A 72089-nucleotide genomic window follows, 5' to 3' on the forward strand; every position below is an offset into this window, starting at 1 on the left:
TCCTTTCCTCTACATCTCTGGAACTTTTCGGAGGCCTATAGAAAACCCCTAACAGGGTGACCTCTCCTTTCCTGTTTCTAACCTCAGCCCATACTACCTCAATCGACGAGTCCTCATCAAACGTCCTTTCTGCCACCGTAATACTGCCCTTGGCTAACAATGCCACCCCTCCCCCTCTTTTACCACCTTCCCTGAGCTTACTGAAATATCTAAACCCCGGCACCTGCAACAACCATTCCTGTCCCTGCTCTATCCACGTCTCCGAAATGGCCACAACATCGTAGTCCCAGGTACCAACCCATGCCGCAAGTTCACCCACCTTATTCCGGATGCTCCTGGCATTGAAGAAGACACACTTTAAACCCTGCCTGCCGGTACACTCCTGCAACTTTAAAACCTTACTCATGACCTCATTGCTCTCAACCTCCTGTATACTGGAGCTACAATTCAGGTTCCCAAGCCCCTGCTGAATTAATTTAAACCCTCCCGAAGAGCATTAGCAAATTTCCCCCCCAGGATATTGGTACCCCTCTGGTTCAGGTGTAGACCATCCCGTTTGTAGAGGTCCCACCGACCCCAGAATGAGCCCCAATTATCCAGAAATCTGAAACCCTCCCTCCTGCACCATCCCTGAAGCCACGCGTTCAACTCCTTTCTTTCCCTATTCCTCGTCTGGCTATCACGTGACACGGGTAACAACCCAGAGATAATAACTCTGTTTGTCCTAGATCTAAGTTTCCACCCTAGCTCCCTGAATTCCCGCCTTACATCCCTATCCCTTTTCCTACCTATGTCGTTGGTACCTATGTGGACCACAACTTGGGGCTGCTCCCCCTCCCCCTTAAGGATCCCCAAAACACGATCCGAGACATCACGCACCCTGGCACCTGGGAGGCAACACACCAACCGCGAGTCTCTCTCGTTCCCACAGAATCTCCTGTCTTTGGGATCATTCATTTTTGTACTCAACTCTAAGACATCAAAACTCACGTCCGGTCTAGTCTGTCTACCTAACCAATTCAGTTGCCCAATTAAACTTTGCAGTTGCTCTTTTTCCATCTTTGAAACCTTGAATCTTTTTGTGAAAACCCGGCCACGGCTAATTGCTATTGGGCTGATGCTTTCCCAATAAGATTGTGGACGTAAAGTTGCCCCTAACTTAGTCTGTCCGATTTCCAGTCCAATATACTTAAATGCACCGGAAGCCTGACTTCCTACCCTGAATTCTTTCCTCAAACCAGAGATTACAAAAGCTTCAAAATCACTAGTCCCACCCCACAAAAACTATTTGACATGCATCATAAAGATGCCAGAAAGGTTCCCTTTATAGTGCCAGTAAAACATTGCAGGATTTACTTTCAACTGGTAACAGCCTAACTTTAACAAAACTGACCTTACCGAAAAATACCAGACTCTAGAGGCAACATTTAAACCACATACACATTTGTTCAACTTCCAGAATACCCCTTCTGTGTTAGCTGCTGGAGGACGGAGAAAAATGTCTCTCTGGAGCTGATGCCCCTGCAAGAAGGCAGCTTTCATATCTATAGATTTGCATTCCCATGCCTTTGTGGCTAATAGAGCCAAGAAGATCTTTAAAATAACCTTTCCTGCTGTAGGTGAATCTACCCTTAAATCCTGATCTTCTAAGCTTTATTCAAATCCCCTTGCCACAAGCCTGGCCTTTGCCTTATAAGTTCCATCCGGAAGAACCTTTTCCGTGCAAATCCATCTGTGGGATAGAGTTCTTTGTCCCCTATCCGGTACTTCCGTGTATACCCCTAATTCACTCCAACTATGCAGTATTTGCTGTTTAACATCTTTGATAACTTTTCACATAATTTATTGGAAGCCACCAAAACCTCACATGCATATGGGCTTCTACTCCTATTAGTATTCGTAGTCTTACTCATGTACTGAGACCTTGATAAGCTACGTCTCCTCTCCTGCCTGGTAACTTGTTCCATACTGCTACTGCTTGATTTTTCCTATCTGCTGTGGGATGTTCTTTCAAAATTCTTGACCTTTTCCTGCGGACCTGTTCACTAACCGATGTACTATCTGAAGTGGCACTGCGTTTCTGTGACCTCCATTTTTGAACTTTGTGTTCCCAATCCATTATCTTAACTCCCTCCCCTGAATGCTGTACATTCAACCAATGTTTATACCTTTCAGTGGCCTTCCCTGCTCTACTAATAACAGTTGCATCCTTCCATTGACTAGGCCCTTCAGGCAAGTATGTCACCTTTGTACCAATATTTGGTAGTTGTCCTTTCGGAAAAATGGCCTTAACCCAGATCTTAAGGTCCACAGCCACAATGTCGTTAAAATCCCTGGCCAAAGGTAGGGTTACTATCGGTCGTGCTGGTGTCCTTCTGTACTTCCTACAAACTTCACAGCAATCACTAACCTGTTCTATCAGTTTAGTATAGTCTTCATCCCTTACCCCTGCATCCTTTAATAAAATTTTCAGCATCCGAGGAGACGGATGTGCAAATTGCCTATGCAGTTTTAATACAACAAGATTTTTATCAGCGAAAGTCCCATTTTCAACTGCCATTAACACATCCTTAACCACTCTACTTGAAATATTATTTGTCAGTAATGGAATACAATAGTGTCCCGACTGTGTAAATTGTAAGTCCACCATCTTAACAAAAACTGTTGCCTTATCCTGTTCCATATCCAGTTTCATGTGTGCTTTCTTCATCGATGGTCTGCTCAGAAGCAAAGGTATCTCACTTGATACAACATCCGTGCTAATGAAATGATTCACTCCGGCAATATTGCAAGGGATCACCACTCTTTTCAGCGACTTCAGAGTATTATCATCCCCAAACCTGAAACTTGTGGAACTTTCAAATTCCTGAACCTTGTTACGATTTTCAGCATTCAAGGAGTCCGGGTAACATTTTAACCAGTAAATTCCACACATAGTAGATGTGCAGCCACTGTCCAATACAGCACAGTTGAATGATTCTGTAACCAACACCCTCATTACCGGCGTAAAACTGCTTGTCAATAGGACAATGCCTTCTTTTTGTTCACTATCTTTTTCCTCTTCTGACTCTTTCGTGTCATGTGTCGCTTCAAACACTCTATCATAACGTTTTGAAAGCATAATGGTATTGAGAGTCACATCCAAAACATCGATTTATCATGGCCCGTGCATTTCTGGTGTTCATCTTCCTATTGTAGGTTCTGACTGGGTTTCTGTCTTCATAATTTCCTTGTCTCGGTCTCCGTCTATAGTCTTGAGCCCTGTTCGTAGCCATACGATTTTTCCATCCTGTTAGTAGTGTATCTTCCATATTCTGCCTTATTGCAGGCTGACCTATTTGGGTCATCAGAACCATTGGAATCAATCCCCAGAAACTTTTGTAAAGCTTTTGTCATCTGTTCAAATAAGGTATCCTCATCAGTAAACTGAACTCCTGTCAAAACCAGGAGCCTAACCATGTTGCTCACTCTAGCACAGTCAAGTAATTTAAAGGCCAACACAGACTGTGGAAATTCCAGGTTGTGTTTCTGCAGCCTTTTTATATAGTCTGCCAAATTCCATTATATAGTCTTCCATGGAGATATCCTCCATTTTCCGGAACTTATCAAAATCCGACCATGCTTCATACGCACTTAACAAGTCATCTTTCTTATAAATCTTATCCATATAATGTAATAAAGTCTCCAGACCTTCTTCTGAGTCTAACTCTTCCAATTCCAGCTCAGAAAGCACTTTGTTTCGGATTTTACTGCCATATGGTAGAGAAAGAGCCAATGCCATATCTTGTTTTCTCTTTCCCAAAGCAGTTACCTTAGGCTACATAACTACTGCACTTCTCCATTGGTCGTACGATTCCCTTTCAGAAAATAAGGGAGGATAGTCATATCCAGCCATCTTTATCCTCGGTTCAGCCATATATCCCCTTTTTTTTTTTCTTTTCTCACTCACTCCTTGGTTTGATCTGGAAAAGTTGTATCTTTCAACCCTTCACATTTACACAGCAAACCATTCTCTGCTACCAATTGTTAGATGTTTTAGTTCCTGTGATATGAAGAGTCTAAAGTTCCTGTTCCTTTTCACCAAACACCATTTATTTCACTTCCACAGCCTCTGCACAAAACTCCAACGACACACCACCTGACAGAGGCCACCTGAAGCCCCTTTACATATCAGTGTCAATCATTGGATACTTAACATAAATGAGACAACTAATTGCAATGTCTCTTAATGCATTACTTAACTCTTACCCACTACTTAACAGGTCCCTTGATCCCTAGAGAAGGCTTGCTGGTAACCTGAGTGATGGACCTTTCCAAAAGGAGACAACACAGGGATTTTAACAAGACCCCCATTTTCTCCACATGATTCTGCCTTTGATGTGGCATGCCTTTGGATTTTAATGCGAAGCAGGAGCATAGGTTGATAGATAGTGGGCGGGATTCTCCGTTGCCCGATACCAAAATCGTAATCGGGGATCGGGCAGAGAATCGATTCCAGAATGGGGACTGGTGCCGGTTTGACGCCGGTTTGCAATTCTCCGCCCCCTCTGAAATGGTGTCATCGTGACACACACCGTGCAGTCGCAATGCCATTGCCGCCTAATCGGCCGGCCCACCCGTGATGCTCTGCCCCCGATGGGCCGAGCTCCCGACGGCGCAGGATGCGTGTAGTCACACAAATAGTGAACCCGGTGTGGTGGCTGCGGACTGTGTCCAGCGCCGCCACACTCGGCCAGGGTCCGTGCCACTGGTCAGGGGGGCTTCTGCGAGGGCTGGGAGGGGGAATAATGGGGGGTGGCCAGGGGGTTGCCTGTGGGATTGCGAACGCGGATGGCGGGTTGGGTCCACGCACGGCCGGCGCCATGTTGTTCGTGCGACCGCTGCAGGTCGTCAGCCGAGTGCATGCGCGGCCCAGGACCTGGTCATTCTCTGACTGTTTGGAAGTGGGAGGTGGAAGTTTCAGTCGGCGTGGCACTAGCCCTTCACTGGTACCGCAATCGGTCAGAGATTTGCGGCGATTTTTTTCAGGTGAACCTCCCATGGATTCTCCCTTCGAGCCGGCACTTAGCCACAGGAATGGAGAATCCCGCCCAGTGATTTCTTTAAAATGTCTTTCATTGATTTCTATTGATAATATATACAACCAATTGGTATTTCTTACCTGAGCTCTCTTTAATCATGCAATTCATGCAAACTATTATTTCAATCTCTTATGTCTGTGTAATTTAAAAGTTCCTGTGTGCTCATGATAACCTATGGGTTTTCCATGCCTGCAAATAACTAGGTTTTTGCCAGAATTGCCCCATTCTTAAATCCAGTTTGTTTGTGACCAGTTTTATCCTGTATTTTATTTTTTACCAAGGTCCTTTCAAATATGTTTTTCAATTGTTCATTATTTTGATCTCATTGTGGCCATCACAACCACACCAACAATCTTCCTTTACAAAGCATAGTACAAGGTTATAAGAAATTATTTAACCAATTCTCCATTTTGTACAGTAGCATTTTGGGAAATGTGTTATACATTCTTTTTATTTACAAGCAAGTACTATATAACTCTTTCTACTTTGACATTTATAATTCAAATGTCATTACACTTCAGTTTGTGAATCAAGCTCTTGACAGATATTAAAATGGAGCATTCGCACTTTCTGGTCCAATAATTGATTACGTAGTAACACTGGTTATCATCAGTAGAGAACGCTGTTTACACTCATATCTGGTTAATTTTATACAACAGTCTAAGTTATGAAATAAAGCCAGTTGTGTTCCTGGGACATATGTCTGTGAACCTCTAAATTTTTCAGTGTGGTCAAAAATCAGGGGGAGACATTTGCCCCCTGGAAATGCCTTCAGATACTTTCAGGTATGCGCCTTTCTTAAAAAACAGGTGGTGACATTTCCGTTGCTACACGCACGCAGGATACAAGATAGGGTGGTCTCCGGCACCTGGGTAGGGGAGGGGAAGGTGTCGGACATTTACCAGGAACTACAGGAGGCGGAGGGAGCCCCAGTGGAGGAACTTAAGGGCAAGTGGGAGGAGGAGCTAGACGGGGAGCTGGATGCGGGCCTGTGGGCGGATGCCCTAAATAGCGTTAATTCCTCTTCATCATATGCCAGGCTGAGCTTAATCCAGTTTAAGGTGGTCCACCGGGCACACATGACGGCAACCAGAATGAGCAAGTTCTTTGTGGTTGAGGATAGATGTGTGAGGTGTGCGGGAACCCCAGCAGACCATGTTCATATGTTCTGGGCATGCCCGATTCTTAAGGGATTCTGGCAGGGATTCGCTAAGGCAATGTCCAAGATCTTAGACACGCGGGTGGTGCCGAGTCCAGAGATAGCGATCTTTGGTGTGTCAGACGATCTGAGAGTTCAGGAAGCGAAAGAGGCCGACGTATTGGCCTTTGCCTCCCTGGTAGCTCGGAGACGGATCCTTTTAATGTGGAGGGACTCGAAGATCCCAAGTGTGGAGACCTGGGTTGGTGACATGGCTGGGTTTCTCAGTCTCGAGAAAATAAAGTTTGCCTTGAGAGGGTCCATGATGGGGTTCTCTCGGAGGTGGCAGCCGTTCCTCAACTTTCTAGGAGAGCAGTAAATGTCAGCAGCAGCAACTTGGGGGGGGGGGGAAACGTTACATATTCTTGTTCTTTTTTATGTATATAATGTTAATATTTAACTTGTGTTAAATGTTGTTAATGGTTATGCAAAAATTATGTTTTGATTTAAAAATTTGATTAAAAAATAATTTTTTAAAAAGAAATCAGTAAGAAAAACTATCGTAAGTCATTATTTTCTATGAATTTCTTTGGTGACTAGACCAGTTCCTTCCGAGTGATTCAGAACTCCTTCATAGACAATGGGCATCATTATGTCTTGTTTGTATTCCTGTCAACGTGTCATTATGGAGGCCATTTGATCAGGATGACAGACAACATTTTTTAAACTCCTGGCATTCGTCACCACATATCTCCTTAACTTATCAGATTCCAGGGTACAGGGTCTGAAAATGTTGTTCAACTCTGTTGACGATGACACACAGAGATTCTGAGGCCAGAAATACACCAAAGCAATTGTGTCTCGCAGGCAAGTTCACTACCAGTGGATACGCAAGTGGTCATCCAAACAGCGAGAAATTCAGTTAATGAGGTACACTAGGTATTGCAGACGGCTCAAAGAAATACATTATACAAGTTCTCCAGTTTTATTCATCAAATGAACTAATGATAGTAGCACATTCCGCATTGGAGATTTCATCCATAGAGTCCGGAAAACATCTATTGGCTCAGAATATCAACAGAGCTCATCGTGAAATGTAATCTCTTTGGCTCATTGTAGTTCCCCAAATCAGGAGTCACCACTACGGCAGACAATTGTGGGGAGGCCTTTGTTAACCATATGGCCATTCCATGCTCTAGCCAATGCTCTGTAGCCCCTCAATCAAACTCATCAGTTGCTCCACTGGCAATGAGGTGGATAACGCCCCCTCCTCCGCCAAGCCTTCTTCAACTCCGCCACGCAGATCCTCCACCTTCAGTACCGTCACCTTATCCGACTTCTGTCAAGTGCAGTAACCCAACAACATTCCACCTCGGAGGAGAATTCAATTACCACCACATCCCACCATTCCCATCCATTCCATGTAATTTCTGACCAAAGAGCCCATTAATCTGGCAGAAAGAGCTAAAACCAAAACCTTCAAGCAGGAGCCACCCTGTACGTGACCGATCAGCACATGGCTACCACCAGAAGTCTTGGCCGTACCGTCTGTGCTCATCGTGTGTGATTCCATAGTGACTTCATCAAAGTGGCCAGCCTGATTTCAGTTACTAAAAACAGCATACTGAGAGGCTTTGTTGAAATGTTTATGAGAGTTGGACTGCCAAACCAGGAATGGATAACAGTCCATTATTTGTATCATTTAGTCATTTTTGGCACAGAAGGAGGAAATTTGGCCCATTGAGTCTATGTTGGTTCCCCATAGAGTAACTCAATCAGACCCATTCTCCCACTTGATTGTGTTATGGGTCCGGGTTTACAGAACCCCAAAGTGTTTCATGGAGTTCAACCGACCCACAACTTTTAATAGATTGTGGTGTGGGAAGCACACGGCGTACTCTCCAGGTGTGATACAGCAGAAATGGACAAGTGGTTTTTAAAACAAACCAATTTTTATTTTATGAACTCAAGTTAACCTTTTAAAAACAAACATTGAATATCTTAACACCCATTACTTCAAAGATAACCCCAAAAGACTACAACACTAAATAATCCTTCAAACTGTTCCTTTAAACATCCAAAAGACTTCAAACCTTCAAAAATAGGAGCACATTAGGTTATATTCAATATATTTATAGTCTTTGGATTGCAGAAATCAACAGACCAGCTTCATATTTCTTCATGCAGCTCACAGCAAAACACACAGACACCCCCAGCTGCGTTCTCAAACTGAAACTCAGAAAAGCAGAAGTGAGTTCAACTCCCCCCACCCTCTGACATCACTTCAGTAATATGATCAGCTCCATTTCTTAAAGGTACATTGCTTAAACATCCATTTCTTAAAGGTACTCTCACATGACAATTGGCATAATATGGGGATTAAAATGTAAACTGGACTTTCAGTCCAGGAATGGCAACAAGGAATAGGTACTATTTCCGGATACCGATACCTCACAGCATACTATAGGCATGTCCACTGCAATCTTCAAGGTTCCAGCCAATTAAAGGCCAGGGAATGGGTTCACTGTCCAATCAGGTACATTGGGCTTGCCCCCGACACAGGAGGGCAATTGGAGGCCCTCCAGCAATCAGAGATTCACAAACCTGCTACCTGAGCTGGCACCTGGCAATCTGAGCAGGAGACCGTGGGACACAAACAAAGTTAAATTTGCTTTTACATTTTATAAAGTTACAGCTGCCTGGCCATGAGAGTTAACCCCTCCAGGGACAACTAGATGCCTTCAGCTGTTACACGGCAGCCATTATGGGCCTGTTGCTGTGGTGATATGCATCTAGGCATATCTATATATAATTGTACATAGTTGTACCATAGAACACAGAATTTACAGTGCAGAAGGAGGCCATTCGGGCCAGCGAGTCTGCACCAGCCCTTGGAAAGAGCACCCCACTTAAACCCCACATCGCCACCCTATCCCAGTAACCCAGCACCCCCACCTAATATGCTTGGGCACTAAGGGGCATTTAGCATGGCCAATCCACCTAACCTGCACATCTTTGAACTGTGGGAAGAAGCCGGAGCACCCGGGGGAAACCCACGCAGACACAGGGAGAACGTGCAGACTCCACACAGGCAGTGACCCAAGCCAGGAATCGAACCTGGGACCTTGGCGCTGTGAAGCAACTGTACTAACCACTGTGCTACCGTACCAATGTAAATATTTGCATACAATAGCACGATTATATATAGCCACTGACCAATACATATAGGGACAGTTATGACCTCCCGCCAGCAGGTGGAACCAGACATCGTCACAGACATATATTTATCGGGGTACGGACTGGGGCATGCACTTGGCAGTAGGACAAACAAGAGGACAGACACCACCCTCCATGGTTTTGCAGTAACGGAAATGCAATTGTTTGTACATAGCCATGCATGGTTACCATCCAGAATAAATAGTTTTAGCAATCGTATCCTTGTGTTCTTTGTATACCTTCATGCATGATCAAGGAAGCAACCAAACACAACATGGTACCAGGGGTGTTGAAGAACTAGAGGTAACCACAGAAAGACAAACTACGGGGCATGATAGAAGAACCAGATGAACAACCGCTCCACCGACCTGGTGATCTAAACATGGTTTGAAGGTACCACATCGACTTCAAGTCACGGGTAATCTGGACTCAAACTGACGTGGTTTTAAGCAGCAGTTTGAACTCTTTCTTTTGGCCCATTGCCTACCGGCGCTGCTTGATGAAAGGCGCATTGCATTGCTAACGACAGCAGGTTTTCAAGCGCTTCAACTGTACAATTAATTTGGCTTTGAGAACAGCAAGCAGAGATATGAGGAGATGATACAATGCTTCGATTGCCACTGCTCCCCTAAAAGCAATGAAACAGTTGAGCAATACGTGTTCCAATCCTGCACCAAGAAAGACAAAGAATCCTTCAACAGATCTGCGACGGATTTGCGATAAAAGGCCCAGTCATGCAATTTTGGACAGTTGCAAAACTCAATGATCCAAGTCCATATTCATACATAGAATCTCAGATAGTGCGCTACAAGAATAGCTGTTAAAGGAAGACATGGACCTTGCCCTGCTCAGCTACTGGTCAGCCCCACTGGTAAATGGCCTGTCACCAACACAGCTGTTGATCGAAAGCTCCAGACAAAGCTCATCCTACAGAAGCAAAAACAGAAGGTGGCATATGACAGATCAGCAAAGGCACTCCAGTCTTTGCAAATACGAGACACGGTCAGAGTCGAGGATCCCAATGGCAGAGGGTGGACAAGGCTAGCAATGGTTGTCCAACAAGCGAGTCTGCACTCGAAAAGGGTGCTCATTGAGGATGGCTCATTTCTGCGCCAAAACCGAAGAGCCCTACTCAAGGTGCAGCGACCTTTTGTACTCAACCCAGCAGACGGGTTTGAATATACACCTGTGGTAGTAGAGGTATTACGGTACCTGATAGGCTGGAGCACCATTGGTGGAAACTGTATGCTTTCTATTAAGATGTATGGGAGCTCCGCCCTGCTAGGCAGGGTAGAAGAGCCCGTGGCGCCCCAGCAGCCTTCATTCTGTACCTGAGCTGCTGGGGGAAACATATAGCTTATTAAAGCCTTCAGTTGGTATACAACCTCGCTTTAGTGGTCTTTGATCGTGCATCAATTTAATAAGCTAGGTTTTTTTAAAAGGATGGAGCTCCGAATCAAGCCGAAGTGTCTGCAACTCAGCCCCCAAGCGGCGAACTCAGCGGCAATCTTCAAGCACTGGCTGGCGTGTTTTAAAGGGTATCTTGGGACGGCCGAAAACACACCCACAGGAGAGCAGAAAATGCAAGTCCTGCACTCAAGGGTGAGCCCGGAGATTTACACCCTCATTGAGGAAGCGGAAGACTTCGATGCAGCAATAGTGCTGCTAAAAGGACACTATATTCGCCCGGTAAACCAGATCTACACCCGACACCTGCTAGCAACGAGGCGACAAACCCCTGTGGAATCGCTGGAGGAATTCTACCGTGCACTCCTGGTGTTGGGGAGAAACAGCAGCTGCCCGCACGTTTCAGCGAGCGAACACACGGAACTCTTGGTCTGGGACGCTTTTGTGGCAGGTATGCTATCCTCACAAATCCACCAGCAACTACTAGAAAAAGACACTCTAGGTCTCAAGGAGGCACAGGCCCTTGCAGGCTCCAGGAACGCCCGCGCTTATCTTCCCGACCGCGTGGCAGCCCCCTGGGCAGCGTGGAACCCCTCCGTAGCTGACCCCGAGACATCCCCCATCCCCCCACAAGCCTGCGCTGCAAGGCGGCCAGGCAACCCCAGGGGGCCCCGCTGCTACTTTTGCAGGCAGGCCAAGCACCCCCGTCAGCGCTGCCCGGCCCGCGCATCCACCTGCAAGGGATGCGGCAAAAAGGGCCATTTTGTGGGGGTATGTCAGGCCCGTGCAGTTGCCGCGGTCTCCGGCGGCGAATGCGGACCGTCACCACAAACCTCTCCATGGTACCGTGTGGCCAGCGGTCGCTGCCATCTTCCTACTCCAGGGCCACGTGCGGACCCCGGGCGCCACCATCTTGTCCCGCGGACGCCACATTAGAGGGATGGCACTGCCATTTTGTGCACCCCCAGCCATGTGCGACCAATGGGAGCCGCCATCTTGGATGAACTCCCAGGGCCCCAGCTCGGCTGACCACACATTGCCCGAAGAGAACACGCAACTGCTGCGAATAGCCTCGGTGACTCTGGATCAGTCCCGGCCTCGAACACTCAACTGCTACAACGACTGTATTCATCAACGGGGACGAGACATCCTGCCTAATCAACTCTGGGAGCACGGAGAGCTTCATACACCCCGACACGGTAAGGTGCTGTTCTCTCCTCATCCACCCCGTTAATCAAAAAATCTCCCTGGCCTCCGGTTCCCACTCAGTGGAGATAAAGGGGTTTTGTGTCGCAAACCTCACAGTCCAGGGAAGGGAGTTCAAAAATGTCTGTCTCTATGTCCTTCCCCACCTCCAAAGTCTAACCTTCAAATTCGGCGGCCGTATACCCCCCCTCACTGTCTGCGGCCTCGCGACCCTTAAGGTCGACCCGCCTTCCCTGTTTGCGAACCTCACCCCGGATTGCAAATCCGTCGCCACCAGGAGCAGACGGTACAGTACCCAGGACCGGATCTTTATTAGGTCAGAGGTCCAAAGGCTACTGAGGGAAGGAGTCATTGAAGCCAGTAACAGCCCCTGGATAACTCACGTAGTGGTGGTAAAGACCGGGGAGAAGCATAGGATGGTCATCGACTACAGTCAGACCATCAACAGGTTTACGCAGCTGAACGAGTACCCTCTCCCCCGCATATCCGACCTGGTAAACAGGATCGCGCATTACAAGGTCTTCTCCACGGTGACAATAAGCGATTTTCATTTTTCATTTCATTTCATGGTTCCGAAATCCGCCACTCCGCAGTCGAAAAGGAGGCCCAGGCCATAGTAGAAGCTGTGCGACATTGGAGGCATTACCTGGCCAGCAGGAGATTCACTCTCCTCATGGACCAACGATCTGTTGCCTTTATGTTCGATAATGCACAGTGGGGCAAGATAAAAAAGACGACAAGATCTTGCGGTGGAGGATCGAACTCTCCACCTACAACTACGAGATCTTGTATCGTCCCGGGAAGCTACATGAGCCTCCTGATGCCCTGTCCCGCGACACATGTGCCACCGCACAAGTGAACTGCCTCCGAGCCCTCCACGAGGACCCATGCCACCCGGGGGTCGCTTTTTCCATTTTGTCAAGACCCGCAACCTGCCCTATTCCATCGAGGAGGTCAGGACAGCCCCCAGGGACTGCCAAATCTGCGCGGAGTGCAAACCGCACTTCTACCGGCCAGAGAAAGTGCACCTGATAAAGGCTTCCCGTCCCTTTGAACGCCTCAGCATGGACTTCAAAGGCCCCCTCCCCTCCACTGACCGCAACACGTACTTCCTGAACGTAATTGACGAGTACTCCAGGTTCCCGTTCGCCATCCCCTGCCCCAACATGACCGCAACCACCGTCATCAAGGCCCTCCATAGCATCCTTGCACTGTTCGGTTTCCTCGTCTACACACACAGCGATAGCGGGTCCTCCTTTATGAGCGATGAACTGCGTCAATTCCTGCTCAGCAAGGGCATTGCCTCGAGCAGGACGACCAGTTACAACCCCCGGGGAAATGGACAGGTAGAGAGGGAGAATGGAACGGTCTGGAAGACCGTCCTACTGGCCCTATGGTCCAGGAATCTCCCAGTCTCCCGCTGGCAAGAAGTCCTCCCGGATGTCCTCCACTCCATCTGGTCACTGCTTTGTACCACAACCAACCAGACACCTCACGAACGTCTCCTTGTCTTCCCCAGGAAGTCCTCCTCTGGGACCTCGCTCCCGACCTGGCTGGCAGCACCTGGACCCATCCTGCTCCGAAAACACGTGCGGGTGCACAAGTCGGACCCGTTGGTCGAGAGGGTCCATCTTCTCCACGCTAACCCCCAGTACGCCTACATGGCGTACCCCGACGGCCGAAAAGATACGGTCTCCCTACGAGACCTGGCACGCGCCGGAGCCCCACGCACACCCCAGCCACCAGTTCCACCCTCCCCTCCACCAGGGCACCATACAGGAGGATCGGTCCTTCCGCCGGCCCCGTCTAGGCCCCCCCCCACCCACCGATGCACCCCGCAGGCGCTCCCTTCCCAGGTCAACCGTTTTCCCCACCAGCGCTGTCTAGGGGTGCCGAAGCTGCCATGGAGATCAAAGCCACGCTCCCGGAGTCACAGACGCCCGAGCCTCCACCGGAGTCACCACCGAAGCTCCGACGATCGCAGAGGACGACCAGGGCACCCGATTGACTGATTGCTTCATTTTAAATTGTAAACTGTAAATTTGAATCATCAATTGTAAATAGCTATCAGAATTGTAAATAGTTACAAAACGCTGTAGGGAGGTATTACGGTACCTCCATAACTAATTCTACCACGTTGCCATGCTTGTAGTATCAGGCCACCACCCCCGCCGGACTTTTTTTAACAGAGGGTGAATGTGGTGGTAGAGGTATTACAGTACCTGATAGGCTGGAGCACCATTGGTGGAAACTGTATGCTTTCTATGGGTTAAGATGTATGGTAGCTCCGCCCTGCTAGGCAGGGTATAAGAGCCCGTGCCGCCCCAGCAGCCTTCATTCTGTACCTGAGCTGCTGGGGGAAACATCTAGCTTATTAAAGCCTTCAGGTGGACTACAACCTCGCTTTAGGGGTCATTGATCGTGCATCAACGCCCAAGATCGAAATAGGCACAGGCGATCCAGCACACCCTGAGGCAACTGATGCGTCTGCACTGGTACCAGGGGAAGGATCAGTGATTGATGCAGAAGGGGCATGCTCACCAGCCCAGCTGGTCCTCAATTGATCGTCCGGAATGTGGCGAAAGCCTGATAGACTGAACCTGTGACTGAATATTTATTTTTAAAACAAAAATGTGATTGTAATAAGGATGCTTCAGGCGCATGATTGTGAAAGCATGTTTCTTCACAGGAAGGGAATGTGGTGATATGCATAGAGGCATTTATATGTATAATTGTATATAATTGTACCAATGTATATATTTGCATATAACAGCAGCATTGTACATAGCCACTGACCAATACATGTAGAGACAGTTATGACCTTCCGCCAGTCGGTGGAACCAGACACCGACACAGACAGTTATATATTGGGGGACGGATGGAGGCATACACTTGGTTGTAGGATGGACAAGAGGACAGGTATCTCCCTCCATGGTTTTACAGTAAGAAGGCGGAATCGTTTGTACATAGAAATGCATGGTTACAATAATAATACTCTTTATTGTCACAAGTAGGCTTACATTAACACTGCAATGAAATTACTGCGAAAATCCCCAAGTCGCCACACTCCGGCACTTATTCCGGTATACAGAGGGAACATTCAGAATGTCCAATTCACTGAACAGCATGTCTTTCGGGACTTGTGGGAGGAAACCGGAGCACCCGGAGGAAACCCACACAGACACAGGGAGAATGTGCAGACTCTACACAGACAGTGACCCAAGCCGGGAATCGAACCTGGGATCCTGACGCTGTGAAGCAACAGTGCTAACCACTGTGCTACCGTGCCCATCAAGAATAAATATTTGTTGCAGTCACATCTTCGTGTTCTATGTGTACCATCATGATCAAGGAAGCATGGGAACACAACAGGTGCCAGAGGAGGGATTTCCTTGCATGATATTTTGTGCACCCTTCTTGCATTGAACCAACATGTTGTCTTGAACATGTGTTATAAATTAGCTATATGCTTAGTATATATAAATCGGCTTGAAATAGGCAAAGGAACAAGTTAGCTGGATTTTGTTTTACCGGAACCCCCCTAAGATTTAGTTCCACAGAAACAAGATGAATAAGATAGTTAGCCTTAGGTGATGATATCTATCCCAAAAAGGGCCCATGAACAAACAAAGTCTCAGACTGTAGTGGGAGAGCAACTGGCAGATAATTAAAATGACCACTGTACAGAGCTGTGCCAGACATTTCATTTGATCTTGCTGATTAAGATGCTTGCTTCAGCACTTGAGCTCATTAGTGTTGGGAAGTAGAGCGTATTTTACGGGACAACACTGAGGTTCAACAGCCTGACAAAGAAAATGAACAGCTGAGAATAAGAACAGCTGAACCGAAAGGCCATTATGAACAGCTTATTAGCAGGTCTTACCCTTAAATAACTGATAGTGGAAGAAATACAAATAATGAAACTTTTGGGAGTTTGTTTGGTGCTGGAGTGAAATGTTATGGGGGGATGAAACTGGTCAGGGAGGACAGCTTGAGACGTGACATGGAAAGATGAGATAAGGCTGATTGATCAAGGTCAGTAGATATGTGTGACGGCTAAAGAAGCAAATGGTTGGTGAAAAGCATTAAGGGTTCATTCCAAGGTTGAGACAAAGAACTCAGCACTTTGTCGGGAATTTTGAAACAAAGTAAATATTTAAAGGGAGCAAAATCCTGGTCAATAATCCTTCCAGGTGCTCTCCTGGTTAAAGGGTATAAAGTAAGAGACACTTGGAAAGTAGGCAGTAGCAGTAGGCAGTGAACTCTCAAGGAAGGCTCTGGCCAAACACACCCAAGAGGCTTGAGATGTCAAGATGAAGATGTCACATATGCCAACTATTCTGTCTGATCTTGACCAATACTTGCTTCTTGTCATGATTGCATGTTTTTGCTCTATAACTAGTGTGTTATATTCTATCTTAAAGACTCATTAAACTCAATGTCCTGCCATAATGGTTACACATTCATCCCTGTTTGATTGACTAGGTAGTGATAATTCTCAAGTATCTTTTGAAGATGAAAAATATACACATGGTCAGGCCAACACGGGTTCTTTATTATAACTTGAACTGGAACATAAATACACATACCACGGGTAAATTACACATTTACTTTGCCAGTCATCCAGTTCTCTCCACAGATTATGTCAGACCTGATGAGATTGTCCAGTATTTTCTCTTTTTGTTTGAGCACATTTACATCTGTCTTACTCTGTCGGTATACCCACCAAGCTCGGTTATGCGAGATATGACTCACAGGACGGGATTTGTCACCATCCGAGGCCTGTTTCACAGCGGCCATGGGCTGATTTTTGACCGGAGTCTTTCTTGAGAGTTCGTTTCCACCGTCTACTGCACTGAACTTTCCAAACATCTCTTACTTTATATGCCTTTTCCAGGCCAACGCCTGGTAGGATTATTGACAAAGATTTCGCTCCCTCAAATGATTTACTTTATTTCAAAATTCCCTACAAAATGTTGAGTTCTTTGTCGAAATCTTGGATTGAAATGCCCTCCTTTAACGCCATTCACCAACCATCAGCTTCTTGAAGTGTCACACTTATTTACTGACCTTGATATTCTGGTCCTGCCGCTGTCACCAGAATTTCCCGTTGTATGCACCCCATTGCCGGCGAGAAATCCGCGGCAGGAGTTCGCTGGAAGATTCCACCGGTGGGAATGGTCGGAAAATTCTGGCCACAGTCTCTTAAGGTGATTCCGCAACAAAGGTGAGTGAACTGCTAGACAGGTGACGTGCCTTCCCAAATGTTTGAAATCACCTGTCAAGTAACCAAAGCACTTTCTGAGAGAAGAACATGTTTTGAACAGCAGTCTCTCACCTGGCCATGTCTGGACCTCGTCAGTGTAACTGATCAAAGCCTTCCCAGCTTGCCAGTTTCACTGAAGAAGCTCTTTCTGCTGGCACATGCCTCACTGACCTTGGCGAGTTACTGACACATCAGAAAGCTGGGGCGAAATTCTCCGTTATCGGCGGAAAGTCCGCCGATCGGCGCAAAAAACGGCGCAAATGCGACTTGCATCACGTCGGAAAAATGGGTCGAAAGTCTCCGGCCCGAAATGGGCTAGCAGCGACGTAACGGGATCCGCGCTTGCGCAGTGGTTCATGCCGTGCAGCATCATACGCGCCGCACGGCGTGACGGCTCATAAGGCCACGCTGCCCCCCCCCACCCGACCGGAACACCCGACCGCAACACCCGACTGGATGGCTGGCCGCCGCTCAGCCCCGAGGTTCGAGTCACGGGATGTGGAGGGGCTCCTGGACGCGGTGGAGCAGAGGAGGGACGCTCTGTATCCCGGGCACGGCTGCAGAGTTGCCCCACGCCACAGCCGCCGTCTGTGGAGGGAAGTGGCAGAGGCCGTCACCGCTGCGGCCCTGACACCACGGACAGGCACCCAGTGCCACAAGAAGGTGAACGTCCTCGTCAGAGCAGGCAGGGTGAGCCTCCCCCATATCCCCCCTCCCCCATATCCCCCCTCCCCATACCCCCCTCCCCATATCCCCCCTCCCCCATATCCCCCCTCCCCCATATCCCCCCTCCCCCTTAGCCCGCATATCCCCCCTCCCCCATATCCCCCCTCCCCCATATCCCCCATATCCCCAAGTGAATCCAGCGCTAACCTTAACCTCTGCAATGCACGCGCAACCGATGGCGTGCATTCATATACCTGCCTAACAGTGTTGCCTTTTACCCCTGCCACCCCCCCCCCCCCCCCCACAGGAGAAGCGGCACACATCAATAGGGAGCATGTGAGGACTGGAGGAGGCCCCGCTGATGAGAGGCCACTGACCGAACACGAGGAAAGGGCCCTGGAACTGGCTGGCGGACCTGACGACCGGGAGGTTGCTGATGCAGAGGTCGGGGGCGTACTAGCAAGTGAGCCACCGACATCCCGTCCCCATATCCCCCCTCCCCTATATCCCCCTCCCCCGTATCACCTGATCACGGCCTGATGTCTAAACATGCATGCTTCATTGTGTATCGCAGGACCAAACGTCCAGGCACCCATCCCCGCAGATGCAGACCGCCCGCAGGATGCCCCTCGGAGGCCACGGGAGACGGAGAGACACGGACCCTCCAGCATGCGACGCCCGCAGGATGCCCCTCGCACACCACGGGAGACAGAGAGACACGGACCCTCCAGCATGCGACGCCCGCAGGATGCCCCTCGGAGGCCACGGGAGACGGAGAGACCCGGACCCTCCAGCACGCGACGCCCGCAGGATGCCCCTCGCACACCACGGGAGACGGAGAGACCTGGAGCAACAGGGAGACGACACCCCCGTCACGTGCGGGAGCGACCACCCAGCGACGAGGGGGGCAGCCAGAGGCCCCCGTCACATCCGAACCAGGACACCACTACCCAGGACACCACTACCCAGGACACCACTACCCAGGACACCACTACCCAGGACACCACTACCCGGAACACCACTACCCGGGACAGCACTGCCCAGGACACCCCTACCCGGGACAGCACTACCCAGGAAGACGAAATACCGGACAGTCACTCAGAGTGGATGGGTGGAGACAAACCCCCACCCCAAAGTGCCATGGACTCAGAGTGGGACGAAGAGCACGACACAACGCCACTGCTGTCACCAACACCCTCCACCATGGCAGAAACACTCACCTCGGTTGGGCACTTTAGTTATGAGGCGTCTGCTACACTCACTGATGCACACAACACAGCCGTCCCGGTACAGCAGGTGGAGGTAGGAGCAGCAGAGGGGCCGGGCGGTCGGAGGGCAGCCCAGCCCAAGCGAACATCTGCCGCCCAGATGGATCCCGGGTTTCTGGAGTTACCACACCCACACATAGATCCGATGCAACCACCGGCCCGGAGACGAGCGAAGAGGGTGACGGCCGGCTTGCGGCGGCTGCAGTCGCAGGTGGAGGAGTCCACCCGCGTCCAGGAGCTGGGAGTGGTCCCGGTCATGCGTGCCACCCAGGCTGACACCGCACGGGTGGCCTCCGCGGTGGAGGCAATGGGTGCGACGGTGTCAGACATGGGGAACGGTTTGCGAGGCCTGGGGCCTTCCGTGCAGGCGGCGTCTGTGGCCCAGGAAATGGCTGCCCTCTCACAGGAGGCCATGAGCCAGTGCCAGCGCCAGATGGCAGAGGCGCTCAACGCCATAGCCCAGTCTCTGCAGGCCATGGCCCAGTCTCAGCAGGCCATGGCCCAGTCTCTGCAGGCCATCGCTGAGGGCATCGGCGCCAGTGGCCATGTGCGAGCCGGCGTCGCACTGTCACAGACAGGGTTTGCCAACCCCCTGGGCTCCATGGCTGCAAACCTGCAGACCCCTGTCGATACCAGCACGGGCCTCCAGGACTGGCAGCGCCAGATGTCGGGGGGGGCGTCGGATGGCCAGTCCGTTCGCATCCCCCACCCATGTAGAGGCCTGGGGGCCATCGGGCACCCCGAGGGAGGAGGAGGTGGTGTGGTCCGTCCCGGCTCCCCCTGTAGGGGAGGTCCCGGTACACTGCGACACCTCGAACTCCCCCCCTTCCGTCCCAGGTGCATCGGGTGGGCAACGGGCAGGACAGGCTGGCAGCTCGCCATCCCAGTCGCCAGGGCCGCAGCCTGGCCCACCTAGGCCAGGACGCCCCAGGAAACGGCCGCCAAAGGGATCCAGTGTCAGAGGGCAGGAATCACAGGAGTCCACCTCCAGTTCTGCTGTACCGTCTGGGGAACCACGTAGACGTAGTCAAAGGGCCCGTAAGGTCAAACAATTAGACACTGAGTAAGTTGGCACGGGTGCAGGGCACAGATGAGTTTTAGGGGCTAGGGCACGTGCATGAACTCCTTTGGTTATTAAAGTCAATGTTACACCTACAGAAGCTGCCTTTGTGCTCTGTCCAAAGCGTGCGGGGGTTTCATGTACGTTGAACGCAAGTGTGTGTGTGAGGGATGGTCTTACCTCAGCCCCAGGTGAGTCTGCCCCCTTCCCCCTGGGCCGCCATCAACATCCCCCGGGCAGAGGACGGGACCGTGCGCTGCAGTGTCACAGCCGCATGCAGGGATGGTCCGGGTGGATGGTGGTACTGTGGCCATGGGTCAGACATAGTCCAACGATGTGGAGCCAGGAGCTCACCGCAGGGCGGGTTGTCATCATCCTCCATGGCCTGCAATAGACACGCGTCCACCCGCAACTGTGTGAGCCCGGCCCGTTGTGCCGCAGGTGGATCGGCAATGGGGGGGGGGTGTGTGCATGCGTGTGGGGTGGGTGGGGTTGGGGAGGGGGGTGAGGGTGCTGGGTGGGTGGATGGGTGGGGGGTGTGGGTGGTCGGCTGTTGCCATGGTGTGCGGTCTGTGGCCATACTACCCGATTCCCACGCCCATCTAGTCAGTGAAGCGGGCGGCTATCAGTCTGTCCCGTGCCCGCTGGGCCAGCCGGTAACGGTGGACAGCCACCCGCCTGTGTCTACCCCATCTGCCCTGACCATTACCCCCATCCCCCTCATCTGGGAGGACTGCGCCTCTTCCTGCTGCTCCTCCACTCCGCCCTCCTCTGCCTGCGGCACATCGCCCCTCTGCTGGGCTATGTTGTGCAGGACGCAGCACACCACAATGATGCGGCCGACTCTATCTGACCGATACTGGAGGGCGCCCCCAGAGAGGTCCAGGCACATGAAACGCATCTTCAGCACACCAAAGCACCTCTCTATCACTCCCCTTGTCGCTACATGGGCATCATTGTAGCGGTTCTCCGCCTCATTGCGTGGCCTCCGTATAGGCGTCATCAGCCACGATCACAATGGGTAGCCCCTGTCGCCCAGCAACCAGCCCCTCAGCCGGGGATGGCGTCCCTCGTACATGCCGGGGATGGATGACCGCGACAACACGTATGAGTCGTGTACACTGCCTGGGTAACGGGCGCAGACGTGCAGGATCATCATGCGGTGGTCGCAGACCACCTGTATGTTCATCGAATAGGTCCCCTTCCTATTGGTGAACACGGCCCTGTTATCTGCAGGTGGCCGCACGGCGACGTGCATCCCATCGATCGCTCCCTGGACCATGGGGAACCCGGCCACGGCAGAGAAGCCCACGGCCCGGGCATCTTGGCTGGCCCGGTCCACGGGGAAGCGGATGTAGCGGTGCGCCATGGCATATAGGGCATCTGTCACTGCCCGGATGCACCGATGCACCGATGTCTGCGATATGCCGGACAGGTCCCCACTCGGTGCCTGGAATGATCCCGTTGCATAAAAGTTCAGGGCCACCGTAACCTTGACGGACACGGGGAGAGGGTGTCCCCCGCCAGTGCCACGCGGTGACAGGTGTGCCAGCAGGTGGCAGATGTGTGCCACGGTTTCCCGCCTCATCCGGAGTCTCCTTCTGCATTCCCGGTCCGTGAGGTCCTGATATGACTGCCGGGGCCGGTACACACGGGGCGCCCTCGGGTGCCTCCGTTGCCGTGGGGCCGCGACGTCCTCCTCCCCCTCCTCGTCCTGTCGGTCAGCTGTCCCTCCAGCCTGGGCGGCTGCCGCCTGTCCCTCTGCGGCACCCTGCGCCGCCTCTCTGGCACGCTCCTCCTCCTCCTCCTCCTCCTCCTCCTCATCCAGGGCAACATAGACATTAGCGGCTGCCGCCACGGCGGCCAACATAGCTGGATGATCGGAAAACATGACGGCCTGGTGGGGGGGGAGGGGAACGATGACATGTCATCATTGCCCATATCCCCTCCTCCCCCCAGCCAGGTGGCATGGACCGCATGGGTCCAACTGTTGGAGGCTGGCACATGGCCAGGTGAACCAACTCACTTGCCCTCGCATCCCCCTCCCCGGCACGGACCCCCCCCCACCTCCTCCCCGGGATGGACCCCCCCCAACCTCCTCCCCGGCACGGACCCCCCCCAACCTCCTCCCCGGCACGGACCCCCCCCCCCAACCTCGTCCCCGGCACGGACCCCCCATCCCCCTCCCCGGCACGGACCCCGTCCAACCTCCTCCCCGGCATGGACGCCAACCTCCTCCCCGGCACGGACCACAACCTCCTCCCCGGCACGGACCCCCATCCCCCTCCCCGGCACGGACTCCCCCCCAACCTCCTCCCCGGCACGGACCACCCCCAACCTCCTCCCCGGCACGGACCATCTCCAACCTCCTCCCCGGCACGGACCCCCCCCCAACCTCCTCCCCGGCACGGACCACCCATCCCCCTCCCCGGCACGGACCCCCCCAACCTCCTCCCCGGCACGGACCCCAACCTCCTCCCCGGCACGGACCCCCATCCCCCTCCCCGGCACGGTCCCCCCCCAACCTCCTCCCTGGCACGGACCCCCCCTCATCTCCCTCCCCGGCACGGACCCCCCCCAACCTCCTCCCCGGCACGGACCCCCCCAACCTCCTCCCCGGCACGGACCCCCCCCCAACCTCCTCCCCGGCACGGACCCCAACCTCCTCCCCGGCACGGACACCCCATCCCCCTCCCCGGCACGGACCCCTCCCCAACCTCCACCCCGGCACGGACCCCGCCCCATCCCCCTCCCCGGCACGGACCCCCCCCAACCTCCTCCCCGGCACGGACCCCAACCTCCTCCCCGGCACGGACCCCTCATCCCCCTCCCCAGCACGGACCCCCCCAACCTCCTCCCCGGCACCGTCCCCCCCCATCCCCCTCCCCGGCACGGACCCCACCCCATCCCCCTCCCCAGCACGGACCCCCCCCCCCAACCTCCTCCGCGGCACGGACCCCAACCTCCTCCCCGGCACGGACCCCACATCCCCCTCCCCGGCACGGACCCCAACCTCCTCCCCGGCACGGACCCCCCATCCCCCTCCCCAGCACGGACCTCCCCCAACCTCCTCCTCGGCACGGACCCCCCCCATCCCCCTCCCCGGCACGGACCCCCCCATCCCCCTCCCCGGCACGGACCCCCCCCAACCTCCTCCCCGGCACGGACCCCAACCTCCTCCCCGGCACGGACCCTCCATCCCCCTCCCCGGCACGGACCCCCCCCAACCTCCTCCCCGGCACGGACCCCCCCCAACCCCCTCCCCGGCACGGACACCCCCCAACCTCCTCCCCGGCACGGACCCCCCCAACCTCCTCCCCTGCACGGACCCCAACCTCCTCCCCGGCACGGACCCCCCATCCCCCTCCCCGCACGGACCCCCCCCAACCTCGTCCCCGGCACGGACCCCCCCAACCTCCTCCCCGGCACGGACCCCAACATTCTCCCCGGCACGGACCCCCCATCCCCCTCCCCGGCACGGACCCCCCCCGAACTTCCACCCCAGCACGGACCCCCCCCTCCCCGGCACGGACCCCCCCCCAACCTCCTCCCCGGCACGGTCCCCAACCTCCTCCCCGGCACGGACCCCCCATTCCTCTCACCGGCACGGAACCCCCCAACCTCCTCCCCGGCACGGACCCCCCCCATCCCCCTCCCCGGCACGGAACCCCCCATCCCCCTCCCCGGCACGGACCCCCCCCCAACCTCCTCCCCGGCACGGAACCCCCAACCTCCTCCCCGGCACGGACTCCAACCTCCTCCCCGGCACTGACCCCTAATCCCCCTCCCCGGCACGGACCCCTCCCCCAACCTCCTCCCCGGCATGGACCCCCTCAACCTCCTCCCTGGCACGGACCCCCCCAACCTCCTCCGCGGCACGGACCCCAACCTCCTCCCCGGCACGGACCCCCATCCCCCTCCCCGGCACGGACCCCCCCCCAACCTCCACCCCGGCACGGACCCCCCCATCCCCCTCCCCGGCACGGACCCCCCCAACCTCCTCCCCGGCACGGACCCCAACCTCCTCCCCGGCACGGACCCCCCATCCCCCTCCCCGGCACGGACCCCCCCCCAACCTCCACCCCGGCACGGACCCCCCCCATCCCCCTCCCCGGCACGGACCCCCCCCCAACCTCCTCCCCGGCACGGACCCCAACCTCCTCCCCTGCACGGACCCCCCATCCCCCTTCCCGGCACGGACACCCCCCCCAACCTCCTCCCCGGCACGGACCCCCCCAACCTCCTCCCCGGCACAGACCCCCCCAACCTCCTCCCCGGCACAGACCCTAACCTCCTCCCCGGCACGGACCCCCCATTCCCCTCCCCGGCACGGACCACCCCCCCCAACCTCCACCCCGGCACGGAACCCCCATCCCCCTCCCCAGCACGGACCCCACCCCAATCTCCTCCCCGGCACGGACCACCCCAAACTCCTCCCCGGCACGGACCCCCCAGCCTCCTCCCCGGCACAGACCCTAACCTCCTCCCCGGCACGGACCCCCCATCCCCCTCCCCGGCACGGACCCCCCCCCCCCCAACCTCCACCCCGGCACGGACCCCCCCACCCCCCTCCCCGGCACGGACCCCCCCAACCTCCTCCCCGGCACGGACCCCCCCAACCTCCTCCCCGGCACAGACCCCCCTCCCGGCACTTCCCCGGAGCCCAGCCCACTCTAACCACCCCCCCCCACCCCCCACCCCGCCGCACACACACACACACAACCCGAGACACACCTCTCCTCACACATTCAGACTGCGGCCATGCCATCGCCTGCCCAGAGCCAACCCCCCAGGCCGTCACTCACCTCCATGCTGGTCGGCGTGAACCTGGAGCACAGGTTCACGCCGATGAAAAGGAGGTTTAATTTACGTCGACGTGAACGGTCATCACGTCGACGGGATTTCGGCCCATCCAGAAGGGAGAATATCGGCAGGCCGAAAATCGGCTGCCTTGCGCAGACCCGTGCCATTCTCCGACGGCAGTGGCGACATTAACGCCCCGCCGACTTTTCTCCCTTCGGAGACTTCGGCAACCGGCGGGGGCGGGATTCACGGCGGCCAACGGCCATTCTCCGACCCGCTGGGGGGGTCGGAGAATGACGCTCCTGGTATCATGGCTTAAAAATCCAGGATTCAGAGTTAAAAGGGCTGCTTAACAACCTCAACAATTACTTAATTACTTGCCCAACAGATCCAAGGGGCTTCCCCGCTTACATTCAATACTGTCCCAAGCAAAACTGAAAGAGGGCGGTGGCCATGTCGAGAATCCCAGCCTAACATCAATGTCCTGGATTTTCCCACCCCGCTCACCTTCCAACCCTGCATTCACTTGTCTGGGAAAATGCTGACTTATGTGTCTTTGTGCTACCTATTTGTGACTGTGTTTTGTTTTGACTAAATCACTGAGTTCCAATATGTAATTTTCTTTTCGAACTTCTGAAAGGGTTAGTGTATCATTTTCTGTGCGTGGAAATATGGGTGGTGTAAATGGTGCCTCCAACAAGTTTCAACATCTTACACACTATTGTCTTTCTCTCTCCTATGTGTCTGTATAAATTGGACTTGTGGAGCTCAGCATTATAATAATCTTTATTAGTGTCACAATTAACACTGCAATGAAGTTACTGTGAAAATTCCCTAGTTGCCACATTCCGAGCTCCTGCAACTCTGTAATTATAACTTGTTTTTTTAGACTTAAAATATTAATGCTGTTTCTGACAACACATGACCATGACTTCGCCTATTCTCTAAAGAAGTACTGACAGGCAATGTCCTTGGGAAATTGAAGTCTAAGAAAGTCACTTCACTTTGTTTCCATGTGCTTTGCTCATAACATTTGTGTTTAGAATTACAATCGTAAGAGAATGGACAGATTTCTGCCCCTCCAAAGTTATTCAACACATTACTGCAATCAAGTTATTAGACTGAGAGGAATAAAAACAGAGCAAAGTGGATTGGCAACTCTTGCACCAGGAGCTTTGACTTTTATCATTGGAAAGTAACTGTTCTGCTCACTATTGCCCGCCATTGTCAGCCTTATCACCCAGTCGGATGTAGTGGGTTTAAGCCCCTCTAATAAAGGGCGCGATTCTCCGACCCCCCGCCGGGTCGGAGAATCGCCGGGGCCTGGCGTGAATCCCGCCCCCGCCGGTTGCCGAAGTCTCTGGCACCGGATATTCGGCGGGGGCGGGAATCGCGCCGCGCCGGTCGGCGGGCCATCCCCCGCGATTCTCCGGCCCGGATGGGCCGAAGTCCCGCCGCTAAAATGCCTGTCCCGCCGGCGTAGATTAAACCACCTACCTTACCAGCGGGACAAGGCGGCGCGGGCGGGCTCCACGGTCCTGGGGGGGGGCGCGGGGCGATCTGGCCCCGGGGGGTGCCCCCACAGTGGGCTGGCCCGCGATCGGGGCCCACCGATCCGCGGGCGGGCCTGTGCCGTGGGGGCACTCTTTTCCTTCCGCCTTCACCACGGTCTCCACCATGGCGGAGGCGGAAGAGACTCTCTCCACTGCGCATGCGCGGGAATGCCGTCAGCAGCCGCTAACGCTCCCGCGCATGCGCCGGCCGGAGATGTCATTTCCGCGCCAGCTGCCGGGGCACCAAAGGCCTTTTCCGCCGGCTGGCGGGGCGGAAATTCGTCCGGCGCCGACCTAGCTCCATAAGGTTGGGGCTCGGCCCCCAAAGATGGGGAGCATTCTGCACCTTTGGGGCGGCGCGATGCCCGACTGATTTGCGCCGTTTTGGGCGCCAGTCAGCGGACATCGCGCCGTTTCCAGAGAATTTCGCCCAAAGACTTAAACATATCTAGGACTAGCAAGCCAGTGGAGTAGTGAAGGAATGCTCCACTAACAGAGGTGCGACCTTTCAGTTGATAATAAACCTACCCCGAAAGGTGAATTATTTTGAAGAAAAGCAGGGGAGTTGTCCTGGCCGATATATTATTCTCAACCAACAACCGATTGTTTGTTCATTTATCTCAGTGCTGTTTGCGTGATTTTACAATGCGCAAATTCGTGGTGGCGTCTCTCGACATTGCAAGTAGTCAAAATTGCAGTTGATTGCAAACCCCTTTGAGGTGGCTCAAGGCGCTACATAAATGCACGTTCTTTCTTGGCAAACACAATGCAGAATCTTTGGACAAAGCATGAGCATTGCAGTAAACCCCGATGAGAAACAAGGGTCACGGTGAAATCCTGTGAAAAAGCTGAGCATCACAGCTAAACTCGGAGAGCATGGAGGGTACGGCTAAACTCGGAGAGCATGGAGGGTACGGCTAAACTCGGAGATAATTGAGTGTACAGCTAAACTCGGAGAGCATGGAGGGTACAGCTAAACTTGGAGAGCATGGAGGGTACGGCTAAACTCGGAGAGCATGGAGGGTACGGCTAACCTTGGAGAGCATGGAGGGTACAGCTAAACTCGGAGGGCATAGGGGTACATCTAAACTCGGAGAGCATGGAGGGTACGGCTAAACACGGAGAGCACGGGGGGTACAGCTAAACTCGGAGAGCATGGGGGGTACAGCTAAACTCGGAGAGCATGGAGGGTACGGCTAAACTCGGAGAGCATGGAGGGTACGGCTAAACTCGGAGATAATGGAGGGTACGGCTAAACTCGGAGAGCATGGAGGGTACGGCTAAACTCGGAGAGCATGGAGGGTACGGCTAAACTCGGAGATAATGGAGGGTACAGCTAAACTCGGAGAGCATGGAGGGTACAGCTAAACTTGGAGAGCATGGAGGGTACGGCTAAACTCGGAGAGCATGGAGGGTACGACTAACCTTGGAGAGCATGGAGGGTACAGCTAAACTCGGAGGGCATAGGGGTACATCTAAACTCGGAGAGCATGGAGGGTACGGCTAAACACGGAGAGCACGGGGGGTACAGCTAAACTCGGAGAGCATGGGGGGTACAGCTAAACTCGGAGAGCATGGAGGGTACGGCTAAACTCGGAGAGCATGGAGGGTACGGCTAAACTCGGAGATAATGGAGGGTACGGCTAAACTCGGAGAGCATGGAGGGTACGGCTAAACTCGGAGAGCATGGAGGGTACGGCTAAACTCGGAGAGCATGGAGGGTACAGCTAAACTCGGAGAGCATGGAGGGTACGGCTAAACTCGGAGATAATGGAGGGTACGGCTAAACTCGGAGAGCATGGAGGGTACGGCTAAACTCGGAGAGCATGGAGGGTACGGCTAAACTCGGAGAGCATGGAGGGTACAGCTAACCTTGGAGAGCATGGAGGGTACAGCTAAACTCGGAGGGCAGGGGGGTACATCTAAACTCGGAGAGCATGGAGGGTACGGCTAAACACGGAGAGCACGGGGGGTACAGCTAAACTCGGAGAGCATGGGGGGTACAGCTAAACTCGGAGAGCATGGGGGGTACAGCTAAACTCGGAGAGCATGGAGGGTACGGCTAAACTCGGAGAGCATGGAGGGTACGGCTAAACTCGGAGATAATGGAGGGTACGGCTAAACTCGGAGAGCATGGACGGTACAGCTAAACTTGGAGAGCATGGAGGGTACGGCTAAACTCGGAGAGCATGGAGGGTACGGCTAACCTTGGAGAGCATGGAGGGTACAGCTAAACTCGGAGTGTATGGGGGTACATCTAAACTCGGAGAGCATGGAGGGCACGGCTAACCTCGGAGAGCATGGAGGGTACGGCTGATCTCGGAGAGCATGGAGGGTACAGCTAAACTCGGAGAGCATGGAGGGTACAGCTAAACTCGGAGAGCATGGAGGGTACATCTAAACTCGGAGAGCATGGAGGGTACGGCTAAACTCGGAGAGCATGGAGGGTACGGCTGATCTCGGAGAGCATGGAGGGTACGGCTAAACTCGGAGAGCATGGGGGGTACAGATAAACTCGGAGAGCATGGCGGGTACGGCTGATCTCGGAGAGCATGGAGGGTACGGCTAAACTCGGAGAGCATGGGGGGTACAGATAAACTCGGAGAGCATGGCGGGTACGGCTAAACTCGGAGAGCATGGAGGGTACGGCTAAACTCGGAGAGCATGGAGGGTACGGCTAAACTCGGAGACATGGAGGGTACGGCTAAACACGGAGAGCACGGGGGATACAGCTGAACTCGGAGAGCATGGGGGGTACAGCTAAACTCGGAGAGCATGGGGGGTACATCTAAACTCGGAGAGCATGGGGGGTACGGCTAAACACGGAGAGCATGGAGGGTACTGTCATGATATCCAGATCAGCATATCATGGTGCAATCAGACACACACTGATGGATAGGCAGTTGGACCAACCAGCACACACATAACATTGCAGCCAATCACCAGTGAGAGAACACGCACTATAAAACGGGGAACACCACAGTTCCCGCTCATTCTACCAGGAGATAGCTCAGAGCAAAGAGCTCAATGCGTCAGCACATGTGCTGAGTGCCTCACTAAGATAGTGATAGGGCTGGGTCCACAGGTTAGCTGGTGAAGCACGTACCCAAGCCAGTAGTTAGTTGTTACTGTTGATTAGACAATAAAACAGAGTTGTACCATCTACAGCCGTGTTGGATCATTTGTGCATCAGAACACCCAACACCACTGGTACAGCTAAACTCGGAGAGCATGGAGGGTACGGCTAAACTCGGAGAGCATGGAGGGTACAGCTAAACTCGGAGAGCATGGAGGGTACGGCTAAACTCGGAGAGCATGGAGGGTACGGCTAAACTCGGAGAGCATGGAGGGTACGGCTAAACTCGGAGAGCATGGAGGGTACAGCTAAACTCGGAGAGCATGGAGGGTACAGCTAAACTCAGAGAGCATGGAGGGTACGGCTAAACTCGGAGAGAATGGAGGGTACGGCTAACCTCGGAGAGCATGGAGGGTACGGCTGATCTCGGAGAGCATGGAGGGTACAGCTAAACTCAGAGAGCATGGAGGGTATGGCTGATCTCGGAGAGCATGGAGGGTACAGCTAAACTCGGGGAGCATGGAGGGTACAGCTAAACTCGGAGAGCATGGAGGGTACGGCTAAACACGGAGATAATGGAGGGTACGGCTAAACTCGGAGAGCATGGAGGGTACAGCTAAACTCGGAGAGCATGGAGGGTACGGCTAAACTCGGAGAGCATGGAGGGTACGGCTAAACTCGGAGAGCATGGAGGGTACAGCTAAACTCGGAGAGCATGGAGGGTACAGCTAAACTCGGAGAGCATGGAGGGTACGGCTAAACACGGAGATAATGGAGGGTACGGCTAAACTCGGAGAGCATGGAGGGTACAGCTAAACTCGGAGAGCATGGAGGGTACGGCTAAACACGGAGAGCATGGAGGGTACGGTAAACTCGGAGAGCATGGAGGGTACAGCTAAACTCGGAGAACATGGAGGGTACGGCTAAACACGGAGAGCATGGAGGGTACGGCTAAACTCGGAGAGCATGGAGGGTACAGCTAAACTCGGAGAACATGGAGGGTACGGCTAAACACGGAGAGCATGGAGGGTACGGCTAAACTCGGAGAGCATGGAGGGTACGGCTAAACACGGAGAGCATGGAGGGTACGGCTAAACACGGAGAGCATGGAGGGTACGGCTAAACACGGAGAGCATGGAGGGTACGGCTAAACTCGGAGAGCATGGAGGGTACAGCTAAACACGGAGAGCATGGAGGGTACGGCTGATCTCGGAGAGCCTCGGAGCGAGGAAACTGGCTAGGAGAAAACGGTGTGAATAATGTGAGTGTGATGGGGAGATGGCTGTGGAAAATTCGGACACCAGAGTAAATCAGCGTGCCAAACTCGAACCCCGCATTGAATCCTAACGGGAAACTACATTTCCAGTTAATCTCCTCAGAAAGGGCGATTGCAAAACAACGCAAAACAGAGAATAATGCTGCCATTTACACATCGCACCAGTGTGCCGTCAGCAGAAACAACGGTGATGGCGAGGCTTTCGGTTTTGTTCTGAAGAGGCTTATTTAAAAAGAGGATGATGATTCAGGTTTCCGATACTTATTGTGACAATGCAATTTTATTTTGAGCTACATGAAGCAGCATCTGCGGGACTTCCTGAGGGGGACGCTCAGATTCCTCCACTTCAAAACTCGCTGCCTGGTTAATGCTGCGGCTGACCCACAGGCACAGAATGGCATCATACTGTCAGGACTGGTACACTAAAATATCCCAAGTCAACCCCCTCCACCCCTATTCATAATGCATAATGAAGACAGCCTATCAAGGCTAACACGTGAAAATAATGTTGCTTGATGTAGATTATTAATTTGCACCGTCATTTCCAAGTTGAACGATTTATATATAAAACAAATGGACCTGTAGTAAGAGCTGAGATGAATGTATACTCCCTCAGAGTGGCAAATCCTTCAATAAACACTTCCACCCACCCACCCCGAATCATGGCATGTTGATGAATGCCAGCGTGCCTGTCCTTTTGACCGATGCTGTCAAATTTCCTCCATGCTTCCATCATGACTTATACTTTGGTTTCATGAATTGTAGCCTCCGCACTATTGTTGCTTTATACCTGGTGCAGCACCTGGTGAGTGGTGGACGAGACCTGGCGCACAAGCTTGGCTGCATGCTTTAGTTACATAACTACACTTCAGCCGAAAGTCTTTGCAGCGAATTAGGCCATCAAAGGTGTCATGGAAATCCCTTTTGGAGGGGGGAGGGGGGATCAGTCAATTTAGGACCTGCATCACTCAGTTCGGTTCAACACTTTGATACAACATTTGATAATCAATTCACGCCAAAAGGATTTTCTGCTGCTGATCAGTATCCAGTTTTATCATTGAACATTTTCGAACCAATGAGGATGAGTATGCTCAAAGGAGGGAGGTCCAGGGGCGCCTCCGCAAACACGGGGAATTCCCATCACGATCTTTCAGCCTTTAAACTCTCCGCAGGTTCGAGAATAGGATCCAGCAACCGTCCGCCTGTGCAGCACATCAAAGAATCATTCCAAGCAGCCAGATGGAGCTCAGCAAAGCGGTGAGTAGTAAACTGGACGGAGTACAGAATGATGGACAGGGCAGAGATTGCATTACAGGTGAATGTAGGGAACATAGGGGGGACTACTACTAAAATAGTGAAGACCTCGGCGTGTCACTGTTTCACCATGAGTAATTCACACAATGAAGTTGGGATCGGGACAAGCAGGTGCTGAAATTGACAGGAAAGTGACCGGCAGCCAATCATGTCCAGATTTATTTGTGATTGGTACATTAGTTTGGTTCTCACAACAAGGCAGAAACCTATCGAGGAGTTCCAACATAATAAATTACAGAAATACCTCGGGACATTATAGGGAATGCATTCTGATTGGCGAAGTTATATACTCATTTTAGCAAGCCGGCGCTATATTCCCTTTGTAAACAGGGTAACCGCTATCTCAAAATAGCATTAAACATCCACAGGCTGATTGGAAAGTACATCTCTATAGTTTTGAAATCAGAAACCTATCTCTTATTTATTTTTATTATTTTATTTTCAATTAATTTTTAAAATGTTCCGATATTAAAATAGTCACTACACTTCAAAAACACTCTAATGACTGTACAATAATTTGAAACGCCTGATGGTCCTGAAAAGCGCTATATAAATGCAATACTTTAACTTTTTTTGTCTTCCTTATTCTATTTATGTAGCAGGTTTTTGAACTTATGTGTCCCCTCCTTGGCTGCTGAGTTGTCATCTGTTACAAGAAATTCAAGCTGGAGTGGTGGTTACAGCTAGAACTATTTAAGAATCATGAGATGCCATATTAGCAAAGTGACTGGGGGGGGAGGCGGAGTGGACCTGGGTAGGGTGCTCTTCCGGAGGGTCAGTGCAGACTCGATGGGCCGAATGACCTCCTTCTGCACTGTCGGGATTCTGTGACATTCTAGAAACCGAATATATATATTTTAAATTTAGAGTACCCAATTTTTCTTCCCATGAAGGGGCAATTTAGCATGGGTAAATCCACTTACCCTGCAGATCTTTGGGTTGTGGGGGTAAGACTTACACAGACGCAGGGAGAATGTGCAAACTCCACATGTATGAAAACGAATATGTTGTAAGACATTTGTTTTCATTGAAAATTATCTTGTTTTCTCAAAGGTTACTTCAGTCAATGTATTGTTTTCTGAGATGATTGGTGCTCAGGATTAGCTCCCAGAATGGTTAGAAGTGTTGGTGTCCATTGCAGATGACGGAGCTTTTCCAGCAAGCATGTGGCCTATAGATCAGTAACGTGGCTGCAGAGGGAAAGAACATATTGGCCCCAATCTTCTGATGTCCAAAGTAGCAAAATCTGGACTGAAGTTGGGAGATGTCCATCAGGACCCATAAAAGTCCTGACACACAGACACTTGATGTAATTGCCTGGGAAATTTAAACCTCTGAAGAGCTGATTTCCGCTGCCCAGGACCCTCACAAACGTCTCCAAAACTAAGCTCAGGGCAGACACTTGGACTAGATGTGTGGGACTTGACTTTATATATACCCTGGAAATGTTACAGTGATTAAAACCTGGTCTAACTCAGTGATCAGCCAGACTGACTGAACTGAGGAGCACAACCGACCCCCAAATCAAACGTCAGACCTGAATACCCTGATTAGACTATCTTGACTTGGACCAAGCTCCCTCAACCTGACGACCCCTCCCGACAAGATCCGACTTCCTTCCTGACCCATTCCCCCCCTTGACTATGCCCCCAAACTGACTAACACCCTGAACTGACTAGCTCCAACCTTACTACCCACAACCTGACCCATCCTGAGATAATCTGACTCCCCTCCCACCCCCTCCCCCAGACCTGATCCTCTGACCCATTGAAAGCACAATTCCCTACAGTCCCTTTTCTTTGCCATACCCTCAACTCATTGAGGAAATGTTCTGTGTTGCACCTCTGATGGGAGCTTCATCTGCCACCATAGATATTGGGAAATCAATGATTCATGCACTAAACTCAGAATCTCAACATTTAGTTTTGTAATAATTATATAAATGATTATCATGCAATTAACATTAAAATCCACTTACAAAAGACGAACAGAAAACCAAGTCTAAATATTTTTCAAACACCAGACAAGCTAAATTCTCAAAGTTCTATCCTGATATAATGCTTCCCATTTACTATGAAATGGTCATTTAAAACCAGAATTTGATTTGAAAAGTCACTTTTTAAAATAAAATATATTTCTTATTAACATTTTATGAATGATTGTATGTGGGACTTCTTTTTATGTAATTCACATGTCAGGATTAACTCAGTCATCAATCAATCTACCCTGACGTTGAGGAATTGCTTACTGAATTCAATACTTCCCCATAACAGCATGACTGAGACCAGCTACTCTATTTGCAGGGTGTGAGAAATAGAAACTGCACGCTATTAACTCTGGAGCACTGCATTGCAGGGACTCAAGATGTCAGGTTACTGTACTTTAAAGAAATCCTTCTGTTCATCCACCCACTGTGGAGGGAAAAAAACTTTCATTATGTCAGTACAGGTTTAGCCAGCAACCACCTATTCCCCAATGTTAACAGAAAACTGCCTGTCACTAAATAATATAGACGACAATTAAAGAACATAGTTTCTTTCAATATAATTGAATCTGTGGCAGGATATATCCCACCCTTACTTTATTTATTTTAAACTGTTGGCAGTATACAATTTTCTGCAGATGAGTCAGGCGGTCATCGTTGAAGCTCTTCACCATTGCCCTCTTCCCCAATTAAGACAGGCATGTCATTTTAGTTTGGTGAGCTGGAGTACTAAGCTGTCATAGTTTTAAATGTAGGGCTGCATTGATTGTCCAAAGAGATACTGCCTCTATTATTGAAGTTAATCTTTCTTTCTCCCTAGTCATTGTTCAGCTTGGCTTTTGCCTTTATTATTTATGCAAGTACAGAGAAATGCCTGGCATCAGTACCTACCTTTCAATATGAAGGCCGAACCTGTAGCCGCTGCCCTCCAGGACAATATATGAAGGTGCATTGTACAAATGACCATGATACCATCTGTGCACCGTGCTCAGCTAATCATTATACTCAATTTTGGAATTACCTACAAAAATGCCAATACTGCAATAATTTCTGCAAAGAAAATCAATACATTAAGCATGAATGTAATGCGACTCACAACAGAATGTGCACATGCAAAGATGGATTCTTCTGGAAGTATGAATTTTGTATGAAGCAGAAAGAATGTCTCCCTGGATATGGAGTGAAAAATGCAGGTAACAACGTGTGTTTTGTTTTGTAATTTGCCGAGTTTAAATGTACATCTTTGTTTGTATTTACAAAATTGAAAACGATTACAGAATATAGCTCACAGAAAAGTGCCTTTCAGTCCAACTAGTCTGTTTTCATGTTTATGCTCCATACGAGTGTCCTCGCACCATACTTTATCTAACACTATCTGTATATTCTTCTGTTCCTTTCTCCCTTATGTATTCATATACCTTCCCCTAAAGGTATCTATTCTATATACCTCAATCACTCTACATGGTAACAACTTCCATATTCTAACCACCCTTTATGTAAAGAAGTTTCTCTCAAATGTTTTATGGATTTTTCAAGGGCTATCTTCTACTTATGGCCTCTCATTTTGGCCTCCACCTCAAGTGAAAGTATCTTTATCATATCCACCCTAACAAATCTATTTCAAAACTTACATTCTGACACCCCTCAACTTTCTCTTTCAAAGAAACCCCAGCCTTTTCAGTCTTTTCTGATCCTTATGACATATCAGTTCTGGTATTGGGCACAATTAAGCGGACTCAAGTTAAAGACCGCTGAACAGCATGTTTAGCAGGGTGTTTAGGTGCCAAGAAACATTTCTGTATTCAACGGCACTTTGCCATTGTTTTTGGGCTCAGGGAGATTCTCTCTGCTGAGGCCGCACTTTGAGGGATTTCCTGTCAGCAGGAAAGGGTCCTCACAGATCGGTGTCCCATTTTGAGCGGCAGCTTCGATCTTTCCCCCCACTTTTTCAGGTCCCTCTTTTGGGTTTTTAACCCCTCCCCCTCAATAAATCTCACCACCCCAACCTCAGGAAGGCCCCCAGGAACCCCCACCTCTAAGTGGAAAGGCCCCACTGAGCCCGACTCCTGGCAGAGCCAACATTGGATTGGATTGGATTGGATTTGCTTATTGTCACGTGTACCGAGGTACAGTGAAAAGTATTTTTCTGTGAGCAACTAAAACAGATCATTTAGTACATGAAAACAAAATAAAAATAAAATACATACGTGGCACCTGGGCACACTGGCACTGTCATCCTGGCACCATGCCATGTGTCAGGAGCATGCCAGGGTAGCACCATGTCACCCAGCGAGGGAGCGATCCAGATCGCACTGGGCGGAAGGAGTCGGGTGTCTCCCATGAGGTTCTGCGCCCGGCGCAGAGCCCGATTTGAGGCTCGTGCAAGATTCGCCCATTACGGCCGGATCCGAAGTGGGCGCGACAGGGTTGCTGAATCACACTCATTGTCTTTGCACATCTTGTTTGCCTAACTTATCTTACACACTTGGAGCATGTGATCACTCATAAATGAAAACTTCTGACCTTCCTTGTTTTAATAGACCTGAATGCATAATAATGATCGGAATGCATTCTGCTTCCAAAATGAAGACAAACATCTGGTAGTTTTATTGAATTTATAACACATGAATTTTTTTCCTCCTTTATGTTATTCAACTTTTTGTGTTTTTTTATTTTTGTGTGTACTTCTTGAAGTAGAATTCACTTAACTGCTTTTGTTAATCAGGCACTCCATATGCAGACACAGTTTGTGGGAAATGTGCTCGGGGCTTCTTCTCTTCAGTGAGTTCTACCACTGTGGAATGTAAGAAACACACAAACTGCACCGAACGGGACTCAAAGCTGGATATCCCTGGCACTGTGTGGCATGACAATTTATGCAGCCCCTGCCAGCCCCATGGCTCTAGAGGTATTTCAACAACAAAAAAACATTTACCTGTGTAATTGAATGGAACATGTGCAACAGTTAAATTGTACCCCTCCAGGCTAACCAGCAAGCTCTGTAATAGTTTTGTACATTTATGTCAAACAAAGTTCAGGATGAAACATTTTTTTACATTTATGTAATACGCCCTTGTAATTAGATAGTCAAGACTACGATAGTTTGTTGGAAAGGGAGGAACAAAACATTGCCTCACTTTGTCTGAATATTTATTGGTGCACTGTTCAAAGATCTCCACATTAAATGACAAAGAAGTGGAAATAAATCTGCACATTATATTGAGTTGCTAATATAAATAACTATGGGCAGAATGCATATCTGCTCTGTGTACCAAGGTGACCCTGTTCTTTTGTGAAAGCCGCAAACATGTGTTTAAACAGAAAGCAAGCCAACTTGCTTACTTCAGTCTCTTGATGTAATGAAAATTTGACTCTGGGAAAATTTACCTTGGTTTTTCTTCTGATGGGAAAGCCCTCCAACCATCATCATTCAGAAAAGTAGAGGGACTGAGTTAGTGTAAGATCTTTATTCTGCTGATATGGAGGATCGTATTCGTTTCGTTGTAGGTTAAAATATGGTGGCCACATGTACGTTCCTACTGATCTACTTTTTCAGGATGACAACCAGACCTTATATCGTGCACAGGATTTTATTTTGGCCTGCTGAATCTGTAATACCACAATTGTACTTACACTAATGAAATGAAGTGAAATGAATGAAAATCGTTTATTGTCACAAGTAGGCTTCAAATTAAGTTACTGTGAAAAGCCCCTGTGAAAACACTAATAGACATGTACCAACACTAACCCTCACCAATATTTTCTTCTAAGCATTAGTTTGCCGAATCTATAAATATCATGGGGCAAATGTTCCTCTGAGCCTCTTTTCAGTGCAGTGAGACCAGCGTGTGCCTGCATTGAAAGGCTTGAGCATCAATGGAAATTGGCCCTTAGGCCTCATCCACAAATTCAGCAGAAGCTACCGGCACTGATCATTCCTCGACAGGCGGGGGGGGGGGGGGGGGGGGGGGGGGGGGGGGGGCACGGTAGCACAGCGGTTAGGACTGTTGCTTCACAGCTCCATGGTTTCAGGTTCGATTCCCGGCTTGGGTCACTGTCTGTGCGGAGTCTGCACGTTCTCCCCATGTCTGCCTGGGTTTCCTCCCGGTGCTCCGGTTTCCTCCCACAGTCCAAGGAGGTGCAGGTTAGGTGGATTGACCATGCTAAATTGCCCTTAGTGTCCAAAAAACGTTAGATGGGGTTACTGGGTTACGGGGATAGGGAGGAGGTGTGGGCTTAGGTAGGATGCTCTTTCCAAGGGCTGGTGCAGACTCGATAGGCAGAATGGCCTCCTTCTGCACTGTAATTTCTATGAACTAATGAGGAGATAAATGTGAGGCTGCCCACTTTGTTAGTCACAGCCTTTATGTAAGACTGGGAGGAGGGAAAGATACAGGGGGTGGGGTCCAAGTGTGACTCCTGTGGAGTTGAAAGAGCACTTCTGCTGGTGTGCTGCACCTTTACTTCTCCTAACTTGCTTCTGGGCCACTGGAGAATTCCACAGCCCGCATCAGTGGCTAATTTCAGCAAGAGGCCCTTCAACAGGCATTCGATGCATGATTGAAAAGGCCCGATGCCTGGAATAAGCTTCCACCTAAAAATGGACCCAATTAATTTTTTTGTGGGCCCAATTCCTATGTAGATTGGGCAAGGGCAACCCCACTGCAAAATCGATAAGCATTGAACAACGCAGGTTGCACGCAGCATACCAGCCACTTGCTGTCGTACTCCTGGGATTTAACGGCAATCTATGGGAAACATCACGGGCTGGATTCCCCTCCGGCGAGAAGCTCCGTTTTGCTGACAGCCCGGGGGTTCACAACGGCGTGGGGCAGCCCCACAATGGGAAAATCCATTGACCAGCCGGTGTAACGGAGCATCCCGCCAGCGGGGTTGAGAATCCAGCCCCATATTGCTTCACCTCGTGCTGCAACATTTCAACTGCCTCTTGCAATGCAGTGCTTTCCCCTTTCTAAACTGCAGCCAGGCAATTTGGTGCGAAGACTACTTTTACTATCATCACTCAAACAGCTTTCTTTTTAAGCTATTCAAGGTCCTTAGCTGCTTACCTATTAATTCAGAAATGAAAGACTGTTGAAAATCACCTCCACCATGTTTCCTGTGACTTTAAAGCAGCCGTGGCCTGCATAGATATTTGTGATTCATTCCTGACCATCCATTACTCTCCATGTAACCTATATCATAACCTTCCAACACGAGCACTTTGACAAAAAATACCCTAGTTAACTGAGAATCACAACGCGAGAGTTATGACACAGCATGATGGCAATGCAAAACTGATTTTGTAACTTTGTAAAAGCCTGCTAACCAGCCATTATTCTTAACATTTCTGAGAAATGATTCCATCTGAGCTTTGAATTGAAATCAAATCTAAATGAAAATTGACTTCATTTTATGTTTCAGAGGGTTTTACAGAGTGTGAACAGGCACTTTTTAACTTTGTGGCACGGCAAAAAATCGACGAACGGAAAGTGTTCAGTCTTGGGAAGGCACTCCTCAATGAGACCAGAAGAAACATGCGGCAAACATGGAATGACGAGCAAGAGCATCAACAGGTTATGCTTTTCCTTGACAAATGGAAGAAACGGCAGGGTGAAAACGTAGCCGCAGAAGATTTAGTAAAGATTCTGAGGGCTGCCAAACTTAATAAAATTGCAAGGAAAGTGTTAAAAAAGTTCCTCAAAGATAAGGTCAACGCACGTCAGGCAAATTGTGCAATTTCAGTAAGTTAGTGGGCAGTAATGCTTTGAAAATAGCAGAATGCAGCTCCTGTAAAATTAGTTTTGTCATAGAACATAGAACATAGAAAAATACAGCACAGAACAGGCCCTTCGGCCCACGATGTTGTGCCGAACCTTTGTCCTAGATTAATCATAGATTATCATAGAATTTACAGTGCAGAAGGAGGCCACTCGGCCCATCGAGTCCGCACCGGCCCTTGGAAAGAGCACCCTACCCATAGTCAACACCTCCAGCCAACACTAAGGGCAATTTTGGACACAAAGGGCAATTTATCATGGCCAATCCACCTAACCTGCACATCTTTGGACTGTGGGAGGAAACCGGAGCACCCGGAGGAAACCCACGCAGACATGGGGAGGATGTGCAGACACCACACAGACAGTGACCCAAGCCGGAATCGAACCTGGGACCCTGGAGCTGTGAAGCAATTGTGCTATCCACAATGCTACCGTGCTGCCCTTAAGAACAAATAAATCTACACTATATCATTTTACAGTAATCCATGTACCTATCCAATAGCTGCTTGAAGGTCCCTAATGTTTCCGACTCAACTACTTCCACAGGCAGTGCATTCCATGCCCCCACTACTCTCTGGGTAAAGAACCTACCTCTGACATCTCCCCTATATCTTCCACCATTCACCTTAAATTTATGTCCCCTTGTAATGGTTTGTTCCACCCGGGGGAAAAGTCTCTGACTGTCTACTCTATCTATTCCCCTGATCATCTTATAAACCTCTATCAAGTCGCCCCTCATCCTTCTCCGTTTTAATGACTAAAGAATACTCGTTAAAACCAAAACAGTGTTCATAACTTTTTACAACCTTCTCCTGATTCATTGCCTTTCAAGCATTATTGTATAATTAATTATCACAGTGTGTTCTCATTAAAGTTGGTGTTACACTCTTCATCGCAATTCCTCAGAGTTAATTAGCCCACCAATTGGCATTCATTTCTCCTGGAGTATAAATTCTTGTGAGTGTTTGAAATTGGGCCTTTGTCTTAAGAGCAAGACAAAAAATCTTCAGTCACAAGTCTCTCTTTTTAGTAATAGCTAAGCTATTGTTAGCACATTTGTATAGGAACTTAACAAAGTTTCCACTGTAGTGACAATGAAGCAGCCATATTAGAATATATTTTTGTTTGGTATTATGGAACTTGACAATTGCTGAAAAAAGAATTTGGATTTGAACAAAGCAGGGCAGTTAACTGTTCTATGCTGCAGCCATGGCAATGCCTACACCAAATGCAGTTCACTTGCCAACCTATCAGCACTCTCTTCTCATGCAGTATAAATTGCGGTTTTCCAGAATAGAGGAAAGCAAGATGGTGCTGGAGCGTGGCAACACTCTGCGAGCTCTCTCTTACTGATCCTCTTCCGACATCTCTTATATGTTTCTTTTCATGTACGGAATGATCTGTCTGGACTGTACGCAGAACAATACTTTTCACTGTACCTCGGTACATGTGACAATAAAACAAATCCAAATCCAAATTACTGATGTTATTTTTGCGAGCGATCTTAATATGCGCAACATGAAAAACTTAGATAGCATGTCTCTTTCTTTCCAATTTACTTTCATTGTTTGATGGCACAAGCTTGTCCAATAGTATTTCACCATCTATATTTTACAACATTACGGAATGTTTCTCAATTTTATGGTTTTATTCAGAATCCATTTTGGCAATTGAATGTGTTTTTAAACTTTAAAGATTGTTAAGTATGCCTTGCTGTCCAAATCCTGGTGTATTCATGAGTATTGCTTCTCCTGTTTGTTATTAGTGTCTTATTTACTTTATTATTCTGATGTGCATAATCTTTACAAAGAAAATTACAGCACAGGAACAGGCCCTTCGGCCCTCCCACCCTGCTCTATCTAAACCTGTCACCTATTTTCCAAGGATCTACTTCCCTCTGTTCCCTGCCCATTCATATATCTGTCTAGATGCATCTTAAATAATGCTATTGTGCCCGCCTCTACCACCTCCGCTGGCAAAGCGTTCCAGGCACCCACCACCCTCTGCGTAAAGAACTTTCCACGCACATCTCCCTTAAACTTTCCCCCTCTCACCTTGAAACCAATACAGTAGCTGGATTTGCCCATTCAATTCACAAATAACTCTGACAGGGTGCCACAGTTGTTACCTGCTTCACAGCGGCAGGGACACGGGTTTGATTCCAACCCTGGGCGGCTGTGTGGAGTTTGCACTTTCTCCCCGTGTCTGCGTGGGTTTCCTCCCACAGTCCAAAGATTAGGTGGATTGGCCATGATCAATGCGCAGGATTATGGGGATAGGGCGGGGGAATGGGCCTCGGTAATGTGTTCTTTCGGAGGTTGGTGCAGACTCGATGAGCGAATGCCCTCCTTCTGCACTGTAGGGATTCTATAGTTAACTCAAAGGAGCAATTAACCAAATGTGTATTTTTAACCCTTGTCAGTGTAATTCAACTGATTATTTTACTGCTTTCTTGCGTTCAGAGTGCAGAAGACAACATTGGTGGAGGGGTGAGAGGAAGGGACATCTAAGTGTTAGTGGGACATAGATTCAATTGAAACTAGCTGCATGTGTGGAATATGAATCCAAGCTATTGATATGGGGGCCATTTTACAAAGCAACTACAGGCAATCCTCGACATTTTGACCTTCCGGTTATGAAGAACGGCACTTCCAAGATTTGTAAATTGATACCGAATTTCGACTTTACAACACCAGACCAGCATCTTCATACATCTGCACAGATGTTCTGCACTGCCCACCTGTATGACCGGTTAGATCAAACTGCTTTTATTAGGACAGAAATTAGTGTTTTATTTTGATAAATTGTTCTGGCACAACCATCATGATTTTAATGCATTTATATGCTTGCTTATGTTGTATTTAATATACATTCAGACTCACAGCTGTTCAAGATTAAACAGGTATCTGATAGTGATCTAAAGACAGAAAATGCTGGAAAAACTCAGCAGGTCTGGCAGCATCTGTGGAGAGAGAAACAGAGTTAATGGGCGGAAGCCCAAAGATGTGCAGGTTAGGTGGATTGGTCGTGCTAAATTGCCCCTTAGTGTCCAAAGATGTGCAGATTGGTTGGGGTTATGGGGATAGGGTAGGGGAGTAGGCCTAGGTAGGGTGCTGTTTCAGAGGGTCCGTGCAAGATTCAATGGGCCAAAAGGCCTCATTCTGTGCTGTTGGAATTCTATGGGAATTTTCCCTCTAAAATGGCAAAGTGTTAGGTTCTGACTGAAAACTGGTGCGTTTGTCTCCAGAAACACAGCCAAGCTTTCTGACCAGATTTTCTGACACTCTGTCAAAAAGAAACCCAGGGCTGTGGTTTGCACTGTAACTCTGGCAGGGCTGGGCCTGATCGGGTTGGCAAATCAAATTCCACAGAGATTGGGGCTCCATCTTTAAAGAGTGTCATGATCTGCTTCCATGGAAGCCACCACCCCACAAGAATGGACATGTGGGTATGGGAAAAAGATGGTGAGTTGGAATGGCAAGCGGCAGGAAGGTTCGGGTTATGCTTGCAAATTGAGTGAAGGTGTTCTGCAAAGCTATCACTCAGTCAGCCTGACAGTGATTGAAGGCTTCATTACATCCCCCATACTAACTAGGAACTAGGGCAGGCATATAAGTTGCTCCAACGACTTGACAGGGCAAGAGTTGAGAGCATTTAACACCGCTGGATGCCCCATAAGTGATTTCCGGCCTCGGTTCAAGAACAATCCCCCATTGATATCAGTGTTCCTCTGGGAAAATTGGTTCCGACTTATGACGTTATGACTTACAACACGGTTTTCAGGAACCAGTCATGTCGTAAGTCCAAGGGCTGCCTGTACAAATCATAACCTGAAGATTTAGATCAGATACAGTCACAGTTGGGAGAAAGTATTCTATAACAAATATTTTGATTTTAAAGACTGGAATTAGTCAGGAGTTTCGGTGCAAATCTGGCATTTTGTTTCTTAAATAGTTGGAGCCTCAGACTGTCAGTTATGTAAGGACTCAGGCTATTAGATTATAACAAAAGCAGTAGCAGACAAATCAACAAAACTGTAAATTTGCAACAGATAGAGTTGTGTGGTGGTGAGTAATCTTGAACACTAATGCGTCAACAGGTCATGGCAATAGTATATCCGATCACAACAATGTTTACTGTAAAAATGAAAAATACCTGACTAGTCTGCTGACTCTATTGCTCACCAAATTTCTCTGTGAAAAGCCTAAGGCTTAAGCAAAGAGGGGCAAATTGCAGCAAATGAGCCCACAAGGTTTATTCAAAAGTCAGAATGTTTTCAGCATTCCCCCTCGCACAAATTTTCTCCTGCCAGGCAGTATTCCTTCGCTGAAAGGGTGCTTCACCAAACTCCTCCCACAGTGCTACTCCAGAATTAAAATGTAGCATGCAAAGGTACCCAGAATGCCATTCATCATTTTCTTTCTGACGCATCCCAATTCAACTCTGCATCTCCAAGGTCTGGGAAAGAGTAGAAACCCCAGCAGGGGAATAATGTATACAGGTGAGACTTACATGCACTTTTTCTTCATTATTTATGGACCCTTAATTTGGTTAAGCGCCTTTTGCTTGGGCAAAATAAACCAATTGAATTATTTCTAAAGAAAAGCTAGCCTGCAGGGCGACACGGTGGCGCAGTGCTGTCTCACAGCGCTGAGGACCCGGGTTCGATGCCGGTCCCGGGTCACTGTCCCTGTTGGTCCCGGGTCACTGCACATTCTTCCCGTGTCTGTGTGGATTTCACACCCACAACCCACAAAGATGTACAGTAGGTGGATTGGCCACATTAAATTGCCCCTTATTGGAAAAATGTTTTAAAAGAAAAGCTAGCCTATGCTGATTATACCATTTTCAGTCGACAGGTAGGAGGTCCAAGGGTTGGTGCAGACTGAACAGCCTCCTTCCGGGCAGCACGGTAGCACAAGTGGACAGCACTGTGGCTTCACAGCGCCAGGGTCCCAGGTTCGATTCCCTGCTGAGTCACTGTCTGTGCGGCGTCTGCACGTTCTCCCCGTGTCTGCGTGGGTTTCCTCCAGGTGCTCCGGTTTTCTCCCACAGTCCAAAGACGTGCAGGTTAGGTGGATTGGCCATGATCAATTGCCTTTAATGTCCAAAAAGGTTAGGAGGGGTTATTGAGTTACGGGGGTAGGGTGGAAGTGAGGGCTTAAGTGGGTCGGAGCAGACTCGATGGGTCTAATGGCCTCCTTCTGCACTGTATGTTCTATGTTCTGCACTGTAGGGGTTTTATGATTTTATGTTCACAAATTGGGATCCGTGTTTCAAAAGGTACAGTCAGGTAATGGATTTAGCAAGGCTTTACATCTCTGAAACTGAGAAACACTCCTGTGGGCTGTGAACAATATCTAAAGTTTCTATACACATCCTGATGGTTCAATATTTAATAAGGAATACGTCAAAAATATATCTTCTGATAATGGTTAACGGCTGCCTCAGTTACTTTCATTTAGATGAGTTTCTCATTGAGAAAACATTGTTATAATGCACATTATGTACCAATTTTAGAGACTGCAAAAGTTGTCAGTATTACATATGTATGATATAAAGTACAAACAATATTCCTCAAGACATTAAAAGCCATCAGCATTATACTTAACAATATAAGTACAGACAATATCGAGAAAAGTACTTTTGACTTTAAGTACATATACAAATGCACGCAGTCACATTTAATTGTCAGTTTTAGTAGCATGGACTCTAGGGGGGGGGGATCTCCCATGCCGCGCTGTCGGGGAGAATCGCTGTGCATGTCACTGTTTCTCGCGATGCCGGTCCGACGCCATTCCGCCATTCTCCCCGCTGGCGAGAACGGCGTCATCGAGGTCGGCGCCGCGCATGCCAGACAGTCTGTCGAGCAGGCAGTAGAGGCGATTCTCCCAGCCCCCCACTATTCGCCACGCCGTCGCCGTTCACCCCTGCTAAATAAATTTGTCAGCCAGCAGGAGGAGAGTGGGCGGGCCCATCCCAGGAAGCAGGAAGTTGCGTCAACGGCCAGTGATGGCTGGTGGGTGGGGGAGGGATGTCTGAAGCGTTTTCCGCGATCCCCCAAGGGGGGGGGAGGAGGTTGGAGGGGGGGGAGGGGGTTGGGAGGGGGTTGGGAGTGCATTTGGGGGGGGAAGGGGGTTGGGGGGGAGGGGGTTGGGGGGGAGGGGGTTGGGGGAGGGAAAGGGCTGGGGGGGGAGGGGGTTGGGATGAGAGGTTTGTGGGGGAGGGGTGGGGGGGGAGAAGGAGGGGTGGTTGGTATCGGCGACGACAGGGCTAAGGAGGGTGGGTTGTGGAAAGGAGTAGAGGGAAGGGGGATGGGGTAGGAGAAGGGGGAAGGGGGAGGGGGTGGTGCAAATGATGCCACCATCCTGTCGTGTTGGGGGGGGGGCCCTCCACGGTTGCCCGCAGGACCGAGACCCCCAGCTGGAGTGCCATGGCAGGAAGGTGGCGAAGACACCCTTCCATTTCGAGGGCCTGGTGAAGGGCTGTGTCCGCTGGCGCTGCGATGAGGAGGGACGGGTTGAACTGTGTGGGATACGGATACTGTGGGCAGGTGGCACGGTGCGTGCCTGAAGGAACAGTGACAAGGCAGCCGGGGCACCCATTCATCTAAAGGGCCCTGGCTGCCTACGTGCCAAAGCGCCCTCCTAACAAATTTTGTTGCCTCTCCCTCCCAAACCTAGCCCCCCCCCCCCTTTCAAGATCATGATGTTTTCACCACAGCCATCGATGTTCGCCGCCGTGGCGGCAGCGGCAGCCATGCAGATTGGCATTGGCGCGGGCGAGCCAGGCGGCTCAGTGAGGCGGCTCAGTGAGGGTGCTGCAGTGCCAGGCAGCTCAGTGAGGGTGCTGCAGAGCCAGGCGGCTCAGTGAAGGTGCTGCAGAGCCGGGCGGCTCAGTGAAGGTGCTGCAGTGCCGGGCGGCTCAGTGAGGGTGCTGCAGAGCCAGGCGGCTCAGTGAGGGTGCTGCAGAGCCAGGCGGCTCAGTGAGGGTGCTGCAGTGCCGGGCGGCTCAGTGAGGGTGCTGCAGAGCCAGGCGGCTCAGTGAGGGTGCTGCAGAGCCAGGCGGCTCAGTGAAGGTGCTGCAGAGCCGGGCGGCTCAGTGAAGGTGCTGCAGTGCCGGGCGGCTCAGTGAGGGTGCTGCAGAGCCGGGCGGCTCAGTGAGGGTGCTGCAGAGCCGGGCGGCTCAGTGAGGGTGCTGCAGAGCCAGGCGGGGTGCTGCAGAGCCGGGCGGCTCAGTGAGGGTGCTGCAGAGCCGGGCGGCTCAGTGAAGGTGCTGCAGAGCCAGGCGGCTCAGTGAGGGTGCTGCAGAGCCGGGCGGCTCAGTGAGGGTGCTGCAGAGCCGGGCGGCTCAGTGAGGGTGCTGCAGAGCCGGGCGGCTCAGTGAGGGTGCTGCAGAGCCAGGCGGGGTGCTGCAGAGCCGGGCGGCTCAGTGAGGGTGCTGCAGAGCCGGGCGGCTCAGTGAGGGTGCTGCAGAGCCGGGCGGCTCAGTGAGGGTGCTGCAGTGCCAGGCGGCTCAGTGTGGGTGCTGCAGAGCCAGGCGGCTCAGTGAGGGTGCTGCAGTGCCGGGCGGCTCAGTGAGGGTGCTGCAGTGCCAGGCGGCTCAGTGAGGGTGCTGCAGAGCCGGGCGGCTCAGTGAAGGTGCTGCAGAGCCAGGCGGCTCAGTGAGGGTGCTGCAGAGCCGGGCGGCTCAGTGAGGGTGCTGCAGAGCCAGGCGGCTCAGTGAGGGTGCTGCAGTGCCAGGCGGCTCAGTGAGGGTGCTGCAGAGCCGGGTGGCTCAGTGAGGGTGCTGCAGTGCCAGGCAGCTCAGTGAGGGTGCTGCAGAGCCAGGCGGCTCAGTGAGGGTGCTGCAGTGCCAGGCGGCTCAGTGAGGGTGCTGCAGTGCCAGGCAGCTCAGTGAGGGTGCTGCAGAGCCAGGCAGCTCAGTGAGGGTGCTGCAGAGCCAGGCAGCTCAGTGAGGGTGCTGCAGAGCCAGGCAGCTCAGTGAGGGTGCTGCAGAGCCAGGCAGCTCAGTGAGGGTGCTGCAGAGCCAGGCGGCTCAGTGAGGGTGCTGCAGAGCCAGGCGGGGAGCTGCAGTGCCAGGCAGCTCAGTGAGGGTGCTGCAGAGCCAGGCGGCTCAGTGAAGGTGCTGCAGAGCCGGGCGGCTCAGTGAGGGTGCTGCAGAGCCAGGCGGGGTGCTGCAGTGCCAGGCAGCTCAGTGAGGGTGCTGCAGAGCCAGGCAGCTCAGTGAGGGTGCTGCAGAGCCAGGCGGCTCAGTGAGGGTGCTGCAGAGCCAGGCGGCTCAGTGAGGGTGCTGCAGTGCCAGGCGGCTCAGTGAGGGTGCTGCAGAGCCAGGCAGCTCAGTGAGGGTGCTGCAGAGCCGGGCGGCTCAGTGAAGGTGCTGCAGAGCCAGGCGGCTCAGTGAGGGTGCTGCAGTGCCAGGCGGCTCAGTGAGGGTGCTGCAGTGCCAGGCAGCTCAGTGAGGGTGCTGCAGAGCCAGGCGGCTCAGTGAGGGTGCTGCAGAGCCAGGCGGCTCAGTGAAGGTGCTGCAGTGCCGGGCGGCTCAGTGAGGGTGCTGCAGAGCCAGGCGGCTCAGTGAGGGTGCTGCAGAGCCAGGCGGCTCAGTGAAGGTGCTGCAGAGCCAGGCGGCTCAGTGAAGGTGCTGCAGTGCCGGGCGGCTCAGTGAGGGTGCTGCAGAGCCAGGCGGCTCAGTGAGGGTGCTGCAGAGCCAGGCGGCTCAGTGAGGGTGCTGCAGAGCCGGGCGGCTCAGTGAGGGTGCTGCAGAGCCGGGCGGCTCAGTGAGGGTGCTGCAGAGCCGGGCGGCTCAGTGAGGGTGCTGCAGAGCCGGGCGGCTCAGTGAGGGTGCTGCAGAGCCGGGCGGCTCAGTGAGGGTGCTGCAGAGCCGGGCGGCTCAGTGAGGGTGCTGCAGAGCCAGGCGGCTCAGTGAGGGTGCTGCAGAGCCGGGCGGCTCAGTGAAGGTGCTGCAGAGCCTGGCGGCTCAGTGAAGGTGCTGCAGAGCCAGGCAGCTCAGTGAGGGTGCTGCAGTGCCAGGCGGCTCAGTGAGGGTGCTGCAGAGCCAGGCAGCTCAGTGAGGGTGCTGCAGAGGCGGGCGGCTCAGTGAGGGTGCTGCAGAGCCGGGCGGCTCAGTGAGGGTGCTGCAGAGCCAGGCGGCTCAGTGAGGGTGCTGCAGAGCCGGGCGGCTCAGTGAGGGTGCTGCAGAGCCGGGCGGCTCAGTGAGGGTGCAGCAGAGCCGGGCGGCTCAGTGAGGGTGCAGCAGAGCCAGGCGGGGTGCTGCAGAGCCAGGCAGCTCAGTGAGGGTGCTGCAGAGGCAGGCAGCTCAGTGAGGGTGCAGCAGAGCCAGGCGGGGTGCTGCAGAGCCAGGCAGCTCAGTGAGGGTGCTGCAGAGGCAGGCGGCTCAGTGAGGGTGCTGCAGAGCCAGGCGGGGTGCTGCAGATCCAGGCAGCTCAGTGAGGGTGCTGCAGAGCCGGGCGGCTCAGTGAGGGTGCTGCAGAGCCGGGCGGCTCAGTGAGGGTGCTGCAGAGGCAGGCGGCTCAGTGAGGGTGCTGCAGTGCCAGGCGGGGTGCTGCAGATCCAGGCAGCTCAGTGAGGGTGCTGCAGAGCCGGGCGGCTCAGTGAGGGTGCTGCAGAGGCAGGCGGCTCAGTGAGGGTGCTGCAGAGCCAGGCGGGGTGCTGCAGATCCAGGCAGCTCAGTGAGGGTGCTGCAGAGCCGGGCGGCTCAGTGAGGGTGCTGCAGAGCCGGGCGGCTCAGTGAGGGTGCTGCAGAGCCAGGCAGCTCAGTGAGGGTGCTGCAGAGGCGGATGCAGCAGAGGGAGTGGCTGCGGAGGGCCCCATGCCAGGCGCTCCTTCTGCAGGCCATCACGCCCGACAGGTCCAAGAGGAGGCGGAGGGTGCGAATCACCTCCACGTTGTCAGCCAGGAAGAGGGCGACGACAACGATCCTGATGGGGCACCAGGGGAGGAGCACGAGCAGGTGGTCGTGCCAAGGCGGCGGAGGGGTCTCATGCGTCACCATGTCTACCGGGGCCGCATTTCTTTCGAGGACCTAACAGAAGCGGCATGCAGGAGGCGACTCAGATTGAGCCTTGAGACGGTGGGCCATATATGCCACCTAATGGCGCACCTGGCACCATGTGGAACGGGGGAGGACATGCCATCCCAGTGAGAGTGAAGGTCATGGTCGCCCTAAATCTTTTCGCAATCTGCTCCTGGGACCTTTGTGGAATCTCTCAGGCATTGGAGCACTGGTGCATCCGGGCCGTTACCGTCGGCCTATATGCTGTCGCGGGACGATACATAGATTTCCCGGAGGACCACGCACACCAGGCTGCCAGGGCAGCGCAATTCGCCTCAGTGGCCGGGATCCCGATGGTCCAAGGCGTCGTGGATGGGGTGCACGTCAACCTGCGTGCACCACCACGGAACAGGGACGTCTTCCTGAACAGGAAGGGGACTCAATGAATGTCCAGGTGGTATGCGACCACAGAATGCGAATAATTCACTTGTGTCAATACCCGGGCAGCGTGCTTGATGCCTTTATACTGGCACAGTCCTTCATCCCCGCAATTTCCGAGGGTCAACCCCCCCCCCCCCCCCCCCCCCCCCACCCCCGGATGAGGGTCCCTCCCTTGCTGTGGTTACCGGGACAGGCACCGGGACCTCCTCCTCCCTCGGGGAGCCCCGTGGCCCCCGGGCCTCTCTAAGGGATGGTGGTGCGCGCGGAGGCAAGCCCCATTGCATCACTGACACCTGGTCATGCTAGTCCTGGAGGCCCGCTGCGGAATCGACCAGGGTCTGAACGTTCCCGGCGATGGAGCTGAGGGAGTGCGACATCCCGGCAGGGACAGCGCTACCTCCCGCTGGGTCTGTGCGAAGCCGTCCACCACATGGACAAAGCCGTCGATGCTCTCAGCGATGGCCTGCTGAGACTGGGCTAGACCCCGGAGCGCGGCGGCAATGCTGGGCCTGGCCTGCCCTCCGACAGTCCAGCCCCTCGGCTGCTCCTACCTCCACCTGCTGTACCGGTTCAGCTGTGTGGTGCGCACCAGTCTGTGACCCAGAAGCCTCGTCACTTACTTGCCCAAACGAGGTGAGTGTATCTGCGATGGCTGAAGTGGTGGGTGACAGCAGTGCCGCGGTGATGCTCGATCAATAACTCCGGAAGCGAGATTGGAGACAATTGAAGGCTTTATTACACTAGATGTTTCCCCCAGAAGCGCAGGTACAGAAGGCAGCTGCTGGGGAGACACGGGCTTTTATACTCCGCCCTACTGGGCGGAACCAGCAGGTAGGCATAACCAATGAAAACATTACCTCCTACACCAATGGTCTTACAGCATTACAGGGTACCGTAATACCTTAATACCGACTACCACATTCACCTCCTGTTAACAAAAAGAATCCGGCGGGGGTGGTGGCCTCGCATTACACAGTGGTAGAGGTTAAGGTTATGGAGGTACCTGGTATACATCAGTACAGTGGTTTTGCCTCGTTACATCGCAACTAGTTACAACATTTATTTACAGTTCAGAATGAAGCAATTAGTCGATCGGGGGCCCTGGTCGTCCTCTGCGATCGTCGTAGCTTTGGTGGTGATGCAGGCGCCGGCTCGGGCATCAGTGGCTCCGAGAGCGTGGCTTCGGCTTCTTCGGCAGCTTCATCACTCCTAGGCGGGACCGGTGGGAGGACCAATCCACCTGGGAAGGGGGCGGCTGTGGGGTGCGCCGGTGGGAGGGGGGGTGGGATTGGTGGTGGGGGGGTGTGTGGGGATCCAGCGGGCGGCAGGTCCCGTAGGGAGACCGTGTCCTGTCGGCCGTCGGGGTATGCCACGTAGGCGTACTGAGGGTTAGCGTGAAATAGGTGGACCCTCTCGACCAATGGGTCTGACTTGTGCACCCGCACGTGTTTGAGGAGCAGGATGGGTCCAGGAGCTGCCAGCCAGGTTGGGAGCGAGGTCCCGGAGGAGGACATCCTAGCGAAGACAAGGAGACATTCGTGAGGTGTTTGGTTGGTCGTGGTACACAGCAGTGACCGGACGGAGTGGAGGGCATCCGGGAGGACCTCCTGCCAGAGGGAGACTGGGAGATTCCTGGACCGTAGGGCCAGTAGGACGGTCTTCCTGACCGTTCCATTCTCCCTCTCTACCTGTCCGTTACCCCGGGGGTTGTAACTGGTCGTCCTGATCGAGGCAATGCCCTTGCTGAGCAGGAATTGACGCAGTTCATCGCTCATAAAGGAGGACCCGCTATCGCTGTGTATGTAGACGGGGAAACCGAACAGCGTAAAGATACTGTGGAGGGCTTTTATGACAGTGGTCATGGTCATGTCGGGGCAGGGAATGGCAAATGGGAACCGGGCGTACTCGTCAATCACGTTCAGGAAGTACGTGTTGCGGTCGGTGGAGGGGAGGGGCCCTTTGAAGTCCATACTGAGGCGTTCAAAGGGACAGGAAGCCTTTATCAGGTGCGCTTTCTCTGGCCTGTAGAAGTGCGGCTTGCACTCCGCGCAGATTTGGCAGTCCCTGGTGACTGTCCTGACCTCCTCGATGGAGTAGGGCAGGTTGTGGGTTTTAATGAAATGGAAGAATCGAGTGACCCCCGGGTGGCAGAGGTCCTCGTGGAGGACACGGAGGCGGTCCACTTGTGCGGTGGCACATGTGCCGCGGGATAGGGCATCAGGAGGCTCAGTTAGCTTCCCGGGACGATACAAGATCTCATAGTTGTAGGTGGAGAGTTCGATCCTCCACCGTAAGACCTTGTCATTCTTTATCTTGCCCCGCTGTGCATTATCGAACATGAAGGCCACCGACCGTTGGTCAGTGAGGAGAGTGAATCTCCTGCCGGCCAGGTAATGCCTCCAATGCCGCACAGCTTCTACTATGGCCTTTTCAACTGAGGAATGGCGGATTTCTGAAGCGTGGAGGGTTCGGGAGAAGAAAGCCACGGGCCTGCCCGCTTGGTTGAGGGTGGCCGCCAGAGCTAAATCGGACGCGTCGCTCTCAACTTGGAAGGGGAGGGACTCGTCGATGGCGTGCATTGTGGCCTTTGCGATGTCCGCTTTGATGAGGCTGAAGGCCTGGCGGGCCTCTGTCGACAGGGGAAAAACCGTGGATTGGATCAGTGGGAGGGCCCTGTCCGCATAGTTGGGGACCCACTGGGCATAATAAGAGAAAAATCCCAGGCGGCGTTTCAGGGCCTTGGAGCAGTGAGGGAGGGGGAACTCCATGAGGGGGCGCATGCGTTCAGGGTCTGGGCCTATAAATCCATCATGCACTACGTAGCCGAGGATGGCTAGACGGTCGGTGCTGAACACGCATTTATCCTTGTTATATGTGAGATTAAGGATTTTTGCGGTCTGGGGAATTTTCGGAGGTTTGTGTCGTGGTCCTGCTGGTCGTGGCCGCAGATGGTGACATTATCGAGGTACGGAAACGTGGCCCGCAAACCGTACCGGTCAACCATTCGGTCCATCTCTCGTTGGAAGACCGAGATTCCATTAGTGACACCGAAGGGAACCCTTAGGAAGTGGTAGAGCCGCCCATCTGCTTTGAAAGCAGTGTATTTGCGGTCGCTAGGGCGGATGGAGAGCTGGTGGTAGGCGGACTTCAGATCCACCGTGGAAAAGGCCTTGTATTGTGCGATCCTGTTGACCAGATCGGATATGCGGGGGAGAGGGTACGCGTCAAGCTGCGTATACCTGTTGATGGTCTGGCTATAATCGATGACCATTCTATGCTTCGCCCCAGTCTTTACAACCACTACTCGAGCTCTCCAGGGACTGTTGCTAGCCTCAATGACACCTTCCCTCAGTGATCGCTGGACCTCCAACCTAATAAAGGTCCGGTCCTGAGCACTGTACCGTCTGCTCCTGGTGGCAACGGGTTTGCAATCTGGGGTGAGGTTCGCAAACAGGGAAGGCGGATCGACCTTGAGGGTCGCGAGGCTGCAGACAGTGAGGGGGGGTATAGGGCCGCCGAATTTAAAGGTTAAGCTTTGGAGGTTGCATTGAAAATCTAACCCTAGGAGTGTGGCAGCGCAGAGGTGGGGAAGGACGTAGAGCCGGTAATTTTTAAACTCCCTTCCCTGGACCGTGAGGTTCACTGTGCAGAACCCCTTGATCTCCACTGAATGAGACCCGGAGGCCAGGGAGATTTTCCGGTTAACTGGGTGAACGAGGAGAGAACAGCGCCTTATCGTGTTGGGGTGTATGAAGCTCTCCATGCTCCCAGAGTCGATCAGACAGGATGTTTCATGCCCATTGATGAGCACGGTCGTCGTTGCAGTCGAGAGTGTTCGGGGCCGAGACTGGGACAGGGGCACCGAGGCTAGCCGTGGCAGAAGTTGGATGTTCTCCTCGGGCGGTGTGTGGTCATCCGAGTCGGGGTCCTGAGAGTCCAGCCAAGATGACGGTGCCCACTGGTCGCACATGCTGGGGGTGCACAAGATGGCGGCGCCCATCCATCACACGTGGTGTCCGAGAGACAAGATGGCGGCACCCGGAGGGCACACGTGGCCCTGAAGGAGGAAGATGGCGGCGCCCGCTGGCTGCACGTGACCTGTAGAGAGGGTTGTGGTGGCGGTCCCGTTTCGCCTCCGAAGACCGCAGCGACCGCCTGGGCCTGGCATACCGCCACAAAGTGGCCCTTTTTGCCGCATCCTTTGCAGAGGGATGAGCGGGCCGGACAGCGCTGTCGGGGGTGCTTGGCTTGCCCGCAAAAATAGCAGCGGGGCCCCCCGGGGTTGCCTGGCAGTCTCACAGCTCAAGCTTGTGGGGGGATGGGGGATGCATCGGAGTCAGTCGCGAGGTGGGGGGGGGGGGGGTTCCACGCTGCCCAAGGGGCTGCCGCGCAGTCGGGGGAGTAAGTGCGGGCGTTTCAGGAGGCCACATCCAGGGAGCTAGTAAGGTCCCGTGCCTCCTTGAGGCCTAGTGTCTCTTTCTCCAGCAATCGCTGACGGATTTGGGAGGACAGCATACCTGCAACAAATGCGTCCCGGATCAAACGTTCTGTGTGGTCGCTGGCCGAAACTTGCGGGCAGTTACAGTTCCTCCCCAACGCCAGGAGCGCAAGGTAGAACTCCTCCAGCGATTCCCCAGGGATTTGTCGCCTCGTCAGGAGTAGATGTCGGGCATAGACCTGATTTACAGGGCAAATATAGTGTCCATTCAGCAGATTAATTGCTGCCTCGAAATCGTCCGCATCCTCAATGAGAGTGTAGATGTCTGGGCTCACCCTCGAGTGCAGAACTTGAATTTTCTGGTCCTCCGTGGGTGTAGTTGTGGCCGTCCTGAGGTATCCATTGAAACACGCCAGCCAGTGCTTGAAGGTTGCCGCTGAGTTTGCCGCGTGGGGGCTGAGTTGCAGACACTCTGGCTTGATTCGGAGCCCCATCCTTTAAAATCTAGTGTAATAAACTCCAAAAGCGAGATTGGAGACAATTGAAGGCTATTATTACACTAGATGTTTTCCCCAGCAGCGCAGGTACAGAAAGCAGCTGCATGGGAGACACGGGCTCTTATACTCCGCCTTACTGGGCGGAACCAGCAGGCAGGCTTAACCAATGAAAACAGTACCTTCTACACTAATGGCCTTACACCATTACAGGTACCGTAATACCTCTAATACCGACTACCACACGCGGCCACTAGGTCTTCGTCTGTACCCAGGTCTGGGGTCGCCTGGCTGGAACCTTGGCCCGGTGCATTCAGTCCACTGCCCATGCCAGGTGCTGTGCCCCTGTGCCTCGTATGTTGCAACGTCCTCTGTGCGTCATTGTCCTGAGGGGCTGTCCTGTCGCTGTCGCTGTCCTGGCTCGCTGTACCCTCCACGTCCATCTCACTGTCATATGTGTCATGACTGTCTGTCCTGACGTTTCTGTCTGTCCTCTGTGCGTAACCCTTCGGTGGCCCGGCCTCAGAGGAGGGCCCTCCTGCCCGTGATCCTTCCCCTCTGTCCCGTGCATCTCTGTGGCGGCGGGGTGACCGAGCAGTTCCACGGTGGTGTTCCTCTGGCTCTGGAGAACACAATAAGGCACGTTTCGTTAGGCAAGCGGGTCGTATGGGAGGGGGTGGAGGGGGCAGTGTGAGGGTGTGGACTGTGGGGGTGGTGCAGTGTCAGGCGGTGGGGTATGAGGGTGTGGACTGTGGGGGCGGTGCAGTGTCAGGCGGTGGGGTATGAGGGTGTGGACTGTGGGGGCGGTGCAGTGTCAGGCGGTGGGATGTGAGGGTGTGGACTGTGGGGGCGGTGCAGTGTCAGGCGGTGGGGTATGAGGGTGTGGACTGTGGGGGCGGTGCAGTGTCAGGCGGTGGGGTATGAGGGTGTGGACTGTGGGGACGGTGCAGTGTCAGGCGGTGGGGTGTGAGGGTGTGGACTGTGGGGGCGGTGCAGTGTCAGGCGGTGGGGTGCAAGGGTGTGGACTGTGGGGGCGGTGCAGTGTCAGGTGGTGGGGTGTGAGGGTGTGGACTGTGGGGGCGGTGCAGTGTCAGGCGGTGGGGTATGAGGGTGTGGACTGTGGGGGCGGTGCAGTGTCAGGCGGTGGGGTGTGAGGGTGTGGACTGTGGGGGTGGTGCAGTGTCAGGCGGTGGGGTGTGAGGATGTGGACTGTGGGGGTGGTGCAGTGTCAGGCGGTGGGGTGTGAGGGTGTGGACTGTGGGGGTGGTGCAGTGTCAGGCGGTGGGGTGTGAGGGTGTGGACTGTGGGGGCGGTGCAGTGTCAGGCGGTGGGGTGCGAGGGTGTGGACTGTGGGGGTGGTGCAGTGTCAGGCGGTGGTGTGTGAGGGTGTGGACTGTGGGGACGGTGCAGTGTCAGGCGGTGGGGTGCAAGGGTGTGGACTGTGGGGGCAGTGCAGTGTCAGGCGGTGGGGTATGAGGGTGTGGACTGTGGGGGTGGTGCAGTGTCAGGCGGTGGGGTATGAGGGTGTGGACTGTGGGGGCGGTGCAGTGTCAGGCGGTGGGGTGTGAGGGTGTGGACTGTGGGGGCGGTGCAGTGTCAGGCGGTGGGGTATGAGGGTGTGGACTGTGGGGGCGGTGCAGTGTCAGGCGGTGGGGTGTGAGGGTGTGGACTGTGTGGGTGGTGCAGTGACAGGCGGTGGGGTGTGAGGGTGTGGACTGTGGGGGTGGTGCAGTGTCAGGCGGTGGGATGTGAGGGTGTGGACTGTGGGGGTGGTGCAGTGTCAGGCGGTGGGGTGTGAGGGTGTGGACTGTGGGGGTGGTGCAGTGTCAGGCAGTGGGGTGTGAGGGTGTGGACTGTGGGGGCGGTGCAGTGTCAGTCGGTGGGGTGTGAGGGTGTGGACTGTGGGGGTGGTGCAGTGTCAGGCGGTGGGGTGTGTGGTGGGGTGTGGGGGGGTGGGGGGACTGATGAGCTGAGGGACTGCATGTAGACAGGGGATTCTCACTTGGAGCTTCGCCTCCGACCTGACACGGCGCTACCTCCTGGTTGGCGGCTCCCCCAGCAAGGTCTAGAGCCCTTTGCTCGTAGACGGTCAGGGGGTGGACCTCAGGTGAACCCCTTCCGGTTCTTGAACCGGTTCTCTGATTGTGAGATGTCTTGCCCTTGGGGGTGGGGGGAATGAAACTCAGGGTTAGGCGGTCATTAGCAGGACGCACATGTAAGCACCATTATCACTAGGTGGGGACACTGGGACCCAGGCCATGGCACCTGCCCACTGGGTGGGGTGGAGTGTTCCACATGTGACCCGGATGCAACGTGGGGCCCCAGCACCACCCCCCCCCGCGGGCGTGGGGGTGGGGGGGGTGGGTGGGGCGTTGCCCAGAGGGGGTGTCAGGTTACTTACCCTCGCTGCCCTCGTGAGGTCGTGCAGTTTCTTCCTGCACTGGTCTCCCGTGCGGGGGATGTGCCCCACAGCGCTGACTGCCGTCCCGACCTCTCGCCATCCACGCCTCGCGGTGCTGCACGGCTGCCGGTGTCCACGTCTTGGGAAGAGGATGGCCCGGCGCTCCTCCACAGCATCTAGAAGTGCCTCCAGGTCGCTGTCCCGGAAGCGGGGAGCAGCGCGACGGGGCTCATCCATCTCCGACCTCGGTGTCTGTGTGCCGATCTGCACACTTCCTATTACACAGCGCGGCGTCATCCTGGCGTCGCGCGATGACGCCACTGGTCTTTCGCCATGCCCACCGCGTTTCTCGCAGCACCGCTGCTGGCCCCTTTTCTGGCTGTGAATCGGTCGCAGTGAAACGTGACGGCGTTCACGACGGCGCGGGCACTTAGTCCCGCGATCGGAGAATCGCCCCCTAGATGTGGAAAATTCAAACGTAAAGAGAATCTGGCAGTAAGTGACACATTCTGAGCACAAAAATTGAATTGTGAACATTCATAGAAAAATAAACCTTTTACGACAACAGATGGAGATCATTCAACTGATCTCGTTTATGTCATCTTAAAATGAGCTACGAAGCCTAATCTCATTTTCCAGCTCTGATTCGATTATTGAGCTTCAAGCACATGTTCAAGTGTTTTTAAACATGGTTAAAGATTCAGCCTCTACCATCCTTTCAGACTTTGAATTCCAGAACTTCACCACTATCTAATGAAAAAAATCTCCTCAACTTTCTGGATTAATCCTTCTGCAATTACTTTAAATCTATGCCAGATGGTCATCAAACTGTCTGCTAAGTGAAAAATGTCCTTTCTATCCACTCTAGGCCCCAAATAATATTCTATGCCTCAATCAAATTTCCCCCCTCCAGTGTTCCAAAGAAAACAAACCCAGTCTATCCGATCTTTCTTCTGAGCTAAATTTCTCCATTCCTGGCCAAACCCCCTCAAATCTACCGCGGTCACATCCTGTATTGGATATTGTATCCATTTGATATGGGGCCACATCAAAGGTTATTACAGAGGTTTATGGTGTAGGGGTAATGTAGTGGCATGGATAGATGTTTGGTTAGGTAAGAGTAGGTATAAATCAGTCTTTTTCTGGTTGGCAGGATGTAACACTTTGTTACGAGTGGTGTGCCACAAGGATTAGTGCTGGGACCTCAACCTTTTACAATTTATATAAATGACTTGGAAGAAGGGACCAAAGGTATGGTTGTTAAATTTGCTGATGACACACAGATAGGTGGAAAAATAAGCTGTGAGGAGGCCATAAGGAAGCTCCAAAAGGATATAATTAGGTTAAATGGGTGAGCAAAGATCTGGCAAATGGGGTATAATGTGGGCATATATGAAATTGTCCATTTGGGAGGTAGAATAAAAAAGCATAAAAAATCTAAATGGTGAGAGATTGCAGAGCTCTGAGATTCAGAGGGACCTGGGGTTTGAGTGCATGAATCACTAAAGAGGCTAATGTGCAGGTACAGCAAATAATTAGAAATGCCAATAGAATGTTATTCATTGTGAGAGGAATCGAGTATAAAATAGGCCGGTTATTCTTCAATTATCAAATATAAAATATACATCAATTATACAGGGCATTAGTGAGACCACACCAGAAAACGGGTGTGGTGGGACGGAAAATGCCGCCATAGTCTTTGAATATTTTAAAGGTAGAGGTACATAGATTCTTGATAAACAAGGGGGTGAAAGGTTATTGCGGGCAGGCTGGTGGTTACAATCAGATCAGCCATGATATTTTTAAATGGCGGACCAGGCTTGAGGGGCTAAGTGGACTACTCTTGCTCCTAACTCGTATGACTATATATGACAGCAGTAGGTCTTGTTGAACAAAAGTATAAATAAATTGAATTTGTAGCTCATTTATTTTAATGTAAACATTTTCCCATAAAAAAATCAGGTAAAGCTAGGAAATTATAATGAATACCTTCAACAAAAACTTGACTTTAATAACACATGTTTCATTTAACCTGTGGGTTGAAGTTAAACTCCAGAGATCTGGCCACATAATGCCACTTCAGTACAGTATTAAGGGAGCGCTGCACAGTCAGATATGCCATATTTTGGATGAGATGTTAAACCCTGTCTGTCCTCAGATGGATATAAATAATCCCACAGCACAATTTTGGAGAAGAGCAATAGTGGTCTGCCCTTAGGTGCCCTGGCCAACATTTATCACGGAACTAAAATATATAAAACTAATGATTTGATCATTATCTTATTTCTGTCTGCGGGAGCTTACTGTCCACAAATTGCTGTGTTTCCTATGTTACTACACTAGCCAACCTTCAAGAGTACTTAATTGACTGTAAAGTGCTATTTTTTCCTTCTTTCTTTCCTTGCTCCTCTTCCCTCTCTCCCTCTGTTCCCCCTGTAATATAAAGGTTTGGCACAAAAAGGTTGATGTGGGTCTGTCCACACTGTGATGTAAGAGAACTCGTGCCCCACACATAGGGGCAGTGTTAGACAGAGCTGTGTGTAGAAGCAAGCATGAAGACAGCTCCTAGCTTGGACATTTATTGTACCTATGTATATAATTTTTATAGTTAATAAACTTGCTGTTGAACTATCTAAGACTTTCAATTCTTTAATAAGACTTACCAAATTACTGGGATTAAGGAACTGAGGACCCAGGTTTGAATCCCGGCCCTGAGTCACTGTCCATGTGGAGTTTGCACATTCTCTCCGTGTCTGCATAGGTTTCACCTCCACAACCCAAAAGATGTGCAGGTTAGGTGGATTGGCCATGCTAAATTGCCCCTTAATTGAAAAAAAATAATAATTGGGTACTTTAAATGTAAAAAAACCTTATCAAATTACAACCACCACATTATGACATGGCCACAGTGAATGTAACAACTCAAAACCTTCCAGAGACTGCAGAAGAAAATTAAAATCCTGGAAAACTGAAGAACGAAGAATTCTGACCTGAGGAAAAGATCAAGTAGCCAAGACACAAAAAGAAAGCACCAGGAAAAAGCTCCAATGAAAGACTTGGAAGCTGATGGCAGAAATTAAATTCCTCACTTCAGCAGAAGACTCCATTAAATCCCATGGAAGTCCAGAGTGTGTAGAATCAGCATAGTAGGAGGGAGTTATAATTTTAAAATTCCTGGACAACACAACACCCGGAAATGTGGTCAGAAATTGCCATTGAAATTACAGTCAAATTGGTCATCCCAATTTCTCTCAGCTGGACATCGTCTAAACAAAGTCAGCCATATAACCTGGCATCATATTGTGCAGGGCATGGGCCCAATCCAATATCCGGTGGCCAGGCATTTCCAGAGCAATTCAGGACACAATAATGAACTGCCAGGTATGTGCACTACAGAAGCAGGATCAATCCCAGGACCTATGCCCACATAGTTCCTTACTAGGCCATGAGAAATGCTGCTCTTCGTTCATCTCCAACAGCAAATCATTGTTGTGGTGGATTACCTTTCCAGATGGGTTGAGGTGAAGCAACTGTACATGACAACTACAGATACGCAATTAAATCATTGAAAGTAATATTCATAACCCATGATATCCCAGCTGTGATTGTGTCTAATATGGCCCACAATTTCAAAATTAGTGCTTCCCCAATTTGCCATAACATCCTGCTTTCACCACCGTACTAGCTCCCCAAGATACCCACAGTCAAACAGGAAGGTCGAAAGAGGGGTCTGCGCTCTAACAGGTCCTCTGATAAAGAATTACCAGAGCATCCAAGCCAAAGAGCAGTCCTACAGGCAGAAGCACGCTTATGCCTACAACAGAAGGTTCCGCACCAGACACTTTCCACAAGTACAAAAGGGCGACAAGGTCTGGATTAAAGACCTTGAGAGAGAGGGCACTATCATCTGGAAAGACAATGACCAACCCCGGTCATACCGAGTTGGCGGCCCAAAGGGTACAGTTGGGAAAAATGGGAGGAGTCTCCTCCCATCCCTCAAAGGGTGCCTCCCTGTGGAGAGAAATTGAGGATGACACCCAGATTCCAGAACAACCCCAATTTAACAACATTTACCAGTGACAGTAGAAAGAACAAGATGTGGGAGGATTATACGACCGCCAAACTGCTTAAACCTATGGTTTTAGAGAGTTGAGGTGGTGGGTAGGTGAGATGGGGAATTAGTAATGATGTAAATACATGGGCCAAACTGGGATAACTTGTAAGTACATTGGATAAAAACCTGGGGGCTAAAGTATAAAGGTTGTCACATAAAGGGATCACATTGGACTGAGTACATTACCTCTCATAAGTGATGTAAGAGAAACATGACCCACACCTCGGGGTCAGAGTAGTGTTGGACAGAGCTATGTGCAGAAGTCTCCTTCTGCACTGTAAAATCTATGATTCTATGATTCTATGATTCTAAGCAAGCATGGGGTCAGCTCCAAGCTTGAATCTTTTTTTGAATCTAATTTTCTCCAACCTGAGGAACTCATATCCGTCCCCCAACCATACTGCACATGGCGCTGCCGACCTCCAATTTAGGAGAATCCGTCGCCGGGAAATCAGAGAGGCGACGGCCACGACATCGGCCTCCTTCCCGTCCGCCATCACGGCAACTCCAACACCCCAGAAATCACCACCATATTGTCCAGTGTCAGCTTCACACCAACAATCCCCGATGGACACTCGAACACTGCCCTCCAGAAGCTGGCCAATTTTGTACACCCCCAAAACATGTGGGAATGGTTCCCTGGCTCCCTTCCACGCCTTTCACACACTTCCGCCACTCCCGGGAAGAACCCACTCATCTGGGTCTGAGTCACATGGGCCCAATGCACAACCTTGAACTTTACAATGCTCATCCTTGCGCAGGAGGAAATTGAGCTGACCCAGCGCATTACTTCACTCCAAAGTCCCCACCCCATCTCCATCCCCAACTCCTCCTCCCACTTAATCCCTTTAACTGAGGCCACCTCCTTCTCCCCCAACCACCCATATATATCCCCATTCCTTCCGACCCCCACACATCCGGGAGTAACAACGTCTCCATCAGCGTGTACCCCGGCCACTGGGGAAATAAGGGCAATTCCTTTTGGATTAAACTCACTCCACCTTGGTAACTCAAACCTTTCCCGCACCTCCTCCAAACCCACAAGCAGGTCTCTATCCTACACTACCCCTTCCTCCTGCCACTGTCTGTACATCCACCCATCCCTCACGGCACAAACCTATGATTCCCACAGACTGGGCCAACACCAACATGTGCCCTAGTTTAAAATACCTCCTCAGCTGATTCCAAATTCTAATTGATGACTCCACCATCGGGTTCCTCGTATACTTTGCGGAGAGAACGGCAAAGGACCCATCACCAGGGCCCTCAGGCATGTCCCTTACACGAGTCCTCCTCCAGCTGGATCCAGTCTGAGCCCCCTCCTCCCCCATCATTGCATCTTTTTGGCATTTGTTGCCCAAACATAATGCAGCAAATTCGGGACGGCCAGCTCACCCTCCCGCTTCCACCATTGCAACAGGGCCCTTCTAACCCTCGGCATCCTGCCCACTTAAACAATTAATTTTTACCACCTGCACCCTCCCTGCTAGTGTCAAGTGCAGGGCATCCCACCTTTTAAAGATCCTTCCAACCTCCTCTACCAAGTCTGTCAGGTTCCATTTGTACATAGTGGCCCAGTCATGCGCCACCTGAATCCCCAAATACCGGAATCTGACCCCCGCCACCTTAAATGGCAGGACCTCCAAGTTCGCGCTCCGCACGATAGAATTTACCGGAAAGACCTCACTTTCCTCAACGTTCAATTTCTACCCTAAAAAAGGCCCCAAATTTCCCCAACAGGTCCATAATTCTCCCCCTACTTTCCAGAGGGTCTGCCACAACAACAATAAATTGTCAGCATACAACGACACCCTGTGCTCCCGACCACCTCTCACAATCCCCTAGGGGCACACAAAGCTATCACCAGGGGCCCAATCACCAGCACGAACAGTAATGGTGTGAGTGGACCACCCCTGACTCATTCCCTCTATGCAAACCAAAATATCCCAAATTCATCTCATTTGTCATCACACTAGTCATGGGGGGCGCGCACAATAGCCGCACCCATGCCACAAATTTCGGCCCAAACCCACACCTCCCAAGGATCTCGAACAGGTATTGTCACTCTACTCGGTCAAAGGTCTTCTCCATGTCCATTGACATAATCATCTCTGGCTCCCGCCCCTCCGAGGAGGTCATCAGTGATAATACTGGAGTGATGCCTCCCCTTCACGAACCCGTCTGATCCTCGGAGATCACCTCCAGTACACACCCTGCCAACCATCTCGCCAACAGCTTGGCCAAGACGTTTACGTCCATATTCAGTAACAAAATGTGTCTATAGGACCCACACTTTATTGGGTTCTTCCCTTTCTTTGAGATCAGTGAAATGGACGCCTGGGCAGTGTAGCGGGTAACTCCTTCCTCTCCACCACCTCATTGAACAGCTCAGAAGATGGGGAGCCAATTCTGCCCCAAACTGCTTATAAAACTCTGCTGGGATGCCGTCCGGCCCTGGTATCTTTCCTGACTGCATCATGCCAATGCGTTCCATTACCTCCTGCAACCGAGTGGCTCCTCCAGTGCCTGCCGCTTCCTCATCTCCAACTCCGGGAACTCCAACCCATTCAGTAACTGATCCATACCTGCCTCCTCCCCTCCAAGCTCAGCTCTCGATAGAAGGCCTCAAACTCCTCACTGATTCTCTCTGGCTCCGACACCACCTCTCCCCCTGCTGCTTTCACCTGCACAATTTCTCTCGCGCTGCCTGTTGCCTCAACTGATGAGCCAGCAGACGACTCTCCTTCTCCCCATACTCGTACTGCACTCCTTGAGCCCGCTGTATTTGCCCAACCATCTTCCCTGTCATCAACTGATCAAACACCCCCTGCAGTTTCTTTCTTTGTGCCAGTAGCTCCCTAGTTGGGGCCCCAGAATACGTCCTATTCACCTTTACTATCTCTTCCAGAAAACTCTGTCTCTCTTCCCTCTCAGTCCTATCTCTGTGTGTCTTAACAAAATGACTGAACCACTGCCTCCCAAATTATGGCCACCGAGACCTGCTCAACCTGTCCATCCTTGCCTTCACTACACAATTATAATCCCCACCCAGGATGAGAGTCCAGGTCCAGAATTGCTCCTTGCAGCTTCCTCACAAACTCAACATCGGCCCAGTTGGGTGCATTCACATTCACCAGCACCACAGGTGCCCCAGCTAACACCCCACTCACTATCACAAACCTACCCTCTGGGTCCCGCACCTCCCTCACCACCACAAACCTTGTTTTCTTGCTAAACAAGAACGCGACCCCCCTTAACCTCAAGTCAAACCTCGAGTGGAACATTTGCCTCACCCACTCCTTCACCAGCCACATCTGTTCACCCACAAGTGCGACTCTTGCAGAAAAGTCACCTCTGCCCTTTGTCATGTGAGAGTACTTTTAAGAAATGGGTGTTTATAAATGGGTGTGTATATAAATATCTGTAGTGAGAGTACCTGTAAGAAATGGGTGTTTATTACTGCAGTGATGTCAGAGAGTGGGTGGAGCTGGGCTGTCTGTCAGCTTTTTACTTTCATTTTTGAGCAGGCTGCAGGGTGTGTTTTAGTTTTGTTTTCAGTGTTGGAGCTGAAGCCAGACCAAGCAGGTATACTGTTGATCTCTCTGCCATCAAAAGATTATCTCTTGATCATTTGGTGAATTCAGAATTATAAATGTTTTCAGTAGTGACTTTAACCTGATGTGCTTTTGATAAAGGTTTTGTTTTTAAGTCATATGGATGTTAAAATGAAAGCTTGAAGGATTACTTAGTGTTGTATTCTTTGGGGGTTGTATTTGAATTAATGGTTGCTAAGATGTTCACTGTATGTTTTAAAAAGGTTAACTTGAGTTCATAGAATAAACACTGTTTTGCTTTTAAAAAATACTTTTCCATTTCTCCTGTACCACACCTGTAGAATGGGCCGTGTGCTCCCCATACCGCAATCTACTAAAAGTTGTGGGTCAAGGGAACTCCAAGGTATACTTTGGGGTTCTCTAAATCCTGGCCCATAACACCTTAAACTGTTTAGGTGTGCGAACACCCGGGACTGTTTGGCCCATTCAGCCCATGGATGATCAATGTCACAAATCATACCGGAGGTTTCTGCCTCCCCACTGTCCTAGGATTCACCATCATCACCTAACATGGCCTCTACCCAGGCCCCCATCCCCACCCTAAACCGGGCCCCACCCAAGATAGCTTCCTCCTTCTGTCCACACCTAACCCCGTCCACCATACCAACAATCTCGCACCCCTTCCCCGCCCCCGCCCCCCCCCCCCCCGCCCCTACCACCGCACCATTTCCCCCTCATGCTAGGTAACTACCACACCGATGACCCTCCCCCATCTGATAATGTTCACTGGCATTGTCTGCTAGCGTGGCAACTCCCACATGGAGGGCCAAGGAGCCCCAGCTAACCCACCCTACTCACCCATCCCCTCCTCTTTGACTAACACCATCATGTCCCCTCCTCTCCCAGCCTCTCCCCCAGTTTCTAAACCCATAACAATAAACCAAGGTAACCCCCATATAGTACATCCTCAATTACCCACACGACCGTGAGCATCACCAACCATAAACTTTGCAAGGTGTAGAAAAAGTACAAAAAGGTCCACAAAGTCAAACAGTATATGCCTGGCACTGAAAGGCCCGGGAGGCCCAATGGCTACTGCCAGTTACAAATGGGTACAGCAAGCATAGGACGTACAAATTTCCTCAAACTAAGAGGAGGACAAGTGAAACTATATACAACTGGTGCAATTGTCCACCATTTAGCCCTCCCCCAACCCATGCTCATGCTCCTTGACGAAGTCATTCGCCTCCTCCGGCGTTCCAAAATAATATTCACAGCCCTCAAACTTACCCACAGTTTAGCTGGGTTAAGCTACCCAAAGTGGATCTTGCGCCGATACAGTGTCACCTTGGCCTTATTGAACCCGCCCATCTCTTGGCCAGGTCAGTACCAATGTTCTGGTACATCTGGACCCTTAAGACCATAGCACGGAGGAGCAGAATTAGGCCATTCGGCCCATCGAGTTAGATCCGTCATTCAATCATGGCTGATATGTTTCTCATCCCCATTCTCCTGCCTTCTCCCCATAACCCCTGATCCCCCTATTAATCAAGAACCTATGGTTTAGCACACTGGGCTAAATCACTGGCTTTTAAAAACAGACCAAGGCAGGCTAGCAGCACGGTTCATTTCCCGTACCAGCCTCCCCGAACAGGCGCCGGAATGTGGCGACTAGGGGCTTTTCACAGTAACTTCATTGAAGCCTACTCGTGACAGTAAGTGATTTTCATTTTTCATTCATTTTATCTCTGTCTTAAAGACACTCAGTGATTTGGCCTGCACAGCCTTCTGCGGCAAAGAGTTCCACAGATTCACCACCCTCTGGCTGGAGAAATTCCTCCTCGTCTCTGTTTTAAAGGATTGTCCCTTCAGCCTGAGGCTGTGCCTTTGGGTTCTAGTTTTTCTTACAAGTGGTAGCATCCTCTCCACGTCCACTCTATCTAGACCTCTCTGTATCCTGTAAGTTTCAGTAAGAACCCTGCCTCATTCTTCTAAACTCCAACGAGTACAGACCAAGAGTCCTCAACCACTCCTCAGATAACCAGCTCTTCATTCCAGGGATCATTCTTGTGAACCTCCTCTGGCCCCTTTCCAAGGCCAGCACATCCTTCCTTAGATATGGGGCCCAAAACTGCTCACAATACTCCAAATGGGGTCTGACCCGAGCTTTATACAGCCTCAGCAGTACATCCCTGCTCTTGTATTCTAGCCTTCTCGACATGAATGCTAACATTGCATTTGTCTTCCTAACTGCTGACTGAACCTGCATGTTAACCTTATGAGAATCTTGGACTATGACTCCTAAGTCACTTTGTGCTTTTGATTTCTGAAGCCTTTTCCCATTTAGAAAATAGTCTATGCCTCCTTCTAAAGTGCATACTCACACTTTTCCACATTATGTTCCATCTGCCACTTCTTTGGCGACTCGCCTAGCCTTTCCAAGACATTCGGCAGCCTCCCTGCTTCCTCAATATTGCCTGTCCCTCTACATATCTTTGCATCATCTGCAAACTTAGCAACAGTGCCTTCCGTTCCTTCTTCAAAATCGTTAATGTATATTGTGAAAAGTTGTGGACCCAACACCGACCCCTAAGGCACACCACTAGTCATCGGCTGCCAGATTCCTTCCCAGCAACAGTTCCCACTCACTTTGGCCCACCTCAAAATCTTTTCCATCTCCTGAAACTTGTGCATATGCATAATCACCGCCCGCTGTGGCTACCCCGCTCTTGGCTTCTCCCTTAAGGACCCGTGGGCCCGGTCCACCTCCGGGACCTTATCGAGAACCTTCTCCTCCACAAACTTCACGAACATCTTTGCGACATAACTCGTGGCGCTTGTTCCTTCAACTCCCTCCAGCAGGCCCACAATATGCAAATTTTTCCACCAGGATCGATTCTCTTGCTCCTCCATCCTTACTCACAGCATCTTGCAAACCTCCCCAGGATCGCCATCTCCGCCTTGTTATTGATAATATGGAAAGATATGTCATTTGAAACATTGAAGTCTGGCAATATTTGGTCTGAGAGAAACATGAGAGAATACAGGGAAAGATCCCACAAAGGGTTAACAGCAGCTGCAAAGAGCAGGATTGTAAAATGCAGATAGCCTTGGTCAAGCAGGCCAAACAAACAAGACAAACAGGATTTTTGTATGAAGGTAAAAACAATGGTTCACACTTTCATTGAAATTAACTATCTTAGTAAGCAGCTGGAAAGAAAAGGATGAGGTTCAGTTGAATTTGGTGACAATTCTAGGTGTGAAATTTTGCTAATACCAGGTAAATGAAAGAGAACTGGAGACTTTCAGTCTACGAGAAACATAATTCAAAGCCAAAATCAAAGTCAAAATTATGAGCTGAGGACACAATTGGAAAATAAAACTATAAAAATGACAGGAATCAAACCAATATTCACACCTCTTGAAACCAAAGCATTTTTGAATATCACAAAGGAACTTTGAACATCACAAAGGACACAATGTAATCAGATCTATGAAATGAAGTCATGTCAAAAGGAATACTTAGTTGGATTAGAATGTTTAGATCAAAGATACTTTTTACAATCAAAGTGATAAAAGTTACTTTACAATAAAGTCATAAAACTAGATAACTGTTAGAAAAATATATAAACCCGAAGAAAGGGGACAGCAGCCAGAACCAGAACTCAGAGAGAGGCGGAGAAGCAGAGAAGGAACAAGCAGCTCAGAGTCAGATTACAGTCAGCTCGGCCATGGGAAAGGGACAGGGCATAGCAGCTGAGCTAAAACAGCTAATACATCTAAGGAAGACTAGAATTTAAAGAGTAGGCAGAGTCAGCTCAGAGTCAGCTCAGAGATAGCCAGCAGAGCCCGCTCTCATAGCTCGGTACATGGGAAAGATAGGACATAGCAACCGAGCTAACCAGCGAATACATCTAAAGAGACCAGACTTTAAAGAAGATTGATTGTCACAGTGGGCCAGAAGGTCCATTCAACCAACCAGAAGGATCCAGAAGCAAGGGGCGGGATTCTCTGACCCCCCTCCGGGTCGGAGAATCGCCGGGGGCTGGCGTGAATCCCACCCCCGCCGGTTGCCGAATTCTCCGGCACCAGATATTCGGCGGGGGTGGGAATCGCGCCGTGCCGGTTGGCCGCCCCCCCCGGCGATTCTCCGGCCCGCGATGGGCCCAAGTCCCGCTGCTGGAATGCCTGCCCCACCGGCGTGGATTAAACCACCTTTTGAACGGCGGGACAAGGCGGCATGGGCGGGCTCCGGGGTCCTGGGGGGGGGGCGCAGGGCGATCTGGCCCCAGGGGGTGCCCCAACGGTGGCCTGGCCCGCGATCGGGGCCCACAGATCCGCGGGCCACATAGTGGTCTCCACTATGGCGGAGGCGGAAGAGACCCCCTCCAATGCGCATGCGCGGGGATGCCGTGAGTGGCCGCTGACGCTCCCGCGCATGCGCCGCACGGCAAAATAATTTCCGCGCCAGTTGGCGGGGCACTAAAGGCCTTTCCCGCCAGCTGGCGGGGCGGAAATCAGTCTGGCGCGGGCCTAGCCCCTCAAGGTGAGGGCCCAGCCCCCCAAGATGCAGAGAATTCCGCACCTTTGGGGCAGCGCGATGCCGGACTGATTCGCACCGTTTTTGGCGCTGGTCGGCGGACATCGCGCCCATTTCGGAGAATCCCGCCCAAAATCTTTGACCTTTCTGTAAAGAATGTAATTGCAGCTTTTAGAAGAAAAAATATAACAATAAAATAACTTAATTTAACCTGAAACAGTGGTTATTCCAAAGTCTACTTTACTTACTTAGCAATGCGGGACCCAGGATCGATGCTACTAAGTGGTAAGTAGATGAAATCTTCGGTGAAGGTATGGGTTATACTGGGAGATAACTTGAAAATATAGTTTGACCTGAATAGCACCCACTGAAGCCTACATCGGAGTCGGGGAGTGAGAATCCCTATTCACCATTTAGAATGTCGGCCCTTTTTGGTATCGGGGGACTTCTAAGAATAGTGGTGAGTTTTCAAATGACATAATCCGGTCTATCTGGTCAGACACCATCTTCTCCACCTCTTGGATTGTTGCTCTATGTACCTCCAAGCACTTCCCCAGCCCATCCAAGGTCTTGCGAAGAGGTGCAACTGCTTCATCAATCACCTTTGACCAGTCCTCCTGCATCTCCTTCTTTTGCTGCCGAAATTCCTCCTTGATGAAACTCATCAACTGATCTATTGGCAGCTTCGGCATTGAAGACGCAGCTTGTGCTGTGCCAGGAGTCCCCTCCACCTCTTGGGCCAGGGCTTTCACCGTCTTTAACAGGGTCTGACATCCCATAGACATCCCAACCCTGAAGAGATCTGATCATCTTCCACTCTCCTCACAACTTTCCACCAAAGTCCCCTGAAGGTCAGGTAAAAAGATCCAAAACCTCCAGGCAGGAGCCACCCTGTGTGGGAACGATCACACCATGACCACCGGTGGAAGTCTCAACATGTTGAACATTGGGTGAAAAGAATTCCTCCCCGCTGTGAAACCTACCTGCAACCTACACCTGTGGAAACCAAGTGATGTGGAAAAATATCAGTGCTGTTCTCTTCTACTAAATTTGACGGGGAATCACAAACATGGCATCAGGGTCCTGCCAGATGGATGTGCCCACAACCAATTGACTGATACTGCTGATTCCACTAGAAACAGTTTGGAAGGAGCCAGAGGCAAAAAAGATTTAGAGGCACATTGAATTTCTCTGTTGGGGCCAGTGCAGTGCCTGCCCTGGTGTTGGGTTCCAATGCCCATATCAGCAGGTGACAGGCAAGGTTCATAGAATTTACAGTGCAGAAGGAGGCCTTTCGGCCCATCGGGTCTGCACCGGCTCTTGGAGAGAGCACCTTACCCAAGCCCACACACCCACCCTCTTCCCATAGCCCAGTAATCCCACCCAACACTAAGGGCAATTTTGGACACTAAGGGCAATTTATCATGGCCAATCCACCTAACCTGCACATCTTTGGACTGTGCGAGGAAACCGGAGCACCCGGAGGAAACCCACGCACACACGGGGAGGATGTGCAGACTCCGCACAGACAGTGACCCAAGCCGGGAACCGAACTTGGGACCCTGGAGCTGTGAAGCAATTGTGCTAACCACTATGCTACCGTGTTGCTCTCAGGTTCTGTCTTTCTGTTGAAATACTGCTCTTCTGTGATGCTCAGGTATGTCCTTCTGTTTGTAAATACCATCATGCTGTAATGCCGCCTGCACTTTTCCCTCCTTCACCTTCTTCTTGTGTGTGCCTTTGCTGCCTTCCCTGCTCCAGATTTGGAAGCCGCATATATAGGCCCAGCAGCTTTCTCATTTCAATAACTCAGAAGCAAACTCTGTGAAATGCGTATTTGCAACCACAAAACCACTCTGTAAAAGTACCAATCAGAGAAAGCCTTGAGAAAGGATGAATTAAAATTTTTGTTTTGCAGGTCTCTTGGGGAAGAGCAATCATAATATGATAGAATTCTTCCATAAGGTGGAGAGTGAAGTAGTTGAATCTGAAACTAGGGCCC

General features: G+C 51.7%; 1 protein-coding gene across 1 annotated transcript; it reads left to right on the plus strand.

Moving 5' to 3' along the window:
* The first annotated feature begins 32134 nt into the window (after positions 1–32134).
* LOC140385341 (tumor necrosis factor receptor superfamily member 6B-like) lies at positions 32135–45533 on the plus strand. The gene is made up of 4 exons (XM_072467404.1): positions 32135–32273; positions 35135–35507; positions 37040–37222; positions 39739–45533. The coding sequence occupies exons 1-4, from the start codon at positions 32256–32258 to the stop codon at positions 40065–40067; spliced, it is 903 nt and encodes a 300-aa protein (XP_072323505.1). The 5' UTR covers positions 32135–32255; the 3' UTR covers positions 40068–45533.
* The last annotated feature ends 26556 nt before the right edge of the window (positions 45534–72089 follow it).

The sequence above is a fragment of the Scyliorhinus torazame genome, chromosome 11, assembly GCF_047496885.1.
Source record: "Scyliorhinus torazame isolate Kashiwa2021f chromosome 11, sScyTor2.1, whole genome shotgun sequence".
NCBI classification, from domain to species: domain Eukaryota; kingdom Metazoa; phylum Chordata; class Chondrichthyes; order Carcharhiniformes; family Scyliorhinidae; genus Scyliorhinus; species Scyliorhinus torazame.

Coding starts and splice junctions, on each gene's coding strand:
- LOC140385341 (XM_072467404.1), top strand. Junction 35,508..37,039: donor ATATGGAGTGAAAAATGCAG/GTAACAACGTGT, acceptor TTTGTTAATCAG/GCACTCCATATGCAGACACA. Junction 37,223..39,738: donor CCAGCCCCATGGCTCTAGAG/GTATTTCAACAA, acceptor TTTATGTTTCAG/AGGGTTTTACAGAGTGTGAA.